Here is a 72089-nt window from a genome sequence, read left to right as displayed (position 1 = left end):
CCTAGAACTTAGAACTACTTAAACGTAACTAACCTAAGGACAACACACACATCCATGCCCGAGGCAGGATTCGAACCGATGACAGAGTCAGGGTAGATTGGCAGAATTGTTGGATGTCTTGACAAATCCTGTCCACGTGGCGCGTTAGATCGTCAAAATCCCAAGCTGTCTGGTGTGCCCTGCCCATAATGCTCGAAGCGTTCTCAATTGGGGAGAGATCCGGCAACCCCGTAACTGTAAGGTCGGTGCGGATGACAATCAAAGGGGTCGCGCTATGAAATGAAATGACACCCCAGACCGTCACTTCTGGCTGTCGGCCCTTCTGGTGGGCGCGCCACCTATTATCGGTGCTTGCGGTCACAGAAGTGCCAGTTGGAAATGGGATCGATGACAATGATGAATCCAGGGCTCTGGATGCCTCTCTGACTATTGCCCGGTCTTCACATTCCATCAGTGGCCAAAATTTACAATTTAGCATTGTACATCGATAACTGTATGAACATCAGTTTGTGACCAATTCGCATATCTCCTTAGAATTGCATCGCTTTTTATCTTCAGGTGTATTCCAAAATTGGAATAAGAACTGCTGTCTGCATCAATAGCTTAGAGGTAGATGTCTACAGTGTAGCGAAATAAATCATTTAATAAAGGCAAGTCTCCCTGACCAGACAGTATTCAACTTAGGTTCCTTTCAAAGCATGCTGAGGTATTAGCTCTACGTTTAGCAATCATATGCAACCGCTCTCTCGATGAATATCGGTACCTAAAGAATGGAAAGTTGCACACATCACGTTGAGAGGCACCCACATGCCTTGCTCATACTGTGGCATCAAGCAGTCAGGCCTGCAAGATGAGTGGTGTGCCGAGCGAGTGGATTCATTCTTATTTATCGAGTAACATGAGCTCTAGTACTCACAATTAAGTTACAAGTTATTCTCCTGCTTGAATATTACTCAACGGAAATGGAAACGCACATCTGACTATTAGTAATTTACACAACTCTGACTGTTTACTACGCACTGGCAATACCACATTTTCTTTCTTATTTAACGGCTTTGATCAACACGTGGCCATCGCACTGAATATGAATGGCGCACACATTATAAATTCTGGATATAATGACAACATACTATTCGAAGGAAAAGGCCACCAATCTTTTTCTTTTCACTATCTTTTTTATTCCGATAAATTCTATAACCTAAACACACAAATTCTATAACCTACAACAATAACACATGAGAAATTCCGCTTTACATTGGTGATTCTCTATCTTTGGTCTCGTAATTACAGTGCACTTTCTGGATAGGAAGGTGGATCTTTTGCTATATCTCACACTTCGACTCTCACACCCATCATCACGAAAATTTCCTCCAGACCGAGTGGTACAAAAAGGAACATGCATAACCCACTGCCTATGAAACTGTCTTGTTACTCTCCCATGCCAACCACACATACTTCAATTTCATGAAATACATCACACTGATAACATACAATACAAAGAATAGTCACAACATTATAATCACATCACTTTCAGCTTTCCCACTTCAATTAGTATTTATCCCAGTTTCACACAACACTGCCCCACTTCGTAACTTTTCTTTCCTACTATGAACTCTGGAGGATATGTGCACGTCTTCCTGTGCAATGCAAGCCAAGTGGCGTTGCTGGATAGACGGCTGACTCACCTTGCTTCTCTCTCAGAGTATTATAGTTTGAACCAAGCGTCACACGGAAACATAATACGCAAAGTAATATTAAGAACATATTCATCACACACGCGAGTCCTCAACTGATGCCATGGACGAGTACTTCTCTTTATCCTTTGTCTCATACACAGATTGAGACTCATACAGTACTCACCACGTGGAAGTACTCGTCTCTAATTTCAAGTCCTGCACACGCCATTTCTTAAATATTTCCAACTTATAGTACACACGCTAGTAATTCAGCTTAACTTAAGCACTCGGAAGTATTTCAACTTATTGCTACACGTGGTTTCATTGTGACCGTTGGTTACTTCCGAAGATTACTACGATCCCCTTAATATTACCTTCCTGACATTTAATACTCCCCACAAAAGTTCCTGAAATAGAGAAATTATTATTCCTAACTACTCTTAAGTATTTCACATGCATACCATGTCTCCACTCTTTTGTCTTTACGGAGCACACCTAAGACAGGTCTTACCAACACTAGATCCAGCGGCAGAGTGCTGAAAACGTGGCCGTTCTTCAGGTCCTCTCGCAACTCTGCCGAAGTGGGGGAGCACCTTGCTACCGTATTGGTCAGCCAAATTTCAGGCGCTCAAAGCTCTGGTAAATTTCATCTCTTTGGTTCCACCAAAGATGACCAAAAGACCGTCTCAAAGATGATCATATATTCACATTCACTATCTGCGGTTAGCAGATGACCATACATTCATTCATTTCACAGACCTCACCAAACTGGATGTAAGGATTTATTTTGTGGATAGTGCACATGTGATCAATTAAATAAATAAATTGTCATTCTTTCCCACACTGGTATCAGGCTTCGCTGTATTAATTGAAATTGAGTTATTATTAGAAAAAATATGTTGTACTGACAAGAATAACGAAGAATGTTGTACCTATTTTCAATGTCGGGCGGTACTGTACCCTTTCAACGTCAGTACACGAGATAGGAAATACGAAGAATTCGCTGAATCAAAAACGTAGAAAATGCAATAGATGTACTAAAGAGACTGCCTACGCTACGCTTGGCCGTCCTTTGCTGTGCGGTTTTTGTGTCTAACCAGACGGGACTGACATAGGACATCGAAAAAGTTCAAAAAAGGGTAGGTCGTTTGGTATTATCACGAAATACAGGGTTATTACAAATGATTGAAGCGATTTCACAGCTCTACAATAACTTTATTATTTGAGATATTTTCACAATGCTTTGCACACACATACAAAAACTCAAAAAGTTTTTTTAGGCATTCACAAATGTTCGATATGTGCCCCTTTAGTGATTGGGGAGACATCAAGCCGATAATCAAGTTCCTACCACACTCGGCGCAGCATGTCCCCATCAATGAGTTCCAAAGCATCGTTGATGCGAGCTCGCAGTTCTGGCACGTTTCTTGGTAGAGGAGGTTTAAACACTGAATCTTTCACATAACCCCACAGAAAGAAATCTCATGGGGTTAAGTCGGGAGAGCGTGGAGGCCATGACATGATTTGCTGATCATGATCTCCACCACGATCGATCCATCGGTTTTCCAATCTCCTGTTTAAGAAATGCCGAACATCATGATGGAAGTGCAGTGGAGCACCATCCTGTTGAAAGATGAAGTTGGCGCTGTCGGTCTCCAGTTTTCGCATGAGCCAATGTTCCAGCATGTCCAGATACACGTGTCCTGTAACGTTTTTTTCGCAGAAGAAAAAGGGGCCATAAACTTTAAACCATGAGATTGCACAAAACACGTTAACTTTTGGTGAATTGCGAATTTGCTGCACGAATGCGTGAGGATTCTCTACCGCCCAGATTCGCACATTGTGTCTATTCACTTCACCATTAAGAAAAAATGTTGCTTCATCACTGAAAACAAGTTTCGCACTGAACGCATCCTCTTCCATGAGCTGTTGCAACCGCGCCGAAAATTCAAAGCGTTTGACTTTGTCATCGGGTGTCAGGGCTTGTAGCAATTGTAAACGGTAAGACTTCTGCTTTAGCCTTTTCCGTAAGATTTTCCAAACCGTCGGCTGTGGTACGTTTAGCTCCCTGCTTGCTTTGTTCGTCGACTTCCGCGGGCTACGCGTGAAACTTGCCCGCACGCGTTCAACCGTTTCTTCGCTCATTGCAGGCCGACCCGTTGATTTCCCCTTGCAGAGGCATCCAGAAGCTTTAAAGTGCGCATACCATCGTCGAATGGAGTTAGCAGTTGATGGATCTTTGTTGAACTTCGTCCTGAAGTGTCGTTGCACTGTTATGACTGACTGATGTGAGTGTATTTCAAGCACGACATACGCTTTCTCGGCTCCTGTCGCCATTTTGTCTCACTGCGCTCTCGAGCGCTCTGGCTGCAGAAACCTGAAGTGCGGCTTCAGCCGAACAAAACTTTATGAGTTTTTCTACGTATCTGTAGTGTGTCGTGACCATATGTCAATGAATGGAGCTACAGTGAATTTATGAAATCGCTTCAATCATTTGTAATAGCCCTGTATGTGAATGCTATGTAGACAGTAGGTGACGCAGGATAATTTGTCCACGCTGTTCTTTTGCTAGGGGCGTCGGAGCGGCTAGGACAGGGTCACACAGTATCCCACTGAGGGTGTTGGGAGGGGATGAAGATAGGCTTTGGCGTAGTGAGGAGGTAGTTTCCAGGTAAACTAGGTGCAAACTTCACAGATTTGTGTTTGAGTGCAAATTTCACTAGGTGCACTTTCATGTATCCGCCAGTACGCGTGGCCTTCGCAGACAGCCTGGCGCCGTGGAGCACATTAACGGTGCACTGTCCGAGGTGCGACTGTTACCTGCGACTGCGGCGGGGGCCGACCGTGTTCTGTCGCTAAGGCGCACGGCGGCGCGGCCGAATTTCGTTCCCAGCCGCCGCTGTTTCCCAAGGCGCGGCGCCACGCGCAGCCACAGCACCGGCTGGCAGTCGGCAACGGGAGGCAGAGAAGCGTGGTGAACCGGATTTGACTTTTAACTGTACAACTGTTTTACTATAAGAAGAAGAGGAGAACACGATAATATTGTTTTGCTCATCAACAGGAGAAAGAGAAAATTGATAAATACAGTGTCCAAACACATTAATGAACCACCACCAGTGTCCCACGTCAGCGTGCACTACTCATAGACCACACGTGGCCGCACTCGCAGTGGAAGGTACACTAATGGTCATTACAATTGCTACACCAAGAAGAAATGCAGATGATAAACGGGTATTCATTGGACAAATATATTATACTAGAACTGACATGTGATTACATTTTCACGCAATTTGGGTGCATAGATCCTGAGAAGTCAGTACCCAGAACAACCACCTCCGGCCGTAATAACGGCCTTGATACGCCTGGGCATTGAGTCAAATAGAGCTTGAATGGCATGTACAGGTACAGCTGCCCATGTAGCTTCAACACGATACCACAGTTCATCAAGAGTAGTGACTGGCGTATTGTGACGAGCCAGTTGTTCGGCCACCATTGACCAGACGTTTTCAGTTGGTGAGAGATCTGGAGAATGTGCTGGTCAGGGCCGCAGTGGTACATTTTCTGTATCCAGAAAGGCCCGTACAGGACCTGCAGCATGCGGTCGAGCATTATCCTGCTGAAATGTAGGATTTCGCAGGGATCGTATGAAGGGTAGAGTCACGGGTCGTAACACATCTGAAATGTAACGTCCACTGTTCAAAGTGCCTTAAATGAGAACAAGAGGTGACCGAGACGTGTAACCAATGGCACCCCATACCATCACCCCGGGTGATACGCCAGTGTGGCGATGACGAATACACGCTTCCAATGTGCGTTCACCGCGATGTCGCCAAACACGGATGCGACCATCATGATGCTGTAAACAGAACCTGGATTCATCCGAAAAAATGACGTTTTGCCATTCGTGCTCCCAGGTTCGTCGTAGAGTACACCATCGCAGGCTCTCCTAACAGTCATTGCATCTCGACCAACACGCAGTCGCGATAGGCTACAATCCGACCTTTATCAAAATCGGAAACGTGATGGCACGCATTTCTCCTCCTTACACGATGCATTACAACAAGGTTTCACCAGGCAGCGCCGCTCAACTGCTGTTTGTGTTTGAGAAATCGGTTGGAAACAGTTCTCATGTCAGCACGTTGTAGGTATCGCCACTGGCGCTAACCTTGCGTGAATGCTCTGAAAAGCTAATCATTTGCATATCACAGCATCTGCTTCCTGTCGGTTAAATTTCGCGTCTGTAGCACGTCATCTTCGTGGTGTAGCAATTTTAATGGCCAGTAGTGTATATAAAGCGTGCTGGGAGGACGCGGAAAACGTTGCGGTCGTTGTCGTAAAGCGGAAAAGAAGCGACTTATCTGACGTCTAAAAGGGTTTGCTCATTGAGTTTCGGGCCAAGACTGGAAGCATTTCCAAAACGACTAAGTCTGTAAAGTGGTTAAAGTGCACCGTGCATGACAAAACGACGCTATGCAATGTAGGCGCCGAGCCAAATGTGGTGCCCACGGGGAATGGATGATTGGGACGAACGACGGTTCCGGAGATGTGTACGAGCGAATAGAAGTACAACTCACCGCCCAGATGAATCAGCAGTGGCTCCTCAGCGACAGGTCAGCGACCGTTGCTGCTCAAAGGCCCCCATATGAAGCGCCTCGTTCATGCATCCTTGCTGGCTGCCGTTGATCGACGACAAAGGCCGGAACATGCACGCCAATATCACAAGTGGATGCCCACTAAGTGGCGACTGGTGGCCTTTCTCAGATTCATTTATTTATTTACCGTATGGCAATAGAGACAAACAAAAAGACAAATCACTAATATAAGAAACGTTAATAATTGCAAACCAACATTACTAATATAACAAAGTTTACGGATTACAAACAAACATCAAGTCTATTAATATAATCTATCGACTCTGGAGTTTCGAGCAGGAAGTCGTCGGCGCTCCAACAATGTAGCTGATGGTCTGATTTTCTCCGCAGTCACACTGAGGGGATGGTATTTTACCCCATTTATACAGGGAGTAAGCACATCTGCCATGACGAGTTCGAATCCTATTTAGAGTGGAGCACGTTTTGCGTGGGGTGTAAAGGTAGTTCGCGTCCGTAGTGTAACACTACACGAGCACCCTGGGTAACGCTAAATGAACTAGCGCTTACTGGCAGTCAGATAATCTGAGGATCTCCTTACTATAAGACACTTTCAGTAAGAGTTATGTCACCTTGCTCAGATGAATGGCATTTTATGAACCATCGGACAGACGCCCAGTGGTGTCTAAGGCGTGAAACATTTGAAAGCAAATAGCGGAAGGGTCTCGGCACGATGGCGTCTACCAGGAGGAAAATGCAACGTGACACACAGCTTGCAGTGTACGTGGGTGGTTCGAATTCCACCAAGATGCGTTTATTGTACTTCCCTGGCCACCAGACTCTCCGGAATTACATCAAATTGACAATCTGTGGGACCACCTCCATGGATCCTCCCAACCTAGAAACTTAGTGCACTGGAATCAACATGGCTCCACATTCCCGTCCGTAGCTTCCAGAACCTCACTCATTCTCTTCCTGCATGTCTTGCAGTGCTTCGCGTTGCAAGAGGTGGTTATCCAGGCTTTTGACAGGTGAGCACATAAATGTGATTTTGGCGGCACGTGACGGTGAAGGCTGTTTGATTAACCACCACCTTCTAAATGACGACAAAAATTCAGACTTTAAGTGTGGTGTCACCGCCAGACACCACACTTGCTAGGTGGTAGCCTTTCAACCGGCCGCGGTCCGCTAGTATACGTCGGACCCGCGTATCGCCACTATCAGTGATTGCAGACCGAGCGCCGCCACACGGCAGGTCTACAGAGTCTTCCTAGCACTCGCCCCAATTGTACAGCCGACTTTGCTAGCGATGGTTCACTGACAAAATACGCTCTCATTTGCCGAGACGATAGTTAGCGTAGCCTTCAGCTACGTCATTTGCTACGACCTAGCAAGGCGCCATTACCAGTTACTATTGATGCTGTAAAACATGTACCGTCAAGAGCGATGTTCACCAATTATGGATTAAAGTTAAGTATTCCAGCAGCTTCGTACGTTTTTTGTTAGTCTCATTTCCTTGACCTGTTCCAGACCTCACGCCAGCCTGCGTGAGCTAAAACGCGTGCCTTTCGGCTTCCTCTCATAGTGGGTTGGCTGTCTTGCCAATCCACAAAATTATTTTGGACTATTTTGCACACATTTCGCAACTTACAGGAAAAAATATTCGTGCAGCCTGTTCAAGAAACGCATCAGTGCAACTGTAAAACTCTCAGAAGGTTTTCTTCTCTTAACCACAAATTTTTAGGTAAAATTGTTAAAATAGCGAGTTAAATGGTCAGTTTGGCTCGACAGCACAGAGGCGGGACGGACTGTTGCGGCCTGAGGGGTGCATTTTGCAGTGGGTCTCCAGTGCCAGGGGATATAGCACTTGACATCTTTAAGTGGGAAGCAGTTTTTTGTCGAACCCCCATTAAACACACCGGCTGAGCGCATTTTGAACGGTTCACTAGAATTAAGCTGTAATGTGGTGTCTTTCCCAGTGCTGTTTTCACGTCGTGCAATTCCGCCTGCGCGTCCCTGGCCCAGTGTGTTGGCCTACACCGTCGCTTTCATGTCTACCATTTGAATTTCTCTACTTGCTTGTGACTGCTCGCACGGGAACTGTTTACTGAGAAATTACCAGTAGCCATTACGTGACTCGCTTATGGGAAATGTTCTGTTTGTGACTTATTTAGTATACGTACCAGTTCTCTTTTCTTGAATTATTATTGGGAGAGAGGGACTCCTTTACTTAATCTGCAGGGAACAGGAGTTGGCATATTGCCGCTGCTTGATTATGTGTATTTTGTGTATGTTTTAGAGGCACCTAATCTGAGTTGCTCCGGCCGTCTATTGTTAGGTGTACCGATTCGCGGTGACGTCAGAGCTTGTGTTCTTTAGGCTCGTCCGCTTTGCGGAATTGCTCTGGGAATTTAATGTCTGATTTTACGACGTCTACTGTGCTCGAACTCTGATGCCTTATTTCAAGTATTTACTATTCTCGAGACTTGATGCCTTATTTAAAGTATTTACTGTTCTCATGTGATGATGATTACTCACAACGCGTCATAAATAAATTATTTAGTGATCAAGACGTTTCGAAGGAATTGCTAAATGCCAAGTCCGGCTGGTCGCATGTATACTTTACAAATGGGTGAAGTTCATGTCAAATGGAACAAAGTATTTGCTGTTCTCAAGATCTGATCCCTTATTTAAAGTATTTATTATTAAATCCTGATTGATTGTTTTGCGTCTTCCCGAGATTCACTAGTTTATTGTTGAGGCTTCGGTGCTCTTGAAATTTACTGTTCAGTTTAAATTTAACCAGCTGCTCCTATCATCTCACTCCTATCCTAATCAAAATACACTACTGCCCATTAAAACTGCTACACCAAGAAGAAATGCAGATGATAAACGGGTATTCATTGGACAAATAAATTATACTAGAACTGCATGTGATTACATTTTCACGCAATTTTGTGTGCATAGATCCTGAGAAATCAGTACCCAGTACAACCTCTGGCCGTAATAACGGGATTCATACGCCTGGGCATTGAGTCAAACAGAGCTTATACCGTCACGCCGGGTGATACGCCAGTATGGCGATGACGAATACACGCTTCCAATGTGCGTTCACCGCGATGTCGCCAAACACGGATATGACCATCATGATGCTGTAAACAGAACCTGCATTCATCCGAAAAAATGACGTTTTGCCATTCGTGCACCCAGGTTCGTCGTTGAGTACACCATCGCGAGCGCTCCTGTCTGTGATGCAGCGTCAAGGGTAACCGCAGCCATGGTCTCCGAGCTGATAGTCCATGCTGCGGCAAACGTCGTCGAACTGTTCGTGCAGATGGTTGTTGTCTTTCAAACGTCCCCATCTGTTGACTCAGTGGTCGAGACGTGGCTGCACGATCCGTTACAGCCATGCGGATAAGATGTCTGTCATCTCGACTGATAGTGATACGAGGCCGTTGGGATCTAGCACGGCGTTCCGCATTACACTCCTGAACCCACCGATTCCGTATTCTGTTAACAGTCATTGGATCTCGACCAACGTTAGCAGCATTGTCGCGATACGATAAACCGCAATCGCGATAGGCTACAATCCGACCTTTATCACAGTCGGAAACGTGATGGTACGCATTTCTCCTCTTTACACGAGGCATCACAGCAACGTTTCACCAGGCAACGCCGGTCAACTGCTGTTTTTGTATGAGAAATCGGTTGGAAACAGTCCTCATGTCAGCACGTTGTAGGTGTCGCCACTGGCGCTAACCTTGCGTGAATACTCTGAAAAGGTAATCATTTGCATATCACAGAATCTACTTCCTGTCGGTTAAATTTCGCGTCTGTAGCACGTCATCGTGGTGTAGCAATTTTAATGGCCAGTAGTGTAAATGTTATTCCCTTTAGACAAAAAAATTGACTTGGATGTTATTGATTTCTGTGTTTTAAGTGAACCCGCAGATTTTTTATATAAATGGCATTTAGTGCTGTTCTTGTAACGAATGATGTTCGGTCCCAATTTGCCAAGTCCTTACTTGTCCAGCCGGCCGCGGTGGTCGTGCGGTTCTAGGCGCTGCAGTCCGGAACCGCGGGACTGCTACGGTCGCAGGTTCGAATCCTGCCTCGGGCATGGATGTGTGTGATGTCCTGAGGTTAGTTAGGTTTAAGTAGTTCTAAGTTCTAGGGGACTGATGACCTAAGATGTTAAGTCCCATAGTGCTCAGAGCCATTTGAACCAACCTTACTTGTCCAAACTTACTAAGTGTGCAGCGGCACGCCATTCAGGTCTCTAAGATTTTATGAAATTGTGCAATACTGAACAAAGCCTATTGTGTACGTAGGGGGACAGTATGATGTCGGAAAGGCATGAAGCTTCCAGCGTGGCATGGCCTGGTGTCACGGCGTCATCCGCGTCAGCAGCTTGCGGTTGGCTGAGCTAGGCCTCAATATAAATGGTGACACAAAATTTCGATGGCTGTGATTGGCGAAAACGAGTGACGCAGAAGCTTGTTTATCCTTGCAGGAACTCTAAGGTCAGAGCTGGTGGCTTTAGTCTGGTAGCAGGGCCCACCATGAGCAGTCGTACAGGTGACGGCTCCTGCTGGTTATGTTCATTATTGTATTGTAAAAGCAGTCTGAGAGCGAGAGCCATTGTCGACGGTCGGACCGGTAGTGGTTATCGTCAGTTGTTGACAAATATCATTCAAAATATTGTTTATGGTTGCACAGTCGTGGATCGATGCGTAGTGCGCACAACTGCGAAGCTGTACAGATGTATGTGATGTACTAAGCGTACAGTGCACTATGATTTAATTAACACCACAGGGATGATTAAATGGCATCCATTGGAAAAGTTAAAGTTTGTGCTCTTTACTACAAGCCAAGTACTTAAGGATTTCCCTGAAATATCACCACTGCAGGGTTTTATATGCTAGTACTGTGCGAGCCTAGGACTGAGAGCTCTCAACGCAGTGAAGAGACATCTCTGAGAATGTACAATCAGTGCATTTCAGGAAAACTGCGAGATCTGACAGATTGGCACATCTCCAACGACAGCCTAGCGTGTACGGTCTCTCTATTATAGCTAGACGATGGGACACGTCTTGCCAGTCGAAGGACAATGCTGTAGAAGGAAGACCTGCATGGGATCGAAGCTTGGTGCAGGGAGTGAGTGGCAATTGGCCCTCAACATAAATGAATATAACGTATTGCGAGTACGTAGACGGAAGGATCCTTTATTGTATGATTACAGAATTACATATTCATCACTAGAAGCAGTTACTTTCATAAAATAGGAGTATGTGTATGGAGTGATTTAAATGGAACGACCACGTAAAATTAATCTTGGGTAAGGCAGATGACAGTCAGCTTCTTTGCAAGAATCCTCAGTAAATGTAGTCCATCAACAGGGGAAATAGCTTACAATTCTATCAATTCTTGAGCACTGCTTGTCGGTGTGGTATCCGTACCGGATAGGACTGAGAAAGTACACAGAGAAGATCAAAAGAACAGCACGTTTCGTTACAGATTCATTTAGGCTGCCCGCACACGGGTCGATTCGGACTCGTGGACGCGACTCGTTCTCGACACCACTGCGTCCCCATCAGAGTGGACTGCCCACCAATGTGAATGGTGGTAGTCAACGGGTCGGCTAGCAATCGTCTCGTAATCTTCTAGAACTCGTTGCGATCGACGCTCGTCTCTTGCATCCTGCAGTGCACCGTAAACTTCGAGCGTGACAGGCCGATCTCGCATCAGGAGGTAATTTTCCTTATATTTGCCCATAAATTTTTAGTATTTCGAGTGCATAGACACTTCAGATCCCACGAGATCTAAGTGCAATAACTGAAATGAACTTTTAATTAATTATCATATTTTTTCATTATTATTATCGAGTTGAGCCTCTATGGACTGCATGGTAACAACCAACTTCACTCTAGTGTCCAGGTCTTGTTCTTGTCCCAGCTGTGACTTCCTGCCAGTATCTTCTGAGCCCACCGAGAAGCGCCTGTTTATTCTATTCGGATAATAGTCCTCTCCGTCTTTTGGACGTTGACGCCATTTTAAAACCTTGGTAGTTGTTCACCAGTCTTCTAAATTTGTTCCTGTTAGGAATTTCTCTCTCTGAGATACCAATCTGCCTAAGATCTTTTTCACATTCTTCGAACCGTCTTGGTTCAAAAAAATGGCTCTGAGCACTATGGGACCTAACATCTGAGGTCATCAGTCTCCTAGGACTTAGGACTACTTAAACCTAACTAACCTAAGGACATCACACACATCCATGCCCGAGGCAGGATTCGAACCTGCGACCGTAGCGGTCGCGAACCGTCATGGCCTTGTTTTCTTAGATCGGATGGAACTCCATATTCTTTTTGTTAGTCGATCACCGTCCATCCTCATGAGATGACCGTAAAATGACAATCGTCTCTTCTTAATGGGTGCTGTGATAGGTTCTGCCTTGCTCTACAAGTCCTCATTTTCTCTCATTCGCCATTGTCCATCAATAATTTTGTGTGTGTGTGTGTGTGTGTTATTTTATAGTTCCATTATCATATTATATAATATGTACTTATTAATGGAGTATGTGCCAATGTGGTAACGGCGATTCAAAAATTACGTTTAAGGTTCTCCACAGATCGCTTCAGTAATGCGGAGCAATAAGTTTAGTAAAAATAGAAATGAAGTTCTTCTTCTAGTTTCTTAACATAAGATTTGTGGGAGAAGTGGAGAAACATCCTGAGCTATACGATTACACGCTCCAAGAATATTCAGGGAGGGATTTTAAGAATAAAGCAGAGAATGAGGTTGCCAAAGAAGTAAACATGTCAGGCACTTATATCCAGCTTTATTTTCAGTTTATACTTATTCTGTGGCTCAGTGGATTATTAAATACAAACAAAGCACACACAAATAAAAATATTTCGAGCAAAAAAAAAAAAACACGATCGAGCAACAAATACTTCAACCGATATGTGTCTTTTAAATGCAGCAATTCCACTGCCAAGACATTGATGCCTTTGGAATCAGCAGATAATTTGCTTAATAAGCTCTAATAGTATTAGCAGTAGACAGATTATTTATTTTGGCTCAAGGTGGTAACGAACAGGCTATGGGGTTTTCAGAACCATTGATATTGACATTTTGGTCCATTTGTTGCGCTGTTTGCTGACACCTTTCCCTCTTTCTGAAAGCTATGAGGTGCACAAACATATTTTATGGTGTTATTGATCGTATTCTCATCCCAGCAAAGTATGACAATATGAATGACTTGGAATTTTTCAGTCATCATACCAAACGTGTATTCAACTAATACAGAAAAACACAATATCTGAGGAAAGCTTAGACGGAGGTGGTACGTTAAGTAGTGAATTAGACAGCAAATTTTTAATTGCTGAGGCTCTGAAAATAGTTTCGTCACTGTTTCTAACAGAATACCCAGTTTCAATCATTGTTAAAATACTACTGGCATAACAGCATCTAGTAGAGAGGTATGATTTATAATTAAAATTAATCGAACCATTATTAGGAATTTTCTCTAAACGAACTTGTTTCCCATCTGACGCCCCTATTCAGTTTGGAAGGTTCCATAGCGACTGGAAGCACTCAGCAATTCTTTTCCCATGATTTTGAGTAAGGCACCTTATGTAGGCGTCTTTCAACTCATTTATATGATCTGCGATGTTTCAAATACCATTCGCTCAACTGTAGTCTCTCCTAGACAAAATCAGAACATCGGCGAACGAATGTGACACAGACAAAGCCTGTGAAGAATACTTTTCCGCAAAGTCGGCAAAGATTTCGAACACATTCATTGAAAAGGTTAAGAGAGAGGCCAGTATACACAATTTTGTGGTCAGCCTCGTCCGAGACCTCATGCAGATGAGCGATGTTCAGTTAAGGTGTTATAAAATAAAGGGTTACTGGGACCTCTCGCCAGCAACGAGCGAAGCAATGTCCACAATTCATGAAATGTTTCATGTACTTTTATATTCTTTCACTTTGTAGCAGTGGTTCCGAACCTTTCTTAGATCATTTCCTCTGAGTACACTCAGACATAAGGTAGTATCCTGACCCTAAGGCTTTTCTTGGAACACTTTTATTTTTGAAATGATGAAAGATGATTGAGCTTTAGTTTGTGTGTGTGTGTGTGTGTGTGTGTGTGCGTGTGTGTGTGTGTGTGTGTGTGTGTGTGTGTGTGTGTGTGCGCCCGAACGCGATGTATGTTACAATGGATGACGCAGTTCGTGGTGCACCACAAGTGTTACCTAAGTCTCCTCCTCAGAAAAAAATCTAACTATCTGCAGTGAGGGTAGCCACTTGTTACAAAACATATTTCCCCTGCATTATTCCTCTCCATTACGCCACTTCCTTGATCTGCACATTGCAACCCCATTTAAAATCATACAAGTTCAGATGTGTGCACTTCGTAAATCACTTGATTGCTCCACTCCTTACTTCTGAACTGGCAGAAATTGGACGACTTCAGGCTGTTAATGCTTTGTATCTAATCACACTAATTATAATAATAATAATAATAATAAAACTGTGTACCGCACCGTAGGAACCTTTAAGCCCTTAAGTAATTACTGATGTGTCGTGCTGTAATTCATTTGTCTGGTTTGAAGCGAGTAATTAAACAACTTCTCGACTACTGTAGGTACTTTCTACAACTTGCATAAGACATTTTCTTCCGATTTGTATAATGTCTCATTTTTATCACCAGCGACGAATGGCACAAAAGGACAACATATGTGTGCAGCGGAGGGTCTGTGTGAGGAACCTGTATCGTCCACAGCATTAATGCTACTAATTGAGAAAAAGTAATTATTGATAACTTACATAATCAGTATTAGAATCTTAGAAAATTGTAAAAATAGTTAGATCTTCTGAAAATAATTTAGTTTCGTGACTGAAACAGAAATGAATCATTTAGTTTTTATCCCTCAGAAAATTTCATTTTACCCCTCAGAGGGTAATTACACTTTATAGTGTAATAATTACCTTCACAAGAATTTAATGTTATTATAACATGTACATAAATAAACATAATCTTTTTCTAGCTTTTGTATGTGTGTTACAAATCTTTATTAAAAAAGATTACCTTAATGCCGCAAGTATTCGTTCTTCTGCACTCACACATTCCCTCATAAGTGTATTCATGTGCTGATTAGCTGGAGCTACAATTTTCACTAGGGTGATGTAAGATTCCTTTGACATTTCGTAGAATTCTAAAAATTTTGTATCACAATTCCGTTCTGTGTACGGATGCACGCATAGCTCTTCTGTGTCTTACTTTTCTTCCGCCGAAAACAGGACATCATAGCATCTTCCTCATCACTAGAACTGCTCATTATACGGTTGGTTATTAAAGGAAATAACCAATGAAGTTTTGTAGCTCACTGCTGGAAGCTGAAGGAAAATCGCGCCCACAACGACTGCCAATTGACCCGTGTGCGGACGGCCTTAATGTCCGAACCCCAGAAGAAGTCACTGTGAGAGACATTCTGCATCACAATGTGGTTTACAGTTGAAGTGCGTAGAGTGAACGTTCCTAGAATCGGCAAAAGATATGCCGCTTCTTTGTACGTATATCTCACGGAAAGACCCAAAGATAAAATTAGAGAAAAAAATGTTTCAAATGGCTCTGAGCACTATGGGACTTAACTTCTGAGGTCATCAGTCCGCTAGAAGTTAGAACTACTTAAACCTAACCTAAGGACATCACACACATCCATACCCGACGCAGGATTCGAACCTGCGACCGTAGCGGTCACGCGGTTCCAGACTGTAGCGCCCAGAACCACTCGGCCACCTAGGCCGGCTAAAATTAGAGAGATTGGAGCTGACACGAAAGCTTACCGCTAATCGTTCTTGCCGCAAACCATTCGCAACTGTAACAGGAAAGAGGGGAAGAGACAGTGGTACACAAAGTACCTGTCGCTACACACAGCAAGATGGATGGAGAGTGAAGATGTAGATGTAGATGTAGGTGTAACCGATACGAGTAGTTACCGTGCAGCCTTCATCTGTTGACATGTCCCAGTTACGTAAGGGTTGTCACTCACTGGTATTGAGGTAGCAGGGGCACTTAGACAAAAAAAAAAAAAAAAAAAAAAACAGTACTGAAGAAGTAATAGAATTCCCCAGAAATTTTACGACAGAATCGATAAAACTTTACACTAGAACTCTTAAACGTATCTTTACTGCACAAGGAACTGATTTGATACAATCACAATACTGAATATGATTTTTATGTATATTGAGATCACCCGCAAACAGAGGGGAATGAGACAATTTTCTTCCCAAAAGTGCATTAAGAAAGTGCAGGCTTCGCAGTTTCAGAAGAAGGAGTTCCATAAAATTATCAGGTGGATAATTACGACCTTAGAGAAGTGTGTCAAGAAACGCAGACCTGAGATGCCTCACGCAACATCTTCTAGGTGAAATTATCAAGAACACTAATTGAGCAATGAAGCTGCTTAAGCACAGAATATGAACTCTATCTCTCGTAACTTAACAATTACAATTCGTTGCCTTTGCAAGTCTAACACAGCAGCTGTGAGAACTTTCTCATTACATATGGTAGAGCGTTATGTTTACAGTGAAGTGACAAAAGTCATTGAATACGTTCCAATATCGTGTCGGAACTCCCTACGCCGGGCGTAGTGGAGTAATGCGACGTGGTATGGACTCAATAAGTCGTTGGAAGTCCTCTGCAGAAATACTGAGCCACGCTTTATCTATAGCCGTCCACAACTGCAAAAACGTTGCCGGTGCACGATTGTTTTTGGGAACATGGATGCCGGCCGCGGTGGTCTAGCTGTTCTAGGCGCTCAGTCCGGAGCCGCGCGACTGCTACTGTCGCAGGTTCGAATCCTGCCTCGGGCATGGATGTGTGTGACGTCCTTAGGTTAGTTAGGTTTAAGTAGTTCTAAGTTCTAGGGGACTGATGACCATAGATGTTAAGTCCCATAGTGCTCAGAGCCATTTGAACCATTTTTTGAACATGGATGCCAGTGGTCTCCAAGTGACCGAACATAACCATTTCCAGTCAATGAGCGATTCAGTCAGACCAGAGGACCCAGCCATTCCATGTAAACGCAGCCCTCATCATTATGGACTCACCACCAGCTTGCACAGTGCCTTGTTGACAACCTATGCCCAGTGGGCATAGGGTCGAACCTATACGGCCACGATACCAGGAGTGGCGATGCAAGCGATGTCGCGCTGTTAGCAACGACACTCTGTTGCCGTAGCTCATCAACGCCAAATTTCGCCGCACTCTGCTAAGGTATACACATTCGTCGTACGTCCCATATTGATCTCTGTGGTTATTTCGCGCAATTTTGATTGTCTGTTAGTATTGACAACTCTATGCAAACGCCGCTGGTCTCGGTCGTTAACTGAAGGCGTTCGGTCACTGCGTCGTCTGTGGTGACATGTAATGCCTGAAATTTGGTATTCTCGCCATACTCTTGCACTGTGGATCTTGGAATACTGAATTCCATAACTGTTTCGGAAATGATGTGTTCCATGCGTCCAGCTCCCGCTATCATTTCGCGTCCACAGTCTTGTTAATTCCCGTTGTGTGGCCATAACCACGTCGGAAACCTTCTCATATGAATCACCTGAGAACCAATGACGGCTACGCCAATGCACTGCCCTTTTGTACATTGTGTATGCGATACTACCACGATCTGTACTGTGCGTATCGCTAGCTCATGAATTTTGTCACCTCATTGTGTGTCAGTATCAACCCGCCAGGGTAGCTGAGAGCGCTAACGCGCTGCTTACTGGACTCGCGTAGGCGCGCCGGCCCCAGATCGAATCCGCTCGGCGTATTAACGACAACGGCCGGTGTGACGGCCAGCCTGCATGTGGTTTTTAGGCGGTTTTCCACATCTTACTAGGTGAATACTGGGCTGGTTCTCACGTCCCGCCTCAGTTACACGACTCACAGACATTTGTAACACATTCACACTTTTTCACGATTTACACGAGACGCAGACAGCTGGGGTACACTACTTCCATCCTGAGAGGTATGGGGTGGCGGCAGGAAGGGCATCTGGCCACCCCTTAAACTTAACCATGCCAATTCCGTACTTAACCCTGCTGACCCTGCGCACAATGCGAGATAAAGGCAGTAGTAAAAGAAAGAAAGAAAGTGTGTGTCAGTATCAATTAAAAACTTTTTGATGGAGTTAGTAGTGCGGTAGACTGGTCTGTACAAATTTTTGTGTCTGTCTGTTGTTCAGTTTTATCTGTTATTCAGTTTTGTAACCAGAGATTGTGTAGTTGCATTTGATGCATCCGCCATACCAGTTGCCTATTGGGCTGCGATATACATGCGTAAAGAAGAAAAGGATTATCAACCCTGGTACCACTCATGACACATCCATAGACAGAACCGAAACTGTCTCAGTAGACTCCACGTGCGGGGTCTTGGAGGCTCCCGGTCCGTGGGTGCGCTGTGCAGCCAAAATGGACGCTGCCAGCTCCAGCGTAACTGTTGAACATTATGACTGCTGCAGGCTCAGTGATGAAGGTTTCTCCAGCAGACCAAGCCAGGACACGACCTCAGGTGTGAGGCTGTGCTGTGCCCGCCAGTGACCTCATGGCAGTCAAAGAATGGGGCACGCAGTTCCAAATTGTTTATGGCAGAGCAACAATTTTCCACACATAGGCAGAAGTGAAGGAATTTCCGGCAAGGGATGGAGCAGTGGAAGCTGGGTTATGAGGGATGTGGATAGGAGTCACCTTGAGGAGTTGACGAAGAGGGGTGGCCTTGAGGAGTGGAAGGGGGAGAGGGTGACCTTGAAACCCTCGATACACTGACATACACTACTGGCCATAAAAATTGCTACACTAAGAAGAAATGCAGCTGATAAACGGGGCCGACCGCGGTGGCCGAGCGGTTCTAGGCGCTTCAGTCCCGAACCGCGCGACTGCTACGGTCGCAGGTTCGAATCCTGCCTCAGGCATGGATGTGTGTCGTGTCCTTAGGTTAGTTAGGTTTAAGTAGTTCTAAGTTCTAGGGGACTGATGACCTCAGATGTTAAGTCCCATAGTGCTCAGAGCCATTTGAACCATTTGATAAACGGGCATTCATTGGACAAATATATTATACTGACATGTGATTACATTTTCACGCAATTTGAGTGCATAGATCCTGAGAAATCAATACCCAGAACAACCAACTCTGGCCGTAATAACGGCCTTGATACACCTGGGCTCTGAGTCAAACAGAGTTTGGATGGTGTGTACAGATACAGCTGCCCATGCAGTTTCAACGCGATACCACAGTTCACCAAGAGTAGTGACTGGCGTATTGTGACGAGCCAGTTGCTCGGCCACCATTGACCAGACGTTTTCAATTGGTGAGAGATCTGGGGAGTGTGCTGGCCAGGGCAGCAGCCGAACATTTTCTGTATCCAGAAAGGCCCGTACAGGACCTGCAAATGCGGTCGTGCATTATCCTGCTGAAATGTAGGGTTTCGCAGGGATCGAATGAAGGGTAGAGCCACGGGTCGTAACACATCTGAAATGTAACGTCCACTGTTCAAAGTGCCGTCAGTGGGAACAAGAGGTGACCGAGACGTGTAACCAATGGCACCCCATACCATCACGTCGGGTGATACGCCAGTATGGCGATGACGAAAACACGCTTTCAATATGCGTTCACCGCGATGTCGCCAAACACGGATGCGACCATCATGATGCTGTAAACAGAACCTGGATTCATCCTAAAAAATGACGTTTTGCCATTCGTGCACCCAGGTTCGTCGTTGAGTAAACCATCGCAGTCGCTCCTGTTTGTGATGCAGCGTCAAGGGTAACCGCAGCCATGGTCTCCGGGATGATAGTCCATGCAAACGTCGTCGAACTGTTCGTGCATATGGTTTTGTCTTGCAAACGTCCCCATCTGTTGACTCAGGGATCGAGACGTGGCTGCACGATCCGTTACAGCCATGCGGATAAGATGTCTGTCATCTCGACTGCTAGTGATACGAGGCCGTTGGGATCCAGCACGGCGTTCCGTATTACCCTCCTCATCCACCGATTCCATATTCTGTTAACAGTCATTGGATTTCGACCAACGCGAGCAGCAATGCCGCGATACGATAAACCGCATTCGCGATAGGCTATAATCCGACCTTTATCAAAGTCGGAAACGTGATGGTATGCATTTCTCCTCCTTACACGAGGCATCACAACAACGTTTCACCAGGAAAAACCGGTCAACTGCTGTTTGTGTGTGAGAAATCAGTTGGAAACGTTTCTCATGTCAGCACGTTGTAGGTGTCGCCACCGGCGTCAACCTTGTGTGAATGCTCTGAAAAGCTAATCATTTGCATATCACAGCATCTTCTTCCTGTCGGTTAAATTTCGCGTCTGTAGCACGTCATCTTCATGGTGTAGCAATTTTAATGGCCAGTAGTGTAGAAAGACCCGTAACTGTTCTTGAAATGGCTCAGATAAACTACTGCCAACGTTGGCGAATCGTCCCCAATGATTTTGAACAGTCACTCTATCACTGGCATTCACACCACAGATGGCTCTGAGCACTATGGGACTTAACATCTATGGTCATCAGTCCCCTAGAACTTAGAACTACTTAAACCTAACTAACCTGAGGACATTACACAACACCCAGTCATCACGAGGCAGAGAAAATCCCTGACCCCGCCGGGAATCTAACCCGGAAATCCGGGCGTGGGAAGCGAGAACACTACCGCACGATCACGAGCTGCTGACTTCACACCACAAGTTCAAATGCTGGGCCCATGATGCTTGCAAGTTCAGCTGTTGAAAGTGTTGTATCTGAGTTACGTGGCCAGTATTTTGGGTAAGTAGTACAAATGTAATAAATCATTAACAGGATCATTCGATACAATACCTGCTATAAAGTACTGATATAACTAGAAGTATCAGTTGAAAATTACCTAACAAAAGCTATCAGTGTCAAGATGAAAGTACTCGATACCAAGAAGTATCGGTATTTTTTCGCTGTTCCTACCCATAGCATGTTCTGTGCAAGTAAAATAATGCCATGAAAACATAATTTTGTCCTCAGAATAACAGACCTTCCGGACCGAAACTTGAAACCTGGAAGCAAAATTAAAATTTACAAAAATTTGTCTAACTCAAAAAAGTTATCATCTCTGTGCGTTAGGTTGGGATTAACGGAAGATTTTGCCAAGGTTTTGGCTAGATACTGTGAACGGTTTACATACATTTATTTTAAATATTCCAATAGTGTCAAAAGAAAACTGAAAGTAACCAATTTTCTTGATCCAGACATTTGAAATGTAGAATTTGTAACAAAAATGGAAATGGTAATGAAAAGTTATGGATAATTTTGAAAGAAGTTTACAGCAATTTTTTAAAATTCTTGTGGATCCGAAAAGTAAGTACACCCTGAGGAACATACTGACTAAAAATAAAGGAACGATTGTTCAGTGAGACGAAAGCACATTTTTTCCATTTGCATTTGAACTTCTTTCCCAATAACCATGGTGGTGTCAGCGAGGAGAAGGGAGAGATGTTGCATCAAGATATTAAGGAAGTAGAATGCAGGAACCACGAAAGTTGGACCGTCGTCGTGATTGCTGACTATTACTGGATTAGCGCACATTGTTTATCCTACCAAATATGCTGCATCAGCGAACTCGGCAGCCGAAGCGCTAACGCATCCATGTCAGATGGCACTCGACTCGAAAATAAGCAGGTTCGAATCCTAACGTTGAAAGAAATTTTCACTGCAAGTATTTCGCCGGCGAAGGGAGGAGGCATGTTAGCGTAAAGTTCCTGTTACCAGTCGTTGCATCAGTAGCCTGGATTAAATTCCGACTCTGTACGCAGTGTCTCGTGATGTGGGTGCGTAAGACACCATCTGGAACACTTTTGAGCTGAGATATAAAGATCCAGGCCTGTGAAGTCCTAGAGGGAATAATGTCGTTGCTTCATGAATTAAATGAGAAAGCGGGGCACGATCGATCACAACACCTGCAATTCGGTCACTCCTTCCTGCAATTTTGCAAGTAAATTAGGGATTACCTGCAAGGCTGCCTGTCACCTTGATAGTTGGGCACCGGAGATCGCAGTCTACAGCAGGTGTTTGAATTACGTCGTGTTTCTGAATTATTGAGGGACAGAAGGCGGGGCTGCAGACCAGTTACAAAGGAGCTGCAATCGAGTTAAAGTATAAAGTATATATCTCTTAGTAAACATGGGGGAGGGGGGAGAGAGAGAGAGAGAGAGAGAGAGAGAGAGAGAGAGAGAGAGAGAGAGATAGATAGGCAGTCTTCGCAGTAACTGATAATCCATGAATCCACAGTTCTGAAATACTATTGGCACAAGCAAGCTATCCACGGAAAAAGAATACATAAATGAAAGAAATGGAAATGAAATGAGCGTTTGGCGTCATTGGCCGGGAGGCCCCTCGCGGGGCAGGTCCGGCCGCCATATCGCAGGTCTTATTACATTCGGCGCCACATTGGGCGACCTGCACGCCGGATGGGGATGAAATGATGATGAACACAACACAACACCCAGTCCCTGAGCGGAGAAAATCTCCGACCCAGCCGGGAATCGAACCCGGGCCCAGAGGACGGCAATCCGTCACGCTGACCACTCAGCTACTGGGGCGGACATAAATGAAAGAAGAAAAGAATGGTCAGTGTGTTCCAACCTTTGCAGAAAATTCTCGAGATACTGAAAAAGAACCAATCGGAAGGAAATAGTTAATGAGTCACGAGGAAAATAGTGGGGAAAAACGAAGGTTCAGGAACGTGCATGCCGTGCTTGCTTACTACAGATCCACTGACGTATAGTCGCTGCACTGCTGAATGCGTGGAGATGCAGCGATCATAACGTGCATCTTTTTAAGATGTGACCGTATTCCTGTAAACGCCTGATCTCAAAGCAATGAAGTTCAGAACATGTTGCTACTAACATTGCGGCCGACTTGCACGCCAGTCTTCCCGATTTATGGAACCAACCAACCATGACCAGCTACTGCTTCAGAGTGGAGCTCAGAGTGGGCTCCAGAGCGCGTGTCATTCAGTTTTATCACCTCGGTGGTCACACACCGCCAGCAAAAAGTTAGTTCCGTGTTTCCAGCTCGACAAAGGACGTACCGCTGCCCACTCCAGTGGCATTTGAAATGGATATGTCGGGGAGACCTCTGGAGTTTAGGTTGGTCATTCTGTGATGGTGCCAGATCAGAACCCTTGCGAAAAAGTCTTTCTGTAAGGGTGTAATCTGTGAAACGAGTTTGAAGTCAGTGGGTCATGTCTTCCTTTTCAACGGACGTACCATCTTGGGACTGTTTTACTAAGCTGATTTCCTGTAACCGTTCTTATCCGGTGGTTCTTCCCCTTGACAACACGTCTCTCACTTAGGAGTTTGCTGGGAAAATTACTTTTAGGGACGAAATTTGTCTACCTAATTTACAGCCCATTAATTATGTATGTGCTTACAGTAATTTGGTTGTTTATCTTTTTCACAGTTCATATCTGTGCTTGGATATTAAATTATAAGGGGCGATCAAAACTTACGCTTTCAAAAACCGTACAGTCCAGAAGCGGTATGCCAATCAGACAAAATGGCTGTAAGCAGTGAGACAATCATCGCACCGCCGCAACAGGTGAAGATACTTGTTTGGTAAAACACTGTGTCCTGGTGTACGAAGCCCGTAACTACCTGCTACTCATCCTCGAACAACAGAAACTACCTGCTACTCATCCTCGAACAACAGAAATCGTCGACCCTTCATGGCCTGTTTAAAGAGACCGAAGGTGTGATAATCATATGGGGGGACATTAGGGCTGTAGGGTGAATGCTCGAGTGTCTCCCACTTGAACTGTTGTTAACTTCTGGTGGACTCCCAGATCGACCGGCGTCTTGTGTCAAATCGCGACCAGCTCAGAACTTGGCGCACCACTCCGTAGTGGTGGTTTTCGACAGATATGCTGCCTCACAGACATTCTTCATTCTCAGATGGATGTCTACCGGTGCTTGTTCTTCGGTAGCCAAGAAAATAATAACAGCATGTTGACCTGTTTGGTAATAACGTTTCCATAGTTAATATCTCACATTTACCGCACGCACCTCAGAAAGACACTAATGCTACTAATTTCTTGCCTACATCTCGGTGCCTACATCGCCACATCGGAGTCGTGGTACGATGCATATGCGCTGCAGCATCCTCCTCGAACTGAAGCTTTTTGATCGCCCCTTGTGATTTGAACACATACTGCGAGGAAGTTCAGGACAGGTCTAATCGCCATAAAGTGAAAAGTTTTACATTTTTTATCGTAGTGTTACTATATGTTATATATATACGCGCCAGAAAAGTCTCCTATCTGCATGGTGATGGTGATCCATCCGTCGGATGGGGACCTTAAGCTTTACGGCCCTCTTTGTTCTATTCATGAAGAGCAAGCTATTTGCTGGCACCGGGTTTAATCCTCTCCCTTCTCTAATCATCATCACACAGTAGAAACATAACACTAGACTATACACACATCTATTACTTTCATTTACACTCCACAAATATACATGTGACACAACTCTCACATAGTCGCAAGGAAAGGGACCAGTGTGCGTGAAGGAAGAACATTCTTTCCGACAGGCAGCTGAACCCGCCATTAGGATTTTCAGCCAACAGTTCCATACGTTTTTCTTTATGCTGCATCCAATTAATTATTTTCTAGCTCAAAGAGTAAGCTAAACTCTATGCACCTCTATACTTTATGCTATGTGCTTTCAATCAGTGTTCCCTGTAGGTGGCCCCTGATGGGACAACTGGTGATATGGAGCTCATTTACATTCCGCCAAACATTTACACACAAAGCAACCCGATTTACATCTTCACATTTCAGTGGTATTGTTTCCATAATCTTTAGATGATTAATACAGAGTTTCCTGAGTACTGCACATGTAAGTAGGATTAATCAAAATATCCACGGGTATGCTGCCGGTCTATAGTGTCCAACGGGCACAATATTTCGGCGATCATACATGTCGCCATCATCAGGTGAACTGACGGACTGAGCTCCTGTGAACGTGCCGGCACGGAGATACGTACGCTATGGCTGCTCGGAGGGAACTGGGTTCGGTCGCGGCGGCGGCCGATTTAAATACCCTCCGCCCGCGGCGCGCTCCCTCCGCCGTCCGCGCCCCGCGCCACGGTAGCGAGGTGGAACAGATTGCGACGGTGTCTGAGATGACGTCGGTGTGATGGCTCTGTCCGCCGTGGTCGTCACAACTATACGTTTGCTCGATTTACTCTTGATTAACCCGATCGCTGGTTCCCAAGCCTTGCTAAGATTATAGCCACAGTCACGGTTTATGAGGTCGTCATTGGTGCGAATTTCGATGGCCTCTTTAACAACGCTGTCCCAGTATCTCGACGTCTGTACCAGAATCCTCGTGCGGTCATACTCCATGGCGTGGTTTTCCGACAAACAATGTTCAGCGACCGCCGACTTGCTCGGATACATCAGTCGAGTGTGCCTCTGGTGTTCACGGCATCGATCCTCGACGATACGCATCGTCTGACCAATATACGACTTGCCACACTGACATGGAATCTGGTACACGCCGGCCTTCCTCAAACCCAGGTCATCTTTGGCGCTCCCCACCAGTGCACGAGTTTTATTTGGAGGACAAAACACAGTTCCGACCCGGTGTTTCTTCAGAATGCGGGCGATTTTCCCCGAGAGAGCGCCTGTGTATGGAATAAATGCAGTGCCTACCTCCTCCCTCGTGACGTTATCCATCTCAACAGGTTGTGCTGCAGTGGTTGGGCGGAGAGCACGTTGAATCTGCCACTCTGAGTACCCATTTTTTCCGAAATACAGTTCTCAGATGTTCCAATTCTTGGGGTAGACTCTCTGCGTCAGAGATAGTGCGCGCCCTATGTACTAGAGTTTTAAGTGCCCCATTCCTCTGTGAAGGGTGGTGTCAGCTGTCTGCGTGCAAATACAGATCAGTGTGCGTAGTCTTCCGATACACCCCATGACCTAGGGTGCCGTCAGCCCTTCTCTTGACCAAGACGTCAAGGAAAGGTAATTTACCCTCCGTTTCAGTCTCCATAGTGAATTTGATGTTGGGGTGTATGGAGTTTAGATGTGTAAGGAAGTCAAGGAGTTTATCCATACCATGTGGCCAGATGACGAACGTGTCGTCTACGTAACGGAAAAAACAAGTAGGTTTCCATACGGATGACGACAGGGCTTCCTCCTCGAAGTTCTCCATGTACAAATTCGCTACCACCGGTGAGAGTGGGCTACCCATGGCGACTCCCTCCGTTTGTTCGTAGTATTCTCCATTAAAAAGAAAATACGTGGAAGTCAAGACATGCCTAAAAAGTTCAGTGGTCTTCTCGTCAAACTTCTGACTAATCAATTCTAGTGACTCTCGCAGGGGTACCCTGAGTCAGATATCATGGTGAGTTTTGACGTCGTTTCCTTGTTTACGAGGGATTATCAAATACGCCGGGAGAAACTCAAGAATCACATCATACACGTTTATGGGGAGGAGATGTATCGCAGCATGAAGAAATTTGAAACGTTGCGCCACCGTAGATGTCGTTTACTAAGTACTCTTGCCTTTCTAAAGAGATGTCGTTCCGAGAATGTTGTTCCAAAGTTTGCTAAGGTTATGCATCACATCGATTCTGCAGCAGCTAAGAGAATCAAGAAATGAGCCAGCCTCGCATTGGTACGTGAGAGAGTGCAATTCACCCGCCGGAGCCTTGAGTTTATCTCACAGGAATTACTCAAACTACATTTGCAACTGGCTAGTAAGTTCAGTTCTTGTTTCTGGGATTGGATTGATGGTGTCACCTGGGTGTCCGCTGATTCCGCCCATAAGAAGGCTACGGGACGTGAAACGGCTAAGTTCTCACGTCTCCTTGACAAACCATCTCTGCAGGTTCCGTGCAAGACTGTCATCAATTTGAGTGGCATGGTGTTGAGTGATGATGCGTTCTCGGTTTTGCAGAAAGGTCTCAACTTCGCTCCCACCCCCAAGTTCACTCCGGTTGCAGAAATTGTTAGTGCTGTTGAACAGGTTGCAGCTCGACTTCCGCCAGAATCAGCCGAGGAAATACGTCGTGAAACTTGTCGTGCGTTGACGAAATCCAAGCCGATGAAGTCAAATATCAGCAGTAAAGAGAGGGCGATCTGAGGGAGCGCTCTGAAATTGTTGTCTTACCGGCTGACAAAGGCAATGCTATAGTTGTTGTCTCCTATAAGGACTACACTGATAAGATGCAGAGCCTGCTAAATGACGATTCCTACCGGAAGATCAGCGTTGACCCTACAAAGAAGGTGGACAACAAGACGAGGGCGCTTCTCAAGGACGCAGATTTACCGGAGGGTGACGCTAAGAAATGTTACCCCAAGGTCCGGTACCGCCTAGACTATATGTGCTTCCGAAGGTTCACAAAGAGGGGGTACCATTACGCCCCATTATCAGCAACATCAGGGCACCTACGTATTTGTTGGCCAAATACCTGACGGGAATATTAAGTCCTTATGTGGGTAAATGCCCTCATCACATCCGTAGTTCCGGGGATTTTGTTAAACGCCTTGATAGCTTCAGGTTGGTTGACTCAGATATCATGGTGAGTTTTGACGTCGTTTCCTTGTTTACGAGGGTACCCCTGCGAGAGTCACTAGAATTGATTAGTCAGAAGTTTGACGAGAAGACCACTGAACTTTTTAGGCATGTCTTGACTTCCACGTATTTTCTTTTTAATGGAGAATACTACGAACAAACGGAGGGAGTCGCCATGGGTAGCCCACTCTCACCGGTGGTAGCGAATTTGTACATGGAGAACTTCGAGGAGGAAGCCCTGTCGTCATCCGTATGGAAACCTACTTGCTTTTTCCGTTACGTAGACGACACGTTCGTCATCTAGCCACATGGTATGGATAAACTCCTTGACTTCCTTACACATCTAAACTCCATACACCCCAACATCAAATTCACTATGGAGACTGAAACGGAGGGTAAATTACCTTTCCTTGACGTCTTGGTCAAGAGAAGGGCTGACGGCACCCTAGGTCATGGGGTGTATCGGAAGACTACGCACACTGATCTGTATTTGCACGCAGACAGCTGACACCACCCTTCACAGAGGAATGGGGTACTTAAAACTCTAGTACATAGGGCGCGCACTATCTCTGACGCAGAGAGTCTACCCTAGGAATTGGAACATCTGAGAACTGTATTTCGAAAAAATGGGTACTCAGAGTGGAAGATTCAACGTGCTCTCCGCCCAACCACTGCAGCACAACCTGTTGAGATGGATAACGTCACGAGGGAGGAGGTAGGCACTGCATTTATTCCATACACAGGCGCTCTCTCGGGGAAAATCGCCCGCATTCTGAAGAAACACCGGGTCGGAACTGTGTTTTGTCCTCCAAATAAAACTCGTGCACTGGTGGGGAGCGCCAAAGATGACCTGGGTTTGAGGAAGGCCGACGTGTACCAGATTCCATGTCAATGTCGCAAGTCGTATATTGGTCAGACGATGCGTACCGTCGAGGATCGATGCCGTGAACACCAGAGGCACACTCGACTGATGTATCCGAGCAAGTCGGCGGTCGCTGAACATTGTTTGTCGGAAAACCACGCCATGGAGTATGACCGCACGAGGATTCTGGTACAGACGTCGAGATACTGGGACAGCGTTGTTAGAGAGGCCATCGAAATTCGCACCAATGACGACCTCATAAACCGTGACTGTGGCTATAATCTTAGCAAGGCTTGGGAACCAGCGATCGGGTTAATCAAGAGTAAATCGAGCAAACGTATAGTGCATGGTGGCTTAATTAAATATAATGAAAATACTTTTTAAATTTTTCGTAGCTGTCTGTCCGATTACACTGTGTCTTGTAATCGGTTGGCCCTGACTAGTACTATTACGCACTCTGACTGCATAGAACAACAACAAAGAATGAAATGAAAATTTCAGTTAATACAATTCATTAATTAAGTCCCCAGCAACTATAAAACCTACTAAACCAAAGCACAAATGTAATTGTTCTGTGTGTGGGAGTGTGACTCAACGTACACATCTGGCACGGTTCTTCTTCAACAAGACAAGAAATTTCAAATACCAATTTTACTGACGTGATAAAAGAAAGTTACAAATACTATAATTGCGTAAGGAAAGCAGAATTAAACTCTAATACAAGAACACACGCCAGATGCTTTGTTGACTGAACCTGTAATAACGCATTATTTAGGACACTGAAATAAAAAGAAACGGAGTTAGTTACCTCATTTATATTGATGAAAATCACTCTAATCCTTACAATATATCTCTACACCGATTCTCTATTACCACATCTCAACAAGACTCTTCAGTGTCACATCTCAGCAAGCACTGGCTACTAGCACATCTCAATAAACACTCTCTGCTACGAGTTCTTAACAAGTACTGACTATTACGAGTCCTCGACAGGCACTGACTACTACGAGCTCTCCCCAAGCACTGACTACTACGAGCTCTCGACAGGCACTGTGGAGGCGGCTTAATAATACTCTTTGGCGCAATCTCTGGCGCAGAGGCTCAGTGTAGCCACCTTTCATATGCCCCTCATCCACAGGCCAGAATTTGATGGTATTTTTGCCAGCATTGGTGGTGAAAATACCACCAAATTCGTCCAGAAAAATACAGACAAAAATAAAAGATAATATTAATACCTAAATATCACATAATTAGTTAAAATTTTGGCTTTGCACTGACCTTTCAATAACCTAATATATGAAATACAGTAAGCAATACAAATTCTTTCATACATGTGGCTTTACATAATAGTTTACACAATACACAAAAAATCAGTTTATACAAATGTTCACATAAAATGCTTTCAATGATTAGTTCCAGTAATAGCACCCAGCGATGGTCAACAGGTGCAAACACCAACAAGTGACATCATTTTAGTAAAAGCAGTTTCATCAGTGGCACCCAGTAAAGTTGAGCAGGTACACACAGCAACAAGTCACATTTCTCAGCAGAAGCAGTTCCATTAGTGGCACCCAGCAATGTTGAGGAGGTGCAGACACCAACAAGTGACATCATTTCAGTAGAAGCAGTCCATCAGTGGCACCCAGCAATGTTGAGCAGGTGCAGACACCAACAAGTGACATTATCTCAGTAGAAACAGTTCCATCTGTTGCACCTAGTAGTGTTGAGCAGGTACACACAGCAACAAGTCACATTATTTCAGTAGAAGCAGTTCATCAGTGGCACCCAGTAAAGTTGGGCAGGTGCAGACACCGACAAGTGACATCATTTCCATAGAAGTAGCTCCATCTGTGCACCCAGTAGTGTTGAGCAGGTGCAGACACCAACAAGTGACATCATTTCAGCAGAAGCAGTTCATCAGTGGCACCCAGCAATGTTGAGCAGGTGCAGACACCGACAAGTGACATCATTTCCATAGAAGTAGCTCCATCTGTGCACCCAGTAATGTTGAGCAGGTGCAGACACCAACAAGTGACATTATCTCAGTAGAAACAGTTCTAACAGTGGCACCCAGCAATGTTGAGTAGGTGCAGACACCGGCAAGTGACATCATTTCCATAGAAGTAGCTTCATCTGTGCACCCAGTAATGTTGAGCAGGTGCAGACAGCAACAAGTGACATTATTTCAGTAGAAGCAGTTCCATCTGTGGCACCCAGCAATGTTGAAGAGGTACACACAGCAACAAGTCACATTAGTTCAGTAGAATCAGTTCATCAGTGGCACCCAGCAATGTTGAGTAGGTGCAGACAGCAAGAAGTGACTTCATTTCCATACAAGTAGTCCATCAGTTGCACCTAGCAATGATGAGCAGGTCCAGAGAGCAGTCCATGATATTCACTATCACTGATCACACTGTTCATCAGAGTATATAAGCACAAATTAAACATGTCCTAGTGGCACCAATCATGTAGAAAAAGTACAAGTAACAGTCCAAAATATTCACTATCACTGATCACACAGTTCATGAACAGAAATTAAACATGTCCTAGTGGCACCAATCATGTAGAAAAAGTACAAGTAACAGTCCATAATATTCACTATCACTGATCACACAGTTCAGGCATGAACAATAGTTTGAATGCACATACAAATGCTTTTACACTAAACATACAAATCATAACAAACACTCAAATGATGTCAGATAATTGTCATATTAACTATTACAAATACTCAAATATCAGTAAACCTATAATATTTATGGGTGTCAGTGCAAGCCACTACAAACAAATAAAATAATATTTAGGAGATAGGTGGGTAGGATTAGGAAAGGAAAACACACAAAACACACTCACTCATCTTTCATCCACATTAAGTACTACTGTGTAATTGAATAGTGTTAACTGTGTAAATGCAATTCTGTCAAAATTTCATGTTCATCATGTGTATCAAGTAGTAGTGGCAGCAATGTATAACAGTCAATAATAGTTAAGTCAACGTCATAGTCATCATGTCAAGACCAATGTTTGCCAAGCCAGATCAAATGTTGAACAACTGTCAGTGAGCCAAGATATGCAAATACTTCCTCTCTTCAAAAAAAAAAAAAAAAAAAAAAAATACTGCTTAGTGATTTAACAAAGTGTGTGTAGACAATCTCCCTTCCACTTTAGTGTTCTAGTCTGCTATCTTCATCCTCCTTGTTCCATATAGACCAACAAAAAAAATATGCTCCTCACTTACTTTACCTCTTATATACCAAAACTCCAATAATCATCAGCATCACATAATCTCAATACTTCAATAATACCTCTTACGTCGATACATATAAACCTTATCATCAATATCATTTACCTTACCTCTTGTCCACAAAAACTCCAATAATCATCACTTCATATAATCTCAATACCTCAATAATATCTCTTCAATACGTCGACACATATAAACCTTATTGCCAATATCATTTCACTTCCATAACAACTCTTTCCTTTAGTCAGTCTCCTCGAACAAGTACAGATAAAATCCTAGTGCAAACTTCAGTTCATCATCCCGTACAATCTGAAGACACATTGTCAACACACAACCTCTGTGTAATCCATCTGACCCAAATCTTCTACTCATTATGAATTATAAACAAAGAAATGCATACATGACCTCTAACAGACTTAGTTCGAATAACTCTCAGTAATTAAGTACGATTACGGAGTGTGAGTGATCATAATATTTCACAATGTGTACACCACTTCAAGAATTATGGCAAACAGAAGCAAACATGTGTGGAGTATTTCTTTGTGTCAAGTGTCACTTCCTATTTCAATTGCTCACGAAAAATGCAGTGTAATAACTGTCAATGGTCTAAACCTAGTAATGGTATGTCATGTCGTTAGCTTCCTTCCTATTAGCATAAATTTATACAGCTTCCATAAAACCTCCAGCTCATGTGACTTCAACGAAGTTCTTTGCACTAATGTCGTTTATGTCGAATTATAGCAGTTCATTTTCTTATCTTAAAAATATAAGGCACTGAGCGTAAGCAAAACATGCAATAGCGAGTAAATATACCAGTAGTGAACAGAATGTCAACAAGTGGATGCAGCACAATTCTTACAACGAGGCTCTGGCAAGCGAACAATCTATAATTAACACCATACTGTAACCTAAACTCTATGTTCGTACACTGTACAACAGCATTGCTATATACCAAATTAAAGAGTAGTTGTGACAACAAACAGAAATGTATAAATACGCAATCCATACGCATAGCAGCAAACAGGTCATTAGCATCATATCAGCATAAGCAAATAAATGTTCATATGTAATCTTAATAAGTAAACATGAACGCGTAAGCAAATAAATCACAAAGTATAACTTACATACCTAACCACATCAGCACAATAAATCAGGTGACAATTATAATTTAAATAAATAAGCACAGCAGGCACATAATAATAAAAAAAAATATGACATCAGTGAAAAAGCATAGCAGCCAAGCGACGCATAATATATACAAGTTACAACCCAGTTCATTAATAATCATTGTCAAAATCAGTTAACGTACGCAAGCACGTCGCTTCACAAGTAAATTCATAGAACATGAAATTAGCACAAAGTATGAGTCACGTAATCGCGAGCAGAAAATTACGTCTAAAGTACGTACCTAAGTGGAAATATGTTACCTGAAAAATGAACTCAATTAACAGTTACCTTTTTTTAGTTTATTAGTTTCTTCTTCGAAATTACATTCTTCCTGAAAATTTCTCGATAGCAAGTCGTCTTAACGTCGGACACGCACAGAATTTACCTGAAGTTCTTAAATATTTTATACAACCGTATCCTGAAAAATACTGAATGTTAATAACATAATTCATCAAGTCACTATAGCTTTATACTGAATTTAATCGGGGAAATTAAACTGTGTGTTTGTTTACGGCTTTCAGTGCATTCGCACTGAGCGCTCGATCAGCTGTAGGCGCGTGACGTAGGAAGCAATTGTTCGCGGTCAACGACTGCCTTGTGCGGCGCGCAGACTTGACTGTTGCTTTGAGTATGTGCCGCCGCCAAAACACAGCGCGGTATCCTTGTACTCTCCGCATGTTTACATGTAGCTGTGAGTTTCTCTAAAGTATGTCATTCCACAAAAGTTTTTACGTTAGATATATGATGTATTCCTTTAGAGCGTCGAGATTTAAGAGTTTCTACTTCGACAGTGTTATCATGAATAATTTTACGAATTCTATATGGACCGTTATAAAGCAGAAAAAATTTGCGACACAAGCCTTTTCCTTTGTGAGACAAACGATGAGACTTAATTAACACCTTCTGACCAATTGACAAAATCTTTAAACGACCAGGACGTTAACTGATCTCTCTCTTCTAGCAGCCGCAGATGCAATATTTCGTAGAGCCAGGTTGACAACTTCAGAATGCCGCAGTTTCCGTGAAGGCGGAAAAGGAACTATTTCAGAAATGGGATTTGTCGGTGCTTTATTTTTTAATGTCAATATAGGCGGTAAAGAAGTTGAATCATTAGGGAGTTCATTCAGAATGTTTTGAAAAATATGAAGATACTGATCCCACGTTCTGTGATTCTGATGACAATAAAGACGACACAATTTATTGATTTCCTTCATCCATCTCTCTGAAGCGTTAGATTGAGAGTGAAAAAGTGAAATGAAAATTGGTTTAATTTTACGACGCTGTAGAGTACGAAGCCAAATTTTAGAACGAAACTGTGATCCATTATCTGATATAACCTTATCAACATGACCAACTTCTTTAAGAAAATGTTTGATGAAAGCGTTAGATACTGAACGAGCTGTTGCTTTGCGTAACGGTGTAAAACACACATATTTTTACGTCAACTCTACTGCTACGAAAATGTACGCAAAACCATTAGTAGAACGAACCACTGGACCGAACAAATCGACTGCAGCCATCTCCTTTAATTTCGCTGGAATGATAGGAAACAACGGTGCTCTATGAGAAACTGTTGGCGGCTTAGCCTCTTGACATAATTTGCATTTGGCCAGAACAGATCGAATACGTTTTTCCATATTACTGAAGTAACAATTTTCTCGTAATTTATGAAAGCATTTTCTGGGACCAAAGTGTGCATAACTGAAATGCTTATACCAAATCAATTTATTGACCCACTCATCAGGAATACAAACTAACCAAACAGAGTTGTCGACCGATTTTCGTTTAAAAAGAATGTCATTGCGAACTAAATAATGCTGTCTAATCGCTACGCTTTCCTTTCTCCTCCACTTCTCCTTAATGTCCTTCCAGATTGGATCCTTATTTTGCTCCTTAGCGATGTCCTGGAGCGAAGACGAAATAAAGTTCTCAAATGCAACACCTTGAATATACATCAAACAATAATTGTTTTCTATGCAGTCCTCTTCAGCACTTTGTTTCAAACCCACAGGTGCACGTGATAAAGCATCAGCAACAATATTTGAAGAACCCTGTATGCAAACAATACTAAAATCAAATTCCTGTAGGTACAACGCCCATCGTGACAATCTTCCATGAGTTAATTTTGTTGACATAAGAAATTTCAGAGCTCGATGATCGGTGTAAACCTTAGTATGTCTGCCAAACAAAAATGTGCGAAATTTTGTGAAAGCCCAAACAACAGCCAAAGCTTCAAGTTCCGTAATCGAATAATTCTTTTCTGATTTAGAAAGAACACGACTTCCAAATGCAATAGTCTTTTGTACTACAACGCCGTTTTCTTCTATCTCTTGAAATAAGTGTGCACCTAGGCCTTTGTACGATGAGTCCGTCGCCAAACAAAAATCTTTAGATAGATCCGGATGTGAAAGAAGTGGAGCTGCAACTAAAGCATCACGAAGTTGTTCAAATTCTGATTGAGCTTCCTCATCCCAACACCAATTAGATTTCTGTCCAGATAGTTCACATAAACGAGGTGTGGCCAAATCGTCCAATCTAACAAAGCGTCGAAGAAAATTACAGACACCAAGGAAACTACGAACATCACGTTTTGTAGTAGGAACAGCATAATTACGAATAGCGTCTAATTTTTCTGGATCAGGAAGAATACCTTCTGTAGAAATAATGTGACCGAGAAATTTCACCTGAGAACGACCAAATTCAGATTTTTCTAAGTTCACTGTAATGCCAACTCTTGCAAAGATACGTAATAATGAGTCCAAAATTTTGTTGTGCTCACTCCAAGAATGTTTAGCAATAGGAATGTCGTCAACATATGAAGTAATATTGTCACGAAGATAAACAGGTAAAATTTCGTTTAGACTACAATTGAATGCTGCAGAAAATATAGTAAGTCCAAACGGTAAATTCCAAAGTCACTTTTAGGTAAATTAGTCATATCCGGTTAATGTTTACTTACTCTCTAGATAGATTGATAGTCGAAGAGTTGTTTTGACAGATGCAAAGAATAGTAAAAGAGTAGGCAGCGGTACAGAAAACTAAAAGAGAAATAGCACCACTACAGCTCGGGGCCCTATGCTCGCTACGGCACATATTCACTTAGAGTAGTGAATCCCCTGAGGACTTTAATAGCTGCACATAATTTCCAGTTTGTGACTTTGTGGCAAATTTGGCGGAAGTGCGTACATAAATTGATCTAGCCATGAACATGGATGTATGTCATTCTTAGAGTTGCGGAAGATCTTAAATTTCCGAACAGTCAGAAAGTGTTTATAGTCAAAGTTTTCGCCTCGTGGCGACAAACACCTACCGCGTCTGTCCCAGTCCCAATGACGATTATTGTCAAGTTCGCGCGCCTGGCGCTCTCTTGTTGCATCCCGTAAATGAAACAAATTATTTTCTTCAAAACCTTCTGCTAAACTAACACTTGTCAATTTACCTGAGATCTCCTCAACTCTTTCCGATGAGTCACTTAATTGTTCTTTCTGTTTATGTACGTCTTCCGTAAGTGTCGCGACTCGGGTTTCAGTATTGACACATTTGGTAGTTAACTGTTCATATTGTTGTGCTAAGTTATTCACTCTGTCATTTGGTACGGATTCCTCGATTCTCTCAAACATCTCCTCCTTATCGTGCGCACGTTGTAAATTCAACTCTGAAAATTTCTGCACTACCACATGATCTCTTTCTTCCTGTTCTCTATCCTGTTCCCTTTGCCTAATCTTTACTGCAACTAATCTATTATTATGAGAATTCAAAATCGGTTGCGCCTCCTCTCTAATTTCTTTATTTGATTCGTCTTTCGTGTATTTGAAACATGTCCCTGTTCGTGAGCCTAACTGTGTTTCCATTGTTCCCATATCAGTTTCTAATTCAGATCGTAACTGTGATCCCACTGCTTTCATCTCGGTTTTAATTGTTCCTATTTCTGGGTGTTGTGTGCTGTCCTTAGGTTAGTTAGGTTTAATTAGTTCTAAATTCTAGGCGACTGATGACCTCAGCAGTTGAGTCGCATAGTGCTCAGAGCCATTTGAACCATTTTTTGTTCCTATTTCTGTTTCAATTGTTCCTATTTTTGAGCATAACCGTGTTGTCATTGCTTTCATTTCTGTTTTTAATTCAGATCCCAAAGTTCCCATCTTTGTTTTAATTGTTCCTATTTGTGATCCCAAATTTAATATTGCACTCATTAACTGCTCCATTTCTTCTGTCGTTAACCTCGTATTCTGTGAATTTTCTGATTGAGAAAAATTTTGAAATGGTTCCGGACTGTCTTCCCGACTTATTAAATTGTTTTCAACTCCATTATTCATCATACTGTTGTCCTGTGTTGGCGAGTTCGCCATGTCAACAATTTCGTCATTCTCACTATTCATCATTTTCGCCTTTTTCATCGACCGCGTAATCATTTACAAAACATAAAAAATTCGTCACTGTACGAAAATTACACACAATGACTCTTTATCTCCAACAATACCATTTGCATGAAATGTTTCCCTCAAACACGATTAATCGAACAATTGAAATAATTGCGCTAAACTGTCAAACACGTATACAAGACAACAAATCAAATCCTGAGAAAAATATCATTAGAAGAATGACAATTACCAAATCTACACATGCAAAATAGACTACAATTACTAAACTCAAATTACTACAACAATACTACGGTTTACTATTTTTACAATCAGAAGAATTCCAAGGGACGATCCGAAGCAGCGGTCGCCACGTGCATGGGGGCTTAATTAAATATAATGAAAATACTTTTCAAATTTTTCGTAGCTGTCTGTCCGATTACACTGTGTCTCGTAATCGGTTGGCCCTGACTAGTACTATTACGCAATCTGACTGCATAGAACAACAACAAAGAATGAAATGAAAATTTCAGTTAATACAATTCATTAATTAAGTCCCCAGCAACTATAAAACCTACTAAACCAAAGCACAAATGTAATTGTTCTGTGTGTGAGAGTGTGACTCAATGTACACATCTGGTACGGTTCTTCTTCAACAAGACAAGAAATTTCAAATACCAATTTTACTGACGTGATAAAAGAAAGTTACAAATACTATAATTGCGTAAGGAAAGCAGAATTAAACTGTAATACAAGAACACACGCCAGATGCTTTGTTGACTGAACCTGTAATAACGCATTATTTAGGACACTGAAATAAAAAGAAACGGAGTTAGTTACCTCATTTATATTGATGAAAATCACTCTAATCCTTACAATATATCTCTACACCGATTCTCTATTACCACATCTCAACAAGACTCTTCAGTATCACATCTCAGCAAGCACTGGCTACTAGCACATCTCAATAAACACTCTCTGCTACGAGTTCTTAACAAGTACTGACTATTACGAGTCCTCGACAGGCACTGACTACTACGAGCTCTCCCCAAGCACTGACTACTACGAGCTCTCGACAAGCACTGTGGAGGCGGCTTAATAATACTCTTTGGCGCAATCTCTGGCGCAGTGGCTCAGTGTAGCCACCTTTCAATAGTTGTGACGACCACGGCGGACAGAGCCATCACACCGACGTCATCTCAGACACCTTCGCAATCTGTTCCACCTCGCTACCGTGGCGCGGGGCGCGGACGGCGGAGGGACCGCGCCGCGTGCGGAGGGTATTTAAATCGGCCGCGGCCGCGACCGAACCCAGAGAGCAGACTGAGCCGCCGTAGCGAGAGGACGCTCTGGCTCACCGCAGCTGCTATTGTCTCGCTCGCGCTATTGTTCTCGCGCGTCTTTGTCTGCGCGCCTTTGTTAAGGGGCGTTGGTCAACGGCGTCCGCGTGGCAAAAGCAAAAGCTTGTCTCTCCTGCTGACTACTCGCACGCGGGTTGGTTAGCGGCAAAATTGTCGTGTTGTCTGCTACTGGCTGTGGCACAAATCGATTCAGGAATCGATTTGCGTCACGCCTAGGGAACGTTAGGGCACGCTGTGATCCAGGACCCCCTTCACGTGGGACCAGTCCGCGATCACTAGATATCTACATCTTTTCTTACTCAATTACAGGTGCCCCATGGACCCAAAAAATAGCTGCCTAACCGCCATAGAGGATGTTGTCCCGACAGATCGCACTCTGTCGGGGGCAACATCCGCCACACCACCCGCCTCCAGCGATACCGCGTCCACGGTCGGTGCTTCTTGCGCCCCCTCAGGCTACCGCCCCATCTCTGCCGTTGAGCTGTTTGTGATTATGAATCGCATAGCAAAGCCAAAAACACCCGCAGAAAAAGAGGCCGCGGAAAAGGCGTACGAACATTTCGTGCGCCACGACTTAGCCGCCGCCCTGGCACAACAGCCGCAAACAGCCTTCCTTTCCGCTGAGTGAACTGCCGCGCTCGGCCATAGAAGAGGTGATTGTTCCGCCGGGAGCCCTGCCGGGTGTAGCAACTCAAGATGTTGCTGCTCCGGCGGAGGCGGCCCCGAATGGTGTTGCGTCACCAGTCTTGGCTACTCGAGAAGCCAGTGCGCTGCTAATCGCCCCAACGGACAATTACAGTGAAGAAGCCGCTAGTGCGCCAGTCCTCGCCGTGCAGGGACTGACTGACAGCGACCACCCAAACCCAACACGGCACCCAACAACGCCAGTGCTACTAGAAATTCCTGAAGCCAACCTGGGGACACTTCTATCGGCAGAAATGTCAATGGAAGTGCAACAGGCATCACGGAAACGACCAGCCACCTCTGACTCTGAGGAACAAACCGCAGCAACCGCGCCTGAAGGGCGCCAAACAAAAAAGAAGGCTGCTGCTGCAGACGCCCCCACAGCGCCCCCTGCAGCCGAGGAAGACGGTTTTACCGTACCAAACCGGCGGCACACTGCCAAGCCCAAAAGGCTTGAGAAGGTGCTCCCCCCACCTCCAGCCACATCAAATCGGTTCGCAGAGGCGACCGAAGATGTCATGGAAGCGGAACCCGCCGCCCCAGCACGTAAACAGGCACGCCCCCCTCCAGTAGTCGTGACGTGGGACGACGAGTTCATGGACCTCCGTCGCATGAGTAAAGAAGTGGTGGAAGTAAAGTCAATCAAAGTCCAACGGAATAACGTCTATAAGGTCCTCCCAACATCCATAGACGAGCACAAAAAGCTCATGGATCTCGTTAGGGATCAGGGACTCCATTGCTATATCCACAACACCGAGTCCCTGAAGCTACTAAAGGTGGTTATACGTCACCTGCCAATCAAGATGGACCCTACCCACCTTAAACACGAACTCGCGGAGTCGGGTTTTTCCGCGCGCACGGTAGAATTAATGACATCGCCGCGTACGCACAAAAAGATGCCGTTGTTCCTTGTCGTCCTAGTGGACAACGAGGACAACAGGAAAATCTTTCAACTCGACAAAATTGCGGACATCGATGTTTCAGTCGAACTACTCAAGGCCAAAGGCAAGAGGCTTCAGTGTTACTCTTGCCAAGGCCTAGACCATGTTGCACACAACTGCACTATGCCCGCGCGTTGCGTGAAGTGTGCAGGTGCACACCAAAGCCGTGATTGCGTAAAAAAGCGCGACGAACAGCCTAAATGCTGCAACTGCAGTGAGCCGCATGTTGCCAGCTACAGGGGCTGTAACGCATTCAAATCCCGCAAGCGTGGCAAGGCTGCCAAAAAAGTGCAGCCAGGAGTCAGTTTTGCGTCTGTTGCCGGGAGACGGGCTGCTGAACAGCAGGCCCCGCCTCGCGGTGAATGCCGCCTACCCGCCCGCAACCTGCAACCACCTACCAACACACTGCCGGAACCCAGTGCTGCTGGGCTACTCCCACCGCCCCCCCCCCCCCCTGACCCACGCCGAAAATGGACAGGCTGCCCCTGCTGCCAGCCTAGTACAGCCCCAGCGCCACCCGCCCCCGCGGCCGCGAGCGCTATCACTGATGATCTGCAGACGCTACTGCAAACATTAAACAGAATCATGACACAACTACCCAGTCTAGTCTCCGCAGCTGCGACGGCCCTCCAGGCCATCGCCCAGCCCCCCAGTCATGGATAACGACCATACCCATGGCCTGACTATTTGCGTTTTTAACGCAAACAGTCTTATACCGCAGCAGGGTGAATTTAGGGAATTTCTACACAGCGAGGCAGTAGACATCTGCCTCGTCTGTGAAACATTCCTAAAACCCGGTGTGCACGTCAGGGTCGCAAACTACAGCTGCTACCGCACTGACCGGCCGACCCACGGCGGCGGAACGGCGGCGTATGTTAGGTCGTCCTTGCGGCACTACCCGGTGCAACTGCCACAACTCGAGCACATTGAAGCCACCGCCGTGACCGTCAACACGTCTGTCGGCAAGATCACCTTCGTGGCGGCATACCGGCCGCCGCGGGGTGTTCTGCAAGAGGCCGATTTCGACACCCTACTGGACATGGAGGGGAGGCTGTTCATCGGGGGGGACTTTAACGCAAAGTCCGCCCACTGGAACTCCCGCCTCACAAATGTCAGCGGGCGCCGACTTGAATGCACCGCCCTCAGACACGGCGCCATCATTCTAGGGCCCTACGACCCAACCCACATCCCAGTGCGCGGACAACCAGACGTTCTCGACGTTGCTGTACTGAGGGGGGTCGATCGGTTTACGACTGCCGAGACGAGGACGGCTTTGTCATCAGATCACTTGCCAGTGATCTTTGACATAGACGTCGTCGGCGCGGCGGTGCGGGCCGGTCGTCCATCCTTCAAAAATATTAACGTCGAGCACTTCCAAACCGAGGTACGGGAGTACCTCACAGATGCCCCTGATCCGGAGGAGGTGGGGGCGGAAGCCGCCATCACCTCCCTAAATCAGGCGCTCCTGCGAGCTGCAGAGACTGCCACACCTGGTCGCACTCGCCAGCCACAAGACAGGTCGCGACGCCTCCCGCAGCAATACGGGAGCTTATAGTGGCGAAAAACCATCTCTTCCGCGAGTGGCAAATAACGCGACAGCCAGAAACGAAACGCCGCATAAACCGCATGCGTCGTGCCATCACTGCGGCCGTCCGCGAACACCGCAACCAAGCATGGGCCGACCTTGTCGAGTCCCTCGACCCAGATGACGGCAGTGCATGGCGAGTCGTGAGAGGTTTTTTGCGCCGCAGGCAGCGCATTCCTCCCCTGCAACTCGGTCAGGACCACTTCTGCGAGCCGGACGCCAAGGCAAGTGTCCTAGCGGACACCTTTGAGGCAAACTTCCGACCCGTGGTAGAAGACATCGACGTGGCCCACGTCCGTCTAGTGGAAGAACGTCTCCCAGTCTTCCTCGAAGCACGAGAGGAGGGTGACAGCATAGACCTCATCACCGCCGAAGAAGTCGCATTGCAACTCCGATCGCTCAACGCCCGGAGGGCAGGTGGCATCGACGGCATCGCGAACTCACTCCTTAGGAATCTTCCTCAGGAGTACGAGCAATACCTGGCCACAGTCTTTAACGAAATCCTGGCCTCGGGTGTCTACCCCTCGGTGTGGAAACATGCCGAGGTGGTGGCCATCCCAAAGCAGGACAAGGACCACCGGTCGCCATCCAGCTACAGGCCCATCAGCCTCCTCCCATGTCTCTTGAAGGTTTTTGAGAGACTTTACGTGCGGCGACTTCTACAACATGTGGACCAGGAACACATACTGCCAGACGAGCAGTTTGGTTTTCGTGGAGGTCACTCCACGACCCACCAGCTGCTCCGCCTCGTGGAACCAGCTATGAGGGCGCTGGAGACCAGGGAATACCTTGGGGCGGTATTCCTGGACGTCTCACGCGCCTTCGACTCCATGTGGCATGACGGCCTCGTCTACAAGTTGTTTGTACTCGGGGTACCGACGTCGCACGGAGTGCTTCTCAGGTCCTACTTATCTGGCAGGACTTTCCACGTCCGGGCAGAACAGGGAAGGTCCACAAACAGACCCATACGTGCCGGCGTACCGCAGGGATCGGTACTCGGCCCCATACTCTACTCGCTCTTCACCGCCGACGCTCCGCGAGTGAACGGAGTAGAGTTGGCCCTCTATGCGGACGACACTGCTCTGTTCACCCGGAGCATGAACGCGCATACCATGGGGCGTCGCCTCCAGCAAGGAGGTGAAGCGCTTGGTGCTTGGGCCACTATCTGGCGCCTTAAATTTAACGCTGGCAAGAGCCAGGCGGTGGCGTTCACGAAGCGCAGAGTGCCGCCAAACCTAGAAGCCCTACACATCGCGGGAGGCCCCATCCCGTGGTCAAAAACAGCTACCTACCTCGGAGTGAGACTAGACCAGCGGCTCACCTGGGCCCCACACATCCAGTGGATCCGAAACAAGGCGATAGGGCGGCTTCGTGCACTCTATCCCTTGTTAAACCCGGAGTCCACATTGCCCTCCCGTCACGGCATCACGCTGTATCTGACACTGGTACGCCCAGTGTTAGAGTACGCGGCCGTGGTGTGGGGCAATGCCGCCGACTCCTCGATACGATCGCTACAACGCGTACAAAACAAGGCGCTGAAGCTTGCGCTGGGCCTTCCCAGGTTCTACCCAACCACCTTTCTCCATGAAGACACGGGTATCCTGACGTTGCGGGACCGATTCCGAGTCCTAGCACGTCAGTTTTACCAAAAAGCGGGACAATCCCGCAATCGGCTCATTCAGGGCTTGGGCCAGCAGCAACACCACCGACCAACTACCCGTTGGCCGGACCTGTTGCGGGAATAACCCTTCCCCCAACAACACCAGGACCCACGAGATAAACACCGAGAGGACCCCAACAACGGTTAGGAAGTCTTTTCTAAAACATCTATTTCAGGTCCTGCAGGAACAGCACACAAGTGCTTACCCTGCTCACACACGTGCCTCAGGTAGGCACATGAGTAACGGAGTCGGAGTCGACCGAACCCAGTTCCCTCTGAGCAGCCATAGCGTACGTATCTCCGTGCCGGCACGTTCACAGGAGCTCAGTCTGTCAGTTCACCTGATGATGGCGACATGTATGATCGCCGAAATATTGTGGCCATTGGACACTATAGACCGGCAGCATACCCGTGGATATTATGATTATCAAATACGCCGGGAGAAACTCAAGAATCACTGTAAGTAGGCTGTTTAGGTTTTTATGTTGGTGACTCCACATAGTACTCTGTATCAGAATCACTGACTGCTCTGTGTGCAGTCTGTGGCTGGTTGGACTCACTATTGGATTATTCGTTAATGTAGTGTTGAGCAGTTGGAAGTGAACAGCGCGTAGCGTTGGGCAGTTGAAGGTGAGCCACCAGCAATGGTGGATGTGGGGAGAGAGATGCCAGAGTTTTGAGATGTTAATATGAGCGGACGTGTCCGTCAGAAAAAGGAAATTTGTCGAACTGGATATCAAGAATTTATCTTTTATTTAGCTGGCAGTGGTGGTGGTGGTGGTTAGAGGTTAACATCCCGTCGACAACGAGGTCATTAGAGACAGAGCTCATGCTCGGGTTAGGGAAGGATTGGGAAGGAAATCGGCCGTGCCCTTTCAAAGGAACCATCCTGGCATTTGCCTGAAGCGATTTAGGGAAATCACGGAAAACTTAAATCAGGATGGCTGGAGACGGGATTGAACCGTCGTCCTCCCGAATGCAAGTCCAGTGTGCTAACCACTGCGCCACTCGCTGTATTCCAGTAGTTCGAGTAACGAAGAGGTCAGTTTGCGTTGCGCTAAAATATTGTGTGTCAGTTTAGAAATGATCAGAATAAGTAAAGAGAAAACTGTCTGAGTACATTCAGTTTCACTCATCTGTTTCAGTATCAAATAACGTAGAAGTTTACCAGCACAGTCCTTCTTTACATTTAAAGGGAAAGTTTCATATGTATATTGTGCATCAGTATTTAAATCATGTGGTGATATTTTTAGTGGTTAATTATAATTTCATGCAAAACTTGCTACTTATATCCTGGCAGGGTCGCCATATAAGACTTCTCCTTATGTCCTATTAGTGCTACCTCTTTTCACAGTCACTGTCTCCCTCGTGTTCTCTCTTACTGCTACTGTCTCATTCATTCCTTCCCAATGCTGCTCTCTCTTCTCACTGTCAACACATCTCTCTTCCTCGTTGTCACTGTCAGTGACTCTATCTCTCACTATCACTGGCTCTCACCCACTTCCACTTTCTCCTTCCCTTTATTCCTCTTCCACTGGGACTGTCTCCTTCACTCGTTTCCTAATACTGTTCTCTTACTGCTGTACTACATTTCACAGCCACTGTGTCCCTCTCTTTCTCTCATACTGCCTTCGCTCTTTGTATACTACCACAGCTACTGTCTACTATCTTTCATTATTTATTACTTCTTCGTTTCTTTCTCGTTGCCACTGTCCCCTTCTCTCACAGCATAAGAAAGCGCGAATATGTTTGCACGCCAATATTTTTGCAGACATTAAATGTTCTGAAGAAGGTAGAATGAGGCAGCTGGTACCGCACTTTTCAGTCAAAGTCTTTTAATAAACAGGAGCATATTCGGCTTTTTTGTTCTCTGATAGGAGAATTTTTTCCGATGGTTCCCTTCTGTTCCCTGTCGCAGCAGGGCAAGTCTCTATGTGAAAAGTATTTGGTGGGTCAGTGAAATTTTGATAGTTTACTTACGTGAAACTGAAATAACGCAAAAGTAATTTTATATCTCTGACCGGAACAAAAATTTAGCTTGTTTTCAGCATTACAACATGGAGTTTTCAGAACCCTTCTAATGATAACGGAGAAACTTTAAATCATATTTCTCCCTGCTACGCAACTTTATAAACTACGTTTTCGTTCACATAGCATTTTATGTGGGCAACTAGTATAACTTTGAACCTCCGTATCCCGAAAACGGATAAAGATATTTAGAAAAATTTCAAGGATGTTCGAGATCGGAATCTTAGGTATATATCGTAAAAATCACATATATTTTCTGTGCATAGCCGTCCTGAAATCCGCGACTGGGGTTTGATCCGTTGCTGAGGACGAAAAAAATGGAGAAAAACGCTTTTTTGAGGGCTTTTTCAGGAACCGCCCACGAATGTACGCATTCATTCACTGGTATACCTGTCAGTTTAATTAAGTCATGGATTTATCAAGGATATACCCTTCATATTTTATTTACGAGTAGGGTAACTTTGAGCCTCTGTATCTGTGAAAGAGTAATGATATCAAGAAAACTTCCAAGGTTGTTTGAGGCCAGGCTACCGGAAACATGTCGTCAAAATTTCAGCCATTTGCTATGAATAGCCATCTCGAAATCCTCGGTTGGTTTTTAGTCCGCTAATGACTGCAAAGATATAATAAAAAGTCCTTTTTGTGGTTTTTCTGAAGAACCGACCATGAACTAACGGTCCCTCCATAAGTTCATCAAGCTCATCGTAGGCCATATCAAACGCAGAAACAAGTAACCTGTTATCTTCATTTGCCTAAGCAGGAGGAAGTTTGTAACACTCATACTTTGAATCTGTACTGAAGAATAGTGGCACTGAGACAGTCCTTCTGTTGGGTATTCAAACAGTCCCTAGCCGAAGGGCGGTCCAAAAACATTTGTCCCTATCTTTTTATCATCAATAAAATCAGCGGTATGAGCACCGGAAAAATCCTGTTTAAAATGCCCGTCGTTTTGGAACATACGCACTGATAAGCATGCTGTCGCAAACATACCGATTAAGTGAGCTCAGCAGCAAACGGGACTGCGTACAAGACTTGCATACTATTTTTGATTGCTGTTCACCATCTGCGATTAAACAAGAAGATCGAAAGAATTTAGTGCCTTATTGATAGATTTATATCCCGATTTCATTTGGCACAATGATGATTAGGACATGTTAATAAAGGTTCCATGAGTATCTTTTGAAGAAAGAGGTCGTGCTATTCGCTATGATGATACATATTTGAGACGTAGTAATAGTACACAGTTTGCGACTAACTATATAGTACGTTTTGCGGAAGCACAATAACAACAAAACCAGTGAGATTAGGTGGTGTACAGTGACCTGTGGACAACCATTTTGTCCATGCTCGATTCGACAATGGAACGGAAAACATCCGCTGTACAATACCGACGCATGTAGGATATTTCTGAAAATTGATTACGCATCTCGTTGTAACACGAACTATTTCTACTTTCCTTGGAATCGAATGACACGAAACAGATTGTGTAAAACCCTGAGCGAGTGACACTTCGGAATTACGAATTGTTGCCAAAATCATTTGCTTTAATATGTCATACTATGGCGGAAGTAGAAATTTCAGTGTCTACATTCCGAAATTTCAGCTAGGTAATTCCATAATAATCACACGATTTACACGTTTGTGAAATGAAGGTTAAATGGCTTCGCACATCCCTGTAAAGATAACGTTGGGAAAAGGAAGCTTCCACAAAGTGAGAAACGCGGAAAGAACGATTTGGGATAGAAACGGGACTGTTAGGATGGAACATTTTATACCAGATAAGATAGTGGAATGAAACAGAAGCTACCGCGTTTGGAAACAACAGGCTCAACCTCTCAATAGCCGTGTCTAATGAGATTTGACAGGAAAGATATAAGGGAGCAGGAGACCTTTGGCGATTTTCAAGTCTGACTTCCTTCCAAAGGTCATCTTTGAAACCTATGATTATTATTTCCTCTCCTTTTTTCTAATATGTTTCGGAGACTTTCTGTCGTAACTGGTATTTATTTATGAATTTTTCTTCGATCAGGTCTATCAGAGTTGTTTCATTGTGTTTTCACATAATATCGTTTTAAAACAAATTAGAATTAGTAGTATGTGTTACGTAAATTCACAGATGATTCTTACGGTGAATAATGTTTCAATAAATATCCAGAAACAATAATTGATTTCTATGACGTACCTGATGATATTTTATCCACGCCAAAGCAGCGCGAACGAAACATCAGTTTACAAGAGTGATAGGGGCAAGTAAATGCAGCCTTAAGGCAGTTAGTTACTCATATCGATTACGTCTGCAAAGAGCCATCAGCTACTCTTTCTTTGATGTTTGAGAAGATACACTACCGGAAAAAAATCGATACACCTGGAAAGACGATGTCGGTTTTGATCCGATGACGCAATCTTGGGGAAAAGTAGACGTACTTACAATGGTTTCATCGTCGTCCGTCCAGATAGCGTAGTGGCGTAGCTACTAGAGCGCCACCTGTGTCTACGCTTTAATAGGGAATGCTCACAACAAGAGAGAGGGCTCAGTGCGGTGCAAACGTGCGAAGCGTGTAGGCAGCCATGTCACAGAGACGCTCTCGTGCTTCCTACACCTGCGCCGGCGAAATATTGCACTTGACAGATCGCATTACGTAAAGCGAGATAAGCCATACTGCATAGCGATGTTGCATCAGCAGCTTCTACATACATAGCAGACGATATAATTTTCTGTTCTATCTAGTAAATGGAAGCTATTGAGCAATAATGGTACATCTAAGAATTCGTTTTTGATTTGCTAACACGACTAAACAATCGGATAAGAATGTGTATATAATCATAATAAACTGCACGCCTTTCGGTAACGGAGCAAAGAAATAAAGAAAATAACCATTTGATGACGATCGATATCTTGAAAAAAACATGGTATCTACTTTAAAAAATAAATTATAGCCGTGATTGTAACTTCTCGCCCAAAGTTTTGTAATGACACTGATGCAATAAATAACTGATATTGATAGCTTTTCACTCACCATTTTACGGCGAAAACGGTGCAGTTCCACTCAGCTCCCCATCGCCTTTGTATTCGGATACAGAGCCAAAATCGTCTTCATGGTCGTCATCGCAAACACAATCGAATGAATGTCTTTCCCCACAATGTTGTGCAAAAATATGCTTCGAGGCATAACAATATGCGCCTTTTCTAACAGGACTACGCGTTCGTCTAGCGCTTTGTAACGGAAATACGTACTTTTCAGCACAATTTTCAGTGACGTTTTCCCACTCCTGAAACGTTCACACAAGTAACTTTGTAGCGTAGGATACTCTTTCCTGCTGTAGTAAGCATAAATCTGGCAGAGAATTGCACCAGTCTTCAAAGAATCTATGTAGGTGACAGGTTGAGGCTGCTTTATCTTCCTTCTAGGAGTCACTAAACATTTATTATATGATCCAGACCGCTCGGAATCGTTATGACTCACGCCTACATCTTTCAACTTTTGCAATAACACTCCCTTGCTTACCACTGTTTTTGCACTAATTCCCAGAGCTTCTGATGTTTGTTGCACAACTTTATCGGCAGGAACTGATGGTTGTTCACGAATACTTGAGTGTTCTTTCTCCTGCTCTTGAAACTCACGAAATGTCTGTAGTAACTTCAGTGATTCAAAAATGTGTGTGAAATCTTATGGGACTTAACTGCTAAGGTCATCATTCCCTAAGTTTACACACTACTTAACCTAAATTATCCTAAGGACAAAGCCACACACCCATGCCCGAGGGAGGACTCGAACCTCCGCCCGGACCAGCCGCAGAGTCCATGACTGCAGCGCCTTAGACTGTTTTCTTTTTTTTTTTTTTTTTTTTTTAGTCTCATTTTGTTCGTTTTAGTCCGTTATATCTGCTCGGAGCGGACGTCGCAAGACATCCGTTTCAGTTTGTCGTTGATCCATTAACTCAGTTTTCTTATTACAGAGTGCAGCTCACCCTCTGACCGAACACGCTGAGCCACCGTGTCGGAGACCGCTCGGCTAAGCCCGCGCGGCTTCAGTGATTCGCTGTCTAGCAGCACACTTTGGCACAAAGGATTGTCAATAGGGGAGCTAAGTTCTTTTCGAGTAGCAGAATATTCTAAACCACAGCGAAACAAAGTACAGTACAGCGCAACTACACGGTAGAAACTAAACACGACGCACATTATGTCCACAGCCGACAACGCGGGAACTTTGACGTCACGACTAGCAGCGATGAATACGCTGGGATCGGTTCACGCCCCACGCCTAACGCCTCTCCTTCTCGTTCTTTACACGTTAACCTGTTACGCTGCCAACTTGAAACGCATGCGCTATGTGCAAAGTTTCAGAGGCCTGTGTATACTGCCAACTGAGCGAGTATGAAATGTGTCAAATTGTACGAGGTGCATTCAAGTTCTAAGGCCTCCGATTTTTTTTCTAATTAATTACTCACCCGAAATCGATGAAACTGGCGTTACTTCTCGATGTAATCGCCCTGCAGACGTACACATTTTTCACAACGCTGACGCCATGATTCCATGGCAGCGGCGAAGGCTTCTTTAGGAGTCTGTTTTGACCACTGGAAAATCGCTGAGGCAATAGCAGCACGGCTGGTGAATGTGCGGCCACGGAGAGTGTCTTTCATTGTTGGAAATAGCCAAAAGTCACTAGGAGCCAGGTCAGGTGAGTAGAGAGCATGAGGAATCACTTCAAAGTTGTTATCACGAAGAAACTGTTGCGTAACGTTAGCTCGATGTGCGGGTGCGTTGTCTTGGTGAAACAGCACACGCGCAGCCCTTCCCGGACGTTTTTGTTGCAGTGCAGGAAGGAATTTGTTCTTCAAAACATTTTCGTAGGATGCACCTGTTACCGTAGTGCCCTTTGGAATGCAATGGGTAAGGATTACGCCCTCGCTGTCCCAGAACATGGACACCATCATTTTTTCAGCACTGGCGGTTACCCGAAATTTTTTTGGTGGCGATGAATCTGTGTGCTTCCATTGCGCTGACTGGCGCTTTGTTTCTGGATTGAAAAATGGCATCCACGTCTCATCCATTGTCACAACCGACGACAAGAAAGTCCCATTCATGCTGTCGTTGCGCGTCAACATTGCTTGGCAACATGCCACATGGGCAGCCATGTGGTCGTCCGTCGGCATTCGTGGCACCCACCTGGATGACACGTTTCGCATTTTCAGGTCGTCATGCAGGATTGTGTGCACAGAACCCACAGAAATGCCAACTCTGGAGGCGATCTGTTCAAAAGTCATTCGGCGATCCCCCAAAACAATTCTCTCCACTTTCTCGATCATGTCGTCAGACCGGCTTGTGCGAGCCCGAGGTTGTTTCGGTTTGTTGTCACACGATGTTCTGCCTTCATTAAACTGTCGCACCCACGAACGCACTTTCGACACATCCATAACTCCATCACCACATGTCTCCTTCAATTGTTGATGAATTTCAGTTGGTTCCACACCACCCAAATTCAGAAAACGAATGATTGCACTCTGTTCAAGTAAGGAAAACGTCGCCATTTTAAGTATTAAAACAATTCTCATTCTCGCCGCTGGTGGTAAAATTCCATCTGCCGTACGGTGCTGCCATCTCTGGGACGTATTGACAATGAACGCGGCCTTATTTTAAAACAATGCGCATGTTTCTATCTCTTTCCAGTCCGGAGAAAAAAAATCGGAGGCCTTAGAACTTGAATGCACCTCGTAGCCTTCCGAGTGCGGGATGTTTCTTACGGAGAATGGTCACACAAGTTGGACGTACTGCGTTAGCTGTGCAACGATGCTGTTATCAGTGGTCACGTGAACATTCTCACAGCCGTAGATGATTTTCTGGACGTCCACGCAGCGCAGACGCCGCCACTATTGTCGTGTTGTAAGGGCAGGAGTGGCAGATCGTTCAGCTAACACAGCACACATAATAGAGCTTGTAAGACCAGTGTCAACACGAACTGTTGCGAACCGATTACTAGCAGTGGGAATGTGGGCACGCACACCTCTAGTCCGTTTCCCACTCAGGCCACACCATCGAATTGCACGGCACGTCTGGTGACATCGGAGGATCACTCGGAAGACGAAATAGCGCGCCGTGGTCTTCAGTTATGAATGCTTGCTCGCAAGCGAAGGTCGTTTGTGCGTACGATGTACACCTATTGAGCGCTGTCTCGTAAAGTGTTCAACTTTGGTGTTTCTGGAAGGGACGCTCGGTACAAGCAGGAAGTTCTTAGACCCATTCCTTTGCCATTCTTGGAGCTAGAAAGATGATGTGTCATTCCAACAGGATGGTGCTCGCCCACACACTGCCTGTGAATCTCGAAGTGCTCTGCAAGACGCACAGCAACCTCCCTGTCCAGCATGAGGGCCGGTCTTATCTCCAATCGAGCACGTGCAGAATATGATAGGCGAGGTGTGACTCGTGCAACTCGTCAACCAGCTTTTACAGAACTACTTGAACAGATCGAGCAGGCGTAGCATCAAGTATCCCAGGGCGGTATTCGCCATCTATACGACAGACTGGATGCCAGAGTCAGAGCCTGCAGTGCTGTCCATGCGCCGCATACCAATATGGGTGTCTCAGCATGGGACGATACCTGTTACCTCACAACCACTTGTGCTATTGATCTGTAAATGTAATCATTTCATGTACTCCATATGCACTGTTGCAAAATTAAATCTTGAGTGAATTGGGAACTTCTAATAGGGTGTAATATTTTTTCTGGTACTGTATTTACATTTTCATAATGTGTGGATGTATCAGCCTATACAAAGAATGTATCTATGTTACTGGTTGTTGAGATACGTCACTGTGGATTAAAATTCCTAGAGAAGTGTAGCATCAGCCACTTTTTATACAACTTTGGTTATACTAAGAAGTGTTTTGTTTTTTCGCCGATATTCATTTGGTGAACAGGTGACCCGCCAGGATAGCCGAGTGCGCTAACGCGCTGCTTCCTGGACTCGGGTAGGCGCGCTGGCCCCCGATCGAATCCGCCCGGCGGATTAACGACGACGGCCGGTGTGGCGGCCAGTCTGGATGTGGTTTTTAGGCGGTTTCCCACATCCTCCTAGGTGAATACCGGGCTGGTCCCCACGTCCCGCCTTAGTTACACGACTCACAGACATCTGAAACACATTCACACTCTATCACGATTTACACGAGACGCAGACAGCTGGGGTACACCATTTGCGTCCCGGGGGGTATGGGGTGGCGGCAGGAAGGGCATCCGGCCGCCCCTAAAAATTAACCATACCAAATCCGTACTTAACCCTGTCGACGATGTGCACATTGCGGGATAAAGGCGGTAGCAAAAGAAAGAAAGAATTCAGTTGGTGAACAGGTACGCATTCGTTATTAAATCGTCTATATTTTGAACCCTGCAGCTGAAACATAATAATGTTACCCTTAGCTGCTACCGACATATACGTCACAGAAACGTTGTAGCTAAAGCAATTGTTATTTTACACAGGTAAGCTGCAGTCGACATAAACTTAATGATGTCGAAGATAAGTTACAACTGTATTACAGCAGTTAAAATGTGTGACAACCATGAAGGCTTCTGGAAAAAATAGGATTATTAAAAAGTGGCTGTGTACTGTATTTCTTCAACTATAGCAAAGAAAGATTGCTTTAAAGCTATTTGATGCGATTCCCATAGGAAACGTCGTTTTCGTTCATATTACAAACTAAATATTGAAAATGGAAACACAGTATTATTTAAGAAGTTATTCAGTCTACCAAGTCGATGAAAGAGCCTCAGATAACTCTGGTGCTATACCCTGTTGTACATTGTGTTGGCAGTAGTGTAAACAACGAAACAGGTTGTGAGGTGTCGGCCTCATCCTGGCCTTTTACTTTTTTTAAAAATCAAGAAAAAGTCCCATCACCTATAAATAATTCAATATTGCATTCCAGTTTTAATGAGACTATGAAACACAGTGGTTATGATATTTGATGGGTGCCGTAGTTAGTCTTATATTGATGACAATCTTCTTTAATCTCACTTCAGTGCTGTATTTTTTTCATCTGACACTCATGTACTTGGCAGCTGTTTCTGGGGCAATATGTGGGGGCCTCTATACTCGTATTTCTCACGGGTCCAGTCCTTTCAGCAGGGGACCTCTGGGCGACACACAAAGAATCTAGCTCTCGCCTGACCGTGGCTAAGCCGCGTGTAGCGGTAACAAAAATGCCCAGTTTCGGCAAAACCAGGTCCGCACAATAGTGTACCTGAGCACGTGGGCAGGCCGAGGCGAGCCATCCCGTTAGCCAGAGAAAGTGGTATGGGTGACTGCTGACCTGAAGGGCAAACACTCTACCGGAAGGCGGCGGGACATCACTCGCTTCTCAAATAATATCGTCTCGAGAATACTACGGAGAAAACCAGAGTCTTCTGTGGGAGTGCAGACCCCTAAAATTTCCCGTTCCTGTTTCCAGAAATCTTACGAGCAGGGCGGACGAACGCCGCACTGTGGGAATCTGGCCGGCCAGTCACTGCTTCGTGCAGAAGTTGCTGAGTGGTTGGTCAATAGTTAAAACTCTGGTGGGAGGCAGAATTTCGTAGTAATTTGCTGCCCTACGGTGGAGAGACGTGAGTGTTGCACCAATGTTAGATGGGAAGCGAGAGAGGCGAGGACAGCAGGCTTATTCCGGAAAGGCAAGTGACTTGGCCGTGCGGGTTTTGAATCTTATTGGAAACAGCTTCTGCTACTATGGAGCGTGGAGTCTACCAACACCGTCGCTGTATGGGCAATCCTACCCACACTTAATGCAACAGCCCGGCTGATCTCAAAGCCGCGCCGTCGAGCGCCACACACTTCCAAGCCAACGATGGTAAGGCGGCGCAGAAGCGTGGAATAGTTTGGAGAGCGCTCTCTTGTTAGAAGGGTCAAATTCAGGGTGATTTGTGTTATCTATGCAGTGTGCAAGTTCAGAGGTGCAGCACAAGCATTCGTTTTCCCTTTCTGTGCTTGTAATGTTGGAATAATCACTCGTGTTATTAATTAAGGGCAGAGATAGCTGCAAAGTTATTGATTCTAAATGTTGGAGTCCTTTTTTTCCGTAAGATTCTAACTGTGGATTTAGTCCTCTGTTTGCCACGCGGGGTTAGCCGAGTGGTTTAAGGCGCTGCAGTCATGGACTGTGCCGCTGGTCCCGGTGGAGGTTCGAGTCCTCCCTCCGGCATGGGTGTGTGTGTTTGTCCTTAGGATAATGTAGGTTAAGTAGTGTGTTAACTTAGGGATTAATGACCTTAGCAGTTAAGTGCCATAAGATTTCACACACATTAAAACATTTTTTTTTAGTCCTGTGTTTATTTTGTGATCAATTGTCAGTTTATAAACTTTAATGTACAGCCATTTTTTTAGTGACCAGCATTTGGATATCAATTGTCCACCGACTTCCACTGGTGGTAATCTGGTGTTATTTTATATTAATTCATTTATTTTGTTTCACTGTCAGATCATTAATTTCACTTATTTTCGTATTGAATAAATTTTGTTTTGCCTGTGGAAGACTCTGCAAGAGAGACGCTCAATAGCTCGGTACGGGCTTTTCTTGAAGTTTCGAGAACATTAGGTACTGGAGAGAGGAAACTTTTTACATCAATTGTAACGGTTTCTTTCACCATAAACTAGCGATTACGGCCATGATCAGATCTAGTAGGGCAGCAAGCGTTCCTTTTCTTTGCACAGTTGGTTCATCAAGATGACTGCTAGTTTCACGGGGCTTCCTGCAGCATTTGATCTGGCGAACCAGGGAAAAGAACAAGTTATCTTGTCATCACAGAAAACACTCAAAGAGCCTATGGTAGTTCGCAAAACACTAGGTTCTTGCAGTGTCAGTATTTCCAGAATACTGTTGTACCACACAGTTCTGTATTCATATTTTTGACTTAAGACAATGTGATGCACTACTCTCACACTTTGCAGTCGTACTAATGTGTCCACCTGTCAAAGTCCTGAGTAACCACCATTTGCAGCACGGATCACTGCGAGACGTGCAGGAAGAGTGACAGCGAGGTTCTGGAAGCTACCGACAGAGATGCGCAGCCTTGCTGACTCCAGCGCTGTGGCCAGCAGCAGATGGTTTCTCGGTTGAGGATCCACGGCGCTAACAGCTCGATCGAGCTGGTCTCACAGATTATCGACTTGCTTTAAATTCGGTGGTTTGGTGACTACAGGGTGTTACCAATTGCTTCTTTCACAATTTACGACGCACATTAGATATCCCGCTGGGACCTATGCAGCAGTACCAGCAGAGCTTGGAAAAACAAATGAGTTACGAAATGACGTGTAATTCACGATACTGTCGCTAGGAGACTAGTAAGCAGCAATGGCTGACAATGGAAAACTGACGACACAGCAACAATCGGCAATTGTGTTACTTTTTCATGAAACGAAAAGCCTTGTTGTGACTCAGAGGCGTTTTCGACAACAGTTTTACACACGATGGGTCCCTTGCAAGAAGACCATCCACAGGTTGTACGATAATTTTGTACAGGAAGGAACAGTATTTGAAGCGAAGCGACCTCGGCCTAAGCCTGTTTGTTCGCCGGAGAATATTGAAGCGGTACGAGTTGCTGTACAGAGAAGTCTCGGGAAATCGTCTAGAAAGGCAGCAGTGCAACTGGATGTATCCAGACGCACGTTCAACGCTTTCTTAAAAGAGACCTCAATATGTACCCATACAAGATGACCTGTGCACAGAAGCTCACTGAAGAACACAAGCAGCAGAGACTACTGTTTACTCAGTGGGCCGAGGATAGGGAAGAAACTCTCAACAAGGTTTGGTTTTCAGACGAGGCGCATTTTCATTTAGACGGTGTGGTTAACAAACAAAATGTACGGTTTTGGGCCACTGAAAACCCACAAGAGCTTCATGAACGACAACATTATGCTCCGAGGATTACAGCGTGGGCAGCAATTTCCAGTCACGGACTTATTGGACGCTTTTTCTTTGAAGAAACTGTGAACAGTGAGCGTTATTTCAGCGTGCTTCGTCCGGAACCGCGCGACTGCTACGGTCCGGAAATACATGGTTTCCATGCTAGAGACCCTTTGTTACAGAGACTGCTGTACAATTCGCGCTGTACCATGCAGCCACAGCCACAGTTATAGTATGCATGGTTTCCTCGAAGAGGGTGATACTGTTCCTCATACGTCATGTCCTAGCGCCCTCTCCTGCCGTACTGCCGGCCTGTGTGGTCGAGCGGTTCTAGGCGCTTCAGTTCTGGAACCGTGCGACCGCTACAGCCGCAGGTTCGAATTCTCCCTCGGGCATGGATGTGTATGATGTCCTTAGGTTAGTTAGGTTTAAGAAGTTCTAAGTTCTAGGGGACTGATGACCACAGATGTTAAGTCCCATAGTGCTCAGAGCCATTTGAACTCCTCACAGTTTGTCATGCCGTGAGTGCAGACCGTCAAACACAAAGTTATTTTATTCGAAGTATGGCCACGGCACAGGGCATCGAGGGAGGCTGGACTAAGTATACAGTGCACGTACATCTACATCTACATCTACATACATACTCCGCAGTCCACCACACGGTGCGTGGCTTAGGGTACTATGATGTATCATGCAGCGTAACTTGCTGTGACAGTGCGAGAGAGAGACAAAGATATTGTTTATTACTCTGTGGCGGACAGCGCTCACATAATTATTCTTAGGATATAGTTTTTGTTTGTTCTGGTTAAGAGTAATTTTTGAGTAGAGGAGAGCCATTCTTGTGATGTAAAAAATCGACGCCATTGCGAGATTTTGTTTCACATTGTAAAATATAAGTGCATATTGAAGGAAATCAGTTAATACAACAATAAAATATTGTTCATTTCAAGAAGGTACGTCTTATTATACACCCAGCGATGTACTGCTATTGTGATTTACTAATAAACACCAGTTGAGAACAGTTCCGACGGGAGCGTTCAGTTCTAGTGAAATAGTTCGATGTTTTCTTCGGAAAAGAAGTCACTTCATGGATCATTCAAATCCACAATAGTAACGGGACATTTCTCAGAACTGAAAGCAATCTGATTGCTATGCAACAGACCCCCGAAGAATATTTCTCCGTATTTTGGTTACCACTTTCAGCTCAACACGGTATCTGCAGCATCTGGAGCAGATTTCTACAACAGCGGAAGCGTGTAATCGCCATCAGTTTCACACACCGCCCTGTGTACGCTGTATGTATTTACCCACAACAGTGAACATACAGTTACTCACACAAATAGAAAGACAATACTAGGTGGTGTGGGGAAACATTTCAGTATAATGGCCCTGTAGAGCTAAACAGTAATTAGCCTAGTAATAAGAGGAGTCGTTATAAAATGTCTACCGTTAGACAGGACACGATCCTGATACAACACTCATAGTGAACCTGCAATATAAATATGTTAGTAATTTAGTAAGTAATGTTTCATTGTGTGTATATATGTCTAGTCTTATAGAGTAACTACATTATGGTCCTTTGTATGTTTCATGCTAACGCTAACGTGCGGGAGTATCTTGTGAAGAGAACGAGTGCGCCGTCCCAGCAGCCGAGCAGAAACTTCAAAAAGGCCAGAACATTTGAATTACTAGCTTTCTTGAGCATTTATGCATTGTAGTGACCCCTCATGTAGAAATTTTCTAAGTATAAATAGAGTTGCTATATTACTTTTACTAGAATTCCAGTATTTCAGTAGATATAGTAAGACAACATTTTATGTGTTATCTATGCACTGTTTTTGTGTCACATTGTAAAGTGTACATTAACAGCATTAGGACATTAACGTTTTTGCGTGTGTAAAAGTTTAATAGTCACTTTTGTAGGACTTATTTAGAGGAGAAACTGTCAATTGCTCATTTACATGGTGATAACGAGATCTATGTTCAAAGCCAATAAGCAAGCACGCATCACAATGCCACAAAAATGAATTAAATAGTGTGAATGCATCGTCAACTAGTGCCACAGAATTTAATACCGCCGTAGTTAGCGATATGTCGATTACGCCTGAGCAACCAGCAATAATTAATGCGCTCACGACGTCGACACAAACGGTTGCTAGTTCCGACATTCATATGTCGAAAGAAGTCCAGAGAAATATGCAGCAACCAACAAACAACATGAATTTCATCTCTGACACAGACGCGTGCGAAAACGAAATGACTGTACCGAAAATTGTGTCGGTACAATCCTCATTAAGCCCAGTACAGTCGCCAATTGCTGAGAATACCGATTTGTTATCCCAGCTGATGTCAAGTTTGACTGTCATAACACAAGGGATTAAAGCATTGGAAACATCGCAATCTAATCTTGCAACGGCACAATCCACGTTTGCAAACGACATGAATCGTAGATTCCAGGCATTGGAGAGTGCGCAATTTAATTTGGCTCAGGAGCAATCTAATAAACTAAAAGAAATAAATGATAAGATTACTGAAAAATTCCAGAGTTTGGAAACAAAGCAGAGTCACTTGATTACCAGTCAGGCACAACTCATAGTTACACAAGAACAACAGTATCAGGAGTTAACAAACAAATACAAAGACATCTTATGTCGTCAAGATACACTAAATCATCAAGTGCAAGAAGTTATTCATGTACAGAACACTATTGCGCAAGACGTGAATACAATTAAGCACGATAACGAGCAAGCTGTCATTGAGCTTACTCGGAGGATAGACACTCTCAGTCTCGAAGGCGAGAAACACATAGAGAATCTTTTCAATGAACATAAGATCGCATTTTCTAAGGACATTGAAGATTGGGCGAAAGAGCAAACCGAGACAGTGCGAAATTATGTTGACAAAACCTTGAAAGAAACAGTTTCTAACGTGCAAGTTAACAACGAAGCTGCACAAGAACAACTTAAAGCAGAAGTTAAAGAGATTAAGGAGAATATAGGAGATGAATTTCCTGCTTGGAAAGCAAAGATAGAAAATACATTAAAAGCATGCCAGCAGGGTCTAGTTAATACTAGAGGGGCACATACTACTTGCAGTTTATCAAAAGCAGACATTATTCCTCATGAAACCAGTGAAACCGAATCCATGCAACAATATCCATGTATTGGTGCATATTTACGTAATCAACCAGAAACAAATTATCGAGATTATCATTCACAGCGTAGTAGCCACCAGAATACACCTGTGACTATGAATGAAGAAAAAATGCTTAAATATCGACAATTCCAGATATTTATTCCCGAAAGGAAGTCGATCAATCCCGTGGTATTTATCAAGCAATTTAAAGGGATATTGCCGCGAATGTGGACTGAGCAACAAAAAATTATGTACGTTGCAGGATTCATACATGGAGATGGATCGATGTGGGCGTCAGAAGCATCCGATTGGTGTCAAGATTATGACCAATTTGAACGCGCTTTCTTGCACAAATACTGGAATAAAGGTGTACAAGAAAGACTACGTAAGGAAGTTTTTGACCCACAACCTTTTTCTTTCAAAAATGGATCTTTAAGAAAGTATTTCGAGAAGTATATAAATAAAAGTAAATACTGGAATGAACCAATCCCGACGCAGGATATCATTCGAATATTAAAGGGCAAACTTCCACTTGAAGTTAAGGAAAAATTCTACATGTGCCTGAACAACATGTGGAAGATTTTCTTGCCACATTGGATTCAATAGACATTCTGTTCGAAGAATCTCGTGTGCGCTATAACCAACCAAGTTACCAACCTAACAAATACAATAGTAACAACAAACAGTATGGAAACAAACCTTTTGCACACAATTCACCAAACCCACAGGTGAATTATTTCCAGAAAAACGTGAAATTTGGTAACGAAAATCCCGACCAGTGTAATCATGACCAACAATGTGAACAAACATATAAACGGAAATGGAGGAAGAATAATAAGAAGAGGAATGGATACTATCAAGAAGGGAATTATCAGCAAAAACGCCGATATCAGCAACCAACCCATGAATATCACAACCAACCACAAACTTCAGGTTGGGTACCAAATGAAAATGCAAATGAATGGAGAAATCAACCACCAATAATAACCGACGTAACGGAGCAGACATCTACTAATAATGGACAATCGTCAAACTAAACTCGACTGTCAGAAGCCCCGACGGTGCAGTCGAGGAAGTTTTCAGGGGCGAAAATTCGAGCGTCAAATTTTTCCGGTACAATGAAGGCAGATTATTAATAGAAGAACTTCAGCAGGATATGATGCCTTGTCAAGAGGAACATATCACTGTACCTGTTGCGAAAATTCTGGCGGCGATTGAAGGCATTACTGTGCAAGTTACTTTAGATACAGGAGCAGCAGTAAATGTCATTTCTGAGAAGTTATTTCAAAGAATACTTCAGAAAGCAGATCCACCGATTTTTCCTGTTCAATGTTGTAGAATTGTAGGTCCTACTGGTCATAAGTCTTCTCAGGTTAAAGTGCAGACTCAACTTCAGTTAGATATAGGAAATGTAGCTATAAATCGCACGTTCCTTGTAATAAAAAAATTGGTTGAGGACTGTATCCTGGGTATAGATGAATTTAGAGAGAGAAATTGGCATATCGATTTTTCTCTAGGCCGTGCCAGTTTTACAACAATGGATCAGAAACATCAAGTGAATCTTCTCAGGGAATATAGTACCCATGGAAAGTATTGTCATGGACGAAAGCTGCAAATAAAGTGGATACATAGCAAACCTGTAAGGTATTACAAAATTAATTACTTGCAACCAGTTTTAAACCCTGAAGATATGGTATATGAAAAGGTACAAGAACCTGAATATTTGCAACAACATCAAAGAAAGCAATTATATGATCTTCTACAGGAATATCATGAAGTCTTTCAAGAAAGACCTGGTGTAATCAAGGGATACACATGCCATTTAGATGTGATACCACACCAAGTTTTCTGCCGTATTTTTCATCCAGTACCGTGGCGCCAACGAAAGGCAGTTGATGCGGAAATCCACCAGATGCTTGAATGGGATCTGATCGAACCTTCGACGAGTCCATACTGTAGTCCGCTTCATGTTGTCTCGAAAAAGGGAGGAAAAGTTCGTCTCGTGCTAGACGCACGGCAGATAAATAAGATTATCATGCCCGTGCGAACTCACCCGGAAAACATCGATGAGCTAATTCAAAGGTTCGAGGGGATGAAATACTTAACAAATATTGATTTGAGAAGTTCATTTTGGCAGGTGGCTCTAGACGAACCATCAAAAAAGTACACCGCATTTGTACATGCAGGTAGAAGCTATCAATTTAAGGTTTTACCTTTTGGGCTAAACGTGAGCTCAGGAGTTTTTATAAATGCTCTAGATCATGCATTGGGACCTGCACTTCGAAGCAATTTAACTTTATTTGTGGACGACATGCTCATAGCTACGAGCACATGGGAGGAGCACGTTGATTTATTGAGAAGAGTGTTAGAACGTTTCAAGGAAGCAGGCATAACCGCAAATCTGCAAAAGTCCCATTTTGCTCGAGATAAAATCAAATTTTTGGGTCATCTTATAAATGAAAAAGGCATCTTACCGGACTCCGAGAAACTAAAGGCAATCAAAAACTTTGCAGTTCCAACAACAAAAAGACAGTTAAAGGGCTTCCTCGGAGTTGTCTCTTTTTTCAGGCGTTTCATTCACGACCACTCTATTAATGCAGAACCGTTGTACAGCTTGTTGCGCAAAAATACTCCGTGGGTGTGGACGCAACAATGTCAGAATGCATTTGAAGCAATAAAACATGCCTTAGTCAATTCACAAATATTATATCATCCGGATATGAGCCAAGAATTCGGTTTAATGGCAGATGCTTCGGAAATTGGAATAGGTTCATGCCTCTTCCAAGTAAAGATGATAGATAGGAAATCAACTTTCTGTCCAATAGCTTTTGCTAGCCGACTCTTAACTGCTTGTGAAAGAACATATACGACTACCGAAAGGGAAGCATTGGCCGTAGTCTGGTCATTTAAGAAATTTTACTATTACTTATATGGAGCGAAGACAACAGTATACTGTGACCACAAAGCGTTAAGTTTTTTGCAAACATGTAAATTATTACATCCAAGATTAGCAAGATGGACGTTCTCACTCCAAGAGTTTCAATTTGAAATTAAATACCTAAGCGGACAGGATAATTTCATTGCTGATGCACTGTCTAGAATGCCAGATGGAGATTTGTCAACTATCAACATCACCGGCAATCCGTCCGAATTTAATGTTCTTATAATGACTGATAGAATATATAGGAAACATTTTCTTGACATGTGTAAGAACATGGAAAAACTACAGAATGAAGATCCTCGTTGGCATTCAATAAAGGAAACTTTAGCAAAGCCTGGAAACGATGATCTGAAGAGACTGTACAAAGTTGAGGACGATGTCTTATTTTTCAAAGGGCATCTTGATTCAGATAATTGGAAGGTGTGTATTCCCGAGAAGAATGAGAATGACTTAATTTTGCACACGCACATCACTTGGGGACATTTTGGAGTATTAAAGTGTGCTCGGAAGATTCAAGTATATTGCTACTTCCCAAACATTCGCAGGAAAGTGCACAGACAGTTAAGGAAATGTAAAATTTGTCAGCTAGCCAAACCAGGAAATTTTTGTGTGAAAGATTTCCTACATCCTATTATACCCACTAAACCGCTGTAAATCGTTTCGGTCGACGTCTGTGGTCCTCTACCATCATCAAGGGGAGGATGCAAATATATTGTAGTTTTTCTTGATATATTCACTAAGTATGTCAAACTTTATCCATTAAAATCAGCTACTGCTGCATCCATAGCCAAGAAGCTGGTCAAAGATTATGCAGTCAAAGTAGGCAAACCAGAGGCTATTCTTTCTGACAATGGGTCAATGTTCACTGGATTTCGTTGGAGGCAAACATTAGCCAGTTGTGGTATAAAACAAATTCTAACATCAGTATACCACCCTTCGGCGAATCCCGTGGAACGAATTTTTCGTGAATTAAACCGGTTCATGAGAACATATTGCCACAACCAGCAACCCAAATGGATCGATTATCTTCACGATTTTCAGGAAATTGTAAACAATATGCCACATACTACGACAGAATACACCCCATACGAACTGATGTTTGGAAAACAGGAACAGAATGACTGGATTCGACCAATTCCTAAAGTAGCTATTAACAAAATAGACCTACAAAATAAAGTACGACAATCCTTACTCAATATAATGGACAAGGCAAGAAAAAGGAAAATATATTTTGACAATCGACTTGGAAAAATAAAAACATATAAAGTGAAAGACCAAGTTTTAGTAAAAACTCATCCTAAGGCTTCACTTATACAGAGGAAGAACACAAAATGGCAATTATTGTATCAAGGACCATTTGTGATTACCAAAATACCCCATCTAGGAACTTATGTTTTGAAGGATGTGAAGAATGGAAAGGTGAAAGGAATGTATCCTCATCACTTGTTAAAGCAATTTCATGATGACTGAAGATTCTGAATATTGAAAATACTATTCTTATCAAATAATATTGATTAGAGAATTTTCATTAAACCTATGAATCATACTTAGGATAGTTTCTTTTTTTTGCAATTTAGTAGTTAGTTTTCTTTTCAGGCATACTGTACGAGAGATATGCAGACACTATGTATAGGTTTTCCACTGTAAGGATAAGTTTTCTTTTCAGTATGCAGAGAATTTAGCTATAGTATGAATGATTTCTTTTAAAAAAATTTTACTTAGTAGATAGTAATTTCAATCAGGTTTCACAATGCATAACGACCATGGGTTAGTGACTCAAATGAATCTGGTCTATGGCAAGATATTTTTTCTTATGTCGACTTAACAATCTCAATGTATGTTTGTATTTGCTTTTTTACTCGCTGAGCTGAAGTCATGCTGTTCGGAAGGGGTAACCCGTTCTCAGTTTTAAAAGGACGCCTATTACTTTGTTTCAATCTTTTGTGATGAACATTGTCTTTAGAATTGTACTATTGTTGTAACATACCTGTGTGTGTAAATTATGTTATATCAATTGTTGCTCGCGAAGTTACCAACTGAGCGAATGCCTTTCAGTTATAAGCCCATCAACAAGTGTTAAAGTCCATGTGAAAGATGACGAGCATAAGTTGACACGGCATCTCCAGTTGGATTTGTGTATAGTGCATTCTAGGGTTGTTGATAGAAATGACGAACACCTTACGACTTCCGAATATTTCGAATTCAGGACAGAGAATTAGAAAGAACTTTAGATTAGATTCTATTTCAGCTCAGCATAGATCAAACACCTTTTCCACGGAACTTACACTGACTCTTATTTTCATGTTAACCATATGCGGAAAACCATAATACCCACGAGGAGACGGTGAAATGGGAATAGAATTCAATCAGTTACCCGGAGATGACTGATAGAAGGGAATCGTAGATGGACGTAAACCAACGCGTCGACGGTTCACCTCAAGACACAGAAGATTAACAGTGTTGTGTTTCTTTTGTGAACAGTGTTTAAATTCATTTAAAAAAAAATCCATATTGTAAATATTTTTTTTATTTTCCATTGTAATTCAATTAATTATCCTTGCAAATGAGAAATACGAGGATGATAAATCTACCCCGAGGTTTTCCTTGGTTTTCCTTTGTGGGGCTTGGCCGAATGGCTAGATTATCCGTTTGAGACATCCCAAGGCGAGTGACAGAAGCTTTGAATGATGATAAAAAAGGTTTCTGATCACATCTCATGCCATCCTCGACAAATGAATAAAAGCAAGCATGTAAGCTATGCATATATGCTGCATCAGGAATTCAGCACAGGCTTTGTCAGCAGTATATGCACCCAAATCAATAACTTACATTTAGATAGTCATTCACTAATACCAAAATATCATAAGAAATACAGTGAACATTAATACTCTAGTGGACATTAATACAGCGTCATAAACAATCACCGATATAGTGTTGTGTGAACGCTCGTGTTTGTTTTTGCCCAAAAACGTTCGTCCACAAGAGGGGCATATATGATGTATCATGCAGCGTAACTTGCTGTGACAGTGCGAGAGAGAGACAAAGATATTGTTTATTACTCTGTGGCGGACAGCGCTCACATAATTATTCTTAGGATATAGTTTTTGTTTGTTCTGGTTAAGAGTAATTTTTGAGTAGAGGAGAGCCATTCTTGTGATGTAAAAAATCGACGCCATTGCGAGATTTTGTTTCACATTGTAAAATATAAGTGCATATTGAAGGAAATCAGTTAATACAACAATAAAATATTGTTCATTTCAAGAAGGTACGTCTTATTATACACCCAGCGATGTACTGCTATTGTGATTTACTAATAAACACCAGTTGAGAACAGTTCCGACGGGAGCGTTCAGTTCTAGTGAAATAGTTCGATGTTTTCTTCGGAAAAGAAGTCACTTCATGGATCATTCAAATCCACAATAGTAACGGGACATTTCTCAGAACTGAAAGCAATCTGATTGCTATGCAACAGACCCCCGAAGAATATTTCTCCGTATTTTGGTTACCACTTTCAGCTCAACACGGTATCTGCAGCATCTGGAGCAGATTTCTACAACAGCGGAAGCGTGTAATCGCCATCAGTTTCACACACCGCCCTGTGTACGCTGTATGTATTTACCCACAACAGTGAACATACAGTTACTCACACAAATAGAAAGACAATACTAGGTGGTGTGGGGAAACATTTCAGTATAATGGCCCTGTAGAGCTAAACAGTAATTAGCCTAGTAATAAGAGGAGTCGTTATAAAATGTCTACCGTTAGACAGGACACGATCCTGATACAACACTCATAGTGAACCTGCAATATAAATATGTTAGTAATTTAGTAAGTAATGTTTCATTGTGTGTATATATGTCTAGTCTTATAGAGTAACTACATTATGGTCCTTTGTATGTTTCATGCTAACGCTAACGTGCGGGAGTATCTTGTGAAGAGAACGAGTGCGCCGTCCCAGCAGCCGAGCAGAAACTTCAAAAAGGCCAGAACATTTGAATTACTAGCTTTCTTGAGCATTTATGCATTGTAGTGACCCCTCATGTAGAAATTTTCTAAGTATAAATAGAGTTGCTATATTACTTTTACTAGAATTCCAGTATTTCAGTAGATATAGTAAGACAACATTTTATGTGTTATCTATGCACTGTTTTTGTGTCACATTGTAAAGTGTACATTAACAGCATTAGGACATTAACGTTTTTGCGTGTGTAAAAGTTTAATAGTCACTTTTGTAGGACTTATTTAGAGGAGAAACTGTCAATTGCTCATTTACATGGTGATAACGAGATCTATGTTCAAAGCCAATAAGCAAGCACGCATCACAATGCCACAAAAATGAATTAAATAGTGTGAATGCATCGTCAACTAGTGCCACAGAATTTAATACCGCCGTAGTTAGCGATATGTCGATTACGCCTGAGCAACCAGCAATAATTAATGCGCTCACGACGTCGACACAAACGGTTGCTAGTTCCGACATTCATATGTCGAAAGAAGTCCAGAGAAATATGCAGCAACCAACAAACAACATGAATTTCATCTCTGACACAGACGCGTGCGAAAACGAAATGACTGTACCGAAAATTGTGTCGGTACAATCCTCATTAAGCCCAGTACAGTCGCCAATTGCTGAGAATACCGATTTGTTATCCCAGCTGATGTCAAGTTTGACTGTCATAACACAAGGGATTAAAGCATTGGAAACATCGCAATCTAATCTTGCAACGGCACAATCCACGTTTGCAAACGACATGAATCGTAGATTCCAGGCATTGGAGAGTGCGCAATTTAATTTGGCTCAGGAGCAATCTAATAAACTAAAAGAAATAAATGATAAGATTACTGAAAAATTCCAGAGTTTGGAAACAAAGCAGAGTCACTTGATTACCAGTCAGGCACAACTCATAGTTACACAAGAACAACAGTATCAGGAGTTAACAAACAAATACAAAGACATCTTATGTCGTCAAGATACACTAAATCATCAAGTGCAAGAAGTTATTCATGTACAGAACACTATTGCGCAAGACGTGAATACAATTAAGCACGATAACGAGCAAGCTGTCATTGAGCTTACTCGGAGGATAGACACTCTCAGTCTCGAAGGCGAGAAACACATAGAGAATCTTTTCAATGAACATAAGATCGCATTTTCTAAGGACATTGAAGATTGGGCGAAAGAGCAAACCGAGACAGTGCGAAATTATGTTGACAAAACCTTGAAAGAAACAGTTTCTAACGTGCAAGTTAACAACGAAGCTGCACAAGAACAACTTAAAGCAGAAGTTAAAGAGATTAAGGAGAATATAGGAGATGAATTTCCTGCTTGGAAAGCAAAGATAGAAAATACATTAAAAGCATGCCAGCAGGGTCTAGTTAATACTAGAGGGGCACATACTACTTGCAGTTTATCAAAAGCAGACATTATTCCTCATGAAACCAGTGAAACCGAATCCATGCAACAATATCCATGTATTGGTGCATATTTACGTAATCAACCAGAAACAAATTATCGAGATTATCATTCACAGCGTAGTAGCCACCAGAATACACCTGTGACTATGAATGAAGAAAAAATGCTTAAATATCGACAATTCCAGATATTTATTCCCGAAAGGAAGTCGATCAATCCCGTGGTATTTATCAAGCAATTTAAAGGGATATTGCCGCGAATGTGGACTGAGCAACAAAAAATTATGTACGTTGCAGGATTCATACATGGAGATGGATCGATGTGGGCGTCAGAAGCATCCGATTGGTGTCAAGATTATGACCAATTTGAACGCGCTTTCTTGCACAAATACTGGAATAAAGGTGTACAAGAAAGACTACGTAAGGAAGTTTTTGACCCACAACCTTTTTCTTTCAAAAATGGATCTTTAAGAAAGTATTTCGAGAAGTATATAAATAAAAGTAAATACTGGAATGAACCAATCCCGACGCAGGATATCATTCGAATATTAAAGGGCAAACTTCCACTTGAAGTTAAGGAAAAATTCTACATGTGCCTGAACAACATGTGGAAGATTTTCTTGCCACATTGGATTCAATAGACATTCTGTTCGAAGAATCTCGTGTGCGCTATAACCAACCAAGTTACCAACCTAACAAATACAATAGTAACAACAAACAGTATGGAAACAAACCTTTTGCACACAATTCACCAAACCCACAGGTGAATTATTTCCAGAAAAACGTGAAATTTGGTAACGAAAATCCCGACCAGTGTAATCATGACCAACAATGTGAACAAACATATAAACGGAAATGGAGGAAGAATAATAAGAAGAGGAATGGATACTATCAAGAAGGGAATTATCAGCAAAAACGCCGATATCAGCAACCAACCCATGAATATCACAACCAACCACAAACTTCAGGTTGGGTACCAAATGAAAATGCAAATGAATGGAGAAATCAACCACCAATAATAACCGACGTAACGGAGCAGACATCTACTAATAATGGACAATCGTCAAACTAAACTCGACTGTCAGAAGCCCCGACGGTGCAGTCGAGGAAGTTTTCAGGGGCGAAAATTCGAGCGTCAAATTTTTCCGGTACAATGAAGGCAGATTATTAATAGAAGAACTTCAGCAGGATATGATGCCTTGTCAAGAGGAACATATCACTGTACCTGTTGCGAAAATTCTGGCGGCGATTGAAGGCATTACTGTGCAAGTTACTTTAGATACAGGAGCAGCAGTAAATGTCATTTCTGAGAAGTTATTTCAAAGAATACTTCAGAAAGCAGATCCACCGATTTTTCCTGTTCAATGTTGTAGAATTGTAGGTCCTACTGGTCATAAGTCTTCTCAGGTTAAAGTGCAGACTCAACTTCAGTTAGATATAGGAAATGTAGCTATAAATCGCACGTTCCTTGTAATAAAAAAATTGGTTGAGGACTGTATCCTGGGTATAGATGAATTTAGAGAGAGAAATTGGCATATCGATTTTTCTCTAGGCCGTGCCAGTTTTACAACAATGGATCAGAAACATCAAGTGAATCTTCTCAGGGAATATAGTACCCATGGAAAGTATTGTCATGGACGAAAGCTGCAAATAAAGTGGATACATAGCAAACCTGTAAGGTATTACAAAATTAATTACTTGCAACCAGTTTTAAACCCTGAAGATATGGTATATGAAAAGGTACAAGAACCTGAATATTTGCAACAACATCAAAGAAAGCAATTATATGATCTTCTACAGGAATATCATGAAGTCTTTCAAGAAAGACCTGGTGTAATCAAGGGATACACATGCCATTTAGATGTGATACCACACCAAGTTTTCTGCCGTATTTTTCATCCAGTACCGTGGCACCAACGAAAGGCAGTTGATGCGGAAATCCACCAGATGCTTGAATGGGATCTGATCGAACCTTCGACGAGTCCATACTGTAGTCCGCTTCATGTTGTCTCGAAAAAGGGAGGAAAAGTTCGTCTCGTGCTAGACGCACGGCAGATAAATAAGATTATCATGCCCGTGCGAACTCACCCGGAAAACATCGATGAGCTAATTCAAAGGTTCGAGGGGATGAAATACTTAACAAATATTGATTTGAGAAGTTCATTTTGGCAGGTGGCTCTAGACGAACCATCAAAAAAGTACACCGCATTTGTACATGCAGGTAGAAGCTATCAATTTAAGGTTTTACCTTTTGGGCTAAACGTGAGCTCAGGAGTTTTTATAAATGCTCTAGATCATGCATTGGGACCTGCACTTCGAAGCAATTTAACTTTATTTGTGGACGACATGCTCATAGCTACGAGCACATGGGAGGAGCACGTTGATTTATTGAGAAGAGTGTTAGAACGTTTCAAGGAAGCAGGCATAACCGCAAATCTGCAAAAGTCCCATTTTGCTCGAGATAAAATCAAATTTTTGGGTCATCTTATAAATGAAAAAGGCATCTTACCGGACTCCGTGAAACTAAAGGCAATCAAAAACTTTGCAGTTCCAACAACAAAAAGACAGTTAAAGGGCTTCCTCGGAGTTGTCTCTTTTTTCAGGCGTTTCATTCACGACCACTCTATTAATGCAGAACCGTTGTACAGCTTGTTGCGCAAAAATACTCCGTGGGTGTGGACGCAACAATGTCAGAATGCATTTGAAGCAATAAAACATGCCTTAGTCAATTCACAAATATTATATCATCCGGATATGAGCCAAGAATTCGGTTTAATGGCAGATGCTTCGGAAATTGGAATAGGTTCATGCCTCTTCCAAGTAAAGATGATAGATAGGAAATCAACTTTCTGTCCAATAGCTTTTGCTAGCCGACTCTTAACTGCTTGTGAAAGAACATATACGACTACCGAAAGGGAAGCATTGGCCGTAGTCTGGTCATTTAAGAAATTTTACTATTACTTATATGGAGCGAAGACAACAGTATACTGTGACCACAAAGCGTTAAGTTTTTTGCAAACATGTAAATTATTACATCCAAGATTAGCAAGATGGACGTTCTCACTCCAAGAGTTTCAATTTGAAATTAAATACCTAAGCGGACAGGATAATTTCATTGCTGATGCACTGTCTAGAATGCCAGATGGAGATTTGTCAACTATCAACATCACCGGCAATCCGTCCGAATTTAATGTTCTTATAATGACTGATAGAATATATAGGAAACATTTTCTTGACATGTGTAAGAACATGGAAAAACTACAGAATGAAGATCCTCGTTGGCATTCAATAAAGGAAACTTTAGCAAAGCCTGGAAACGATGATCTGAAGAGACTGTACAAAGTTGAGGACGATGTCTTATTTTTCAAAGGGCATCTTGATTCAGATAATTGGAAGGTGTGTATTCCCGAGAAGAATGAGAATGACTTAATTTTGCACACGCACATCACTTGGGGACATTTTGGAGTATTAAAGTGTGCTCGGAAGATTCAAGTATATTGCTACTTCCCAAACATTCGCAGGAAAGTGCACAGACAGTTAAGGAAATGTAAAATTTGTCAGCTAGCCAAACCAGGAAATTTTTGTGTGAAAGATTTCCTACATCCTATTATACCCACTAAACCGCTGTAAATCGTTTCGGTCGACGTCTGTGGTCCTCTACCATCATCAAGGGGAGGATGCAAATATATTGTAGTTTTTCTTGATATATTCACTAAGTATGTCAAACTTTATCCATTAAAATCAGCTACTGCTGCATCCATAGCCAAGAAGCTGGTCAAAGATTATGCAGTCAAAGTAGGCAAACCAGAGGCTATTCTTTCTGACAATGGGTCAATGTTCACTGGATTTCGTTGGAGGCAAACATTAGCCAGTTGTGGTATAAAACAAATTCTAACATCAGTATACCACCCTTCGGCGAATCCCGTGGAACGAATTTTTC

The 72089-nt window shown here is 43.6% G+C and overlaps 1 protein-coding gene across 1 annotated transcript; it reads left to right on the top strand.

Moving 5' to 3' along the window:
- The first annotated feature begins 21042 nt into the window (after positions 1 to 21042).
- Positions 21043 to 54312, top strand: LOC124594306. Its single transcript, XM_047132669.1, has 4 exons — positions 21043 to 21104; positions 39185 to 39410; positions 39454 to 40191; positions 54214 to 54312. The coding sequence occupies exons 1-4, from the start codon at positions 21043 to 21045 to the stop codon at positions 54310 to 54312; spliced, it is 1125 nt and encodes a 374-aa protein (XP_046988625.1).
- The last annotated feature ends 17777 nt before the right edge of the window (positions 54313 to 72089 follow it).

The sequence above is a fragment of the Schistocerca americana genome, chromosome 2 (assembly GCF_021461395.2).
Source record: "Schistocerca americana isolate TAMUIC-IGC-003095 chromosome 2, iqSchAmer2.1, whole genome shotgun sequence".
Lineage (NCBI taxonomy): Eukaryota > Metazoa > Arthropoda > Insecta > Orthoptera > Acrididae > Schistocerca > Schistocerca americana.
This window is presented reverse-complemented; position numbering and strand designations above follow the sequence as displayed.

Coding starts and splice junctions, on each gene's coding strand:
- LOC124594306 (XM_047132669.1), top strand. CDS start 21,043: ATGATGCTTGCAAGTTCAGCTGTTGAAAGTGTTGTATCTGAGTTACGT. Junction 21,105..39,184: donor TTACGTGGCCAGTATTTTGG/GTAAGTAGTACA, acceptor ACTCAATTACAG/GTGCCCCATGGACCCAAAAA. Junction 39,411..39,453: donor AAACACCCGCAGAAAAAGAG/GCCGCGGAAAAG, acceptor GCCACGACTTAG/CCGCCGCCCTGGCACAACAG.